Here is a 72,089-nt window from a genome sequence, read left to right as displayed (position 1 = left end):
CTATGTAAGTGTTTCTAGTGGCAAAGCACTTGGATGAGTTTAGTCACATTGGGTTTTTTATATTTTTGTACTTGGATTTTTTTGCGCTACTTTTGTCCATGTTTTTGTTTGAATTTTTATATATTTACAATTTTTCTCTATTTTTTCCAAGTTTATAGGTCTCACACGAATTGCTGCTATTTTTAGATTAGTTTTCCCATTATTAAAGTATAAGGGTTTTCAATGTATAGTTATTATGTCACCTGACTATGAGGTCTATTTTGCTATTTGTTATATAGCCTCAGATATAATATATAGTGAATGACATACACCTCTTTAATAATTCTCCAGATTTTATCAGCCCACGTATTAATCTCCGTGCTTTATGATTTTAGATTATTTCAATTATTGAGCCACAGGGGCATGAAAAGATTTGCTAACTTTCAATTCATGAAAAATGAATTGTGGCTAATTGAAAACCACATTTCAAGATTAAGGCAGAAATAACCAAGACAGGATTAAGTCTGAATTGGAGAATTTGGACATGTGAACCTTTATAGCTTATTTTTGTCAGGTTGGTTTATCAGTTGCAGAATTATTCCTATTATTATCATTTTTTTGCTAAATTTTCAATTTTCCTCATTCATTATGAATAAACGGTTTCAAACCATACTATTCATGAAATAAACAAAATAAATACAAAAACATGATGAATATAGTTTGTGGCTGTAGGGAACAAAGTAACCAGCAGGTTGTGTAAAATTACACACAGCATCAGAGGCTGAATGGTTAAGACACTTGACTGAAGAAAATACAGCCTTGTTAAGCTTCCCTTGTAGCCTCATTTTACAGTGGGAAAGGTTAAAAGTTAACGCTAATAGAGTTTTAAAGTATTAACAATTCTCTCTCTTGTAGGGCAGAGATAGGGAGGGGCTGCGTACAAGCACCATGTGTCAGGCAAGCACACTGGATAACTTCATGTCCCGGCTGCTCTATCAATGCAATCAGTTTGGAAAGTTTTGTCAATCTTTTTGGCCGTGATATAAACCGCGCTATGTATTTCACAAGTTGCTATTAGAACTAAAGAGACTTTTATAGTGTAGTTAAAATAATATTTAATGTAATGCAACCCCCTATCATTTGTCCCATACCTCAGTATGAATTGAAACATACACTCATTCATGCAAACACACATACACATGCACATTTATGCGCACACACTCACAGACCATACAAAGACACAAACTAACAGATATACAAAGGGAATTAAGAAGCTGTAGGAGGGAAGGTGACATTTTCCCCAATCATTTCCAGACTCTTGTCTCTTATTTTTGCAGCGCATTGAGTAGCTGGATGAAAGTTGCCTTCTAAATAAACTCTCTATAATATTAATTCTGCTCATTGACATTGCCGAAATCACTATGCCACCCTCAATGGCTGCATACACTGAGCAGAAGGGAAAGGGGAGACTCCCCACCCCCCCCCAAAAAAACTAAATCTATGCAACCCTGGGCCTTCTCAAAGTGCTGAGTGCCATGTCACACAAATAGCAGCCATGCAGGCCAGCAATTAAAACTCTAAGCCCACACAGCAGACCGAGGCACTGCGTCTTGTCACTTAACCCCTTAAGGACACATGACATGTCTGACACGTCATGATTCCCTTTTATTCCAGAAGTTTGGTCCTTAAGGGGTTAAAGTAGCTCTATTTTGGCACAATATACTTTACATAGTGAGCTAATTTTGGCAAGATTTTTAATAACCCTAGATATTTCACACCTAATTTTACATACTATCATGTGTTAATACAAATCATAATAATAAAAAATACATTCAAATTTTTATTTTCACATTGGGAGGGTGAGGGGGGGGGGGGGGGGTTAGCCACCTAAATGGTGGGTTAAACACTATAGGGTCAGGATTACATGTTTGTGTTCCTGACCCTATAGTGATCCTTTCAGGTTGTATTGCATACATTTATTATTTCACCTTTAGGGTGTATTGTTCCATTTTAGCTTAACCTCCTTCACTTTGTGTTCCTGACCCTATAGTGATCCTTTCAGGTTGTATTGCATACATTTATTATTTCACCTTTAGGGTGTATTGTTCCATTTTAGCTTAACCTCCTTCACTTTGTGTTTTTGTGTTTTACATTTGTATTGAGGGTGATTTTGAGGGAGCACCTTTTTCGTAGGGGGTTATCCTTTGTTCACGTATTCACAGTGTTTAGTGGTATCCCCTTTTTGGTTGTCCAAAAGGTAGATCAACGGTCATACAACTCCCACAATGCTTTAGCATCTAGGGATCTACCATTTCCTCATCTTTGCAGAGTTGTATCTGTGAGCAATGTCTGTGTGCTTGAATGTAAGCATGTTTTTATATGGAGTTTGTGTGTGAATGTAGGAGTGTGTTTGTGTGTGTTGGTGTTCATATACAGTTGTGTGTTTGTATGTATTTGCTATGTGAATACAGTGTTGTATTTGTGTGTAGTGTTGTTGTTTGAATCCAAGGGTATATTTGTGGGTAGTATTGGTAGTATAATCATAGCTTGGTTTGGTGGAAGAGGTCCTCAGAAACTCCAGTGAAGCATCGGTGACTAGATCTGAAGAAGCTCCAGTTTTCCCTGGTAGTAGCAAGGAAGCTGACCTGATAGAGGTACTCAGTCTGAGAACAGGATGTATGTTTTCAATCTACTCCCCCTTCTCCTCTACTCCCCATTCTGTGCAGCTCTCTGTAAGCTGTACTTACTTCCTCTCAGTGCCATAGGGGCCTGACAGGGGCCTAGTCTGGTGCTCTGTTTAAGGGATGTGGCACCTGACTAGGCCCCTAATCAAAGATGCCCATCAAGTGGCCCTAAGTGCAAGGGCCATCTGATGGTCCCAGCTTGTGGGCCCCAGTGTTGCTGCAGTATCTGCACCAGCGGTAGTTCTGCCACTGCCATAAAAGTCTCATCTGGGGGGCGGAGCTAGGATGCAGAGCAGACAAGACGTGCATCGCCTGAGCTTCACAAACCGGGTCAAATAATCGACAATAATCTTGGGCCGCTTCCGACAGTAAGCCAGTCAAGGGGATGACGGTACATCCAGGGATACTACATTTTGGCACTTACGTTACCAGAACACCGACAACGAGGCTTGCGTCCAATACAAGCTTGGGCTGAGGAGAGACGGACGCACTCCGAGTCCTTCACCTGGTGGAGTGAAACCTGTACCAAGCTGTCCACCCCCTTTGGACCGGTGGGGATCATCCCGGTCTACCCCTGTCATACTTCTCATAACTCTGCAGGCTATACACAGCTGCCTTGCCACAAACTCGAGCTGCAGCAATCACGCTTAAAATGGCAGCCACGCTTGATTTACCAATGCTCTACAACAACCATTTGAGCGAATACTCCATAACGTGGATATGGTCTTCACAAGCTTTTGGGCAAAACTGGAGGCATGTGGTACGAGACACCGCATCAGAACCAGGAGGAAGGACACAGTAGAGATCAGTGGGAGGTGAGCGGGTTCTCTCCCGGCGCTTCCCGTCGTCCAGCACCTGGAACTGCTCAATTAGGCCCACCTGGGCAAAAGATCACTGTGGATATAATACCCCTGTATCTGCCACAGAGGTTGATGAACCACCAGGAGCTTCTGCCATCCCTTGAATGGGAAAGACTTGGCGTTGTGTCGGAGAACCCGAGTCTGTGGCAACGTGATGCCAGTCTTCCACATAACCTGGGGCTGTAGGGCTCCCATGCTTGACTCCTGCCTTGATAAGCCCCCAGACAGCCTCCACACATCCTCAAGCCATGGAATAGGCTGGCCAGGGCCACCTTTATCCCAACATTGCAATGTCTGCTAACATATCTCAATGTGTTAATGCTTTTGTTTTCTTCTTTTATGTTCTTAATCTTCACCAACGACTCTACCTATTATTTAGCATGAAATCTTGTTCTTCCAAGGGCAATGCAGATATAAATCTAGAAGTGTGGCCTCGGGGGTTATTCCCATCTATTACCTGCGCAATTTAAGTTTTACTAATTACTCATGTACCTATAGCAGGCAACCGCTGGCATTGCTGTTACTTTAGCCATGGCTAATTACTAACCTCTTAGGCTCCAAGTAATAGGGACAGTATTGGCACCTTAAGCTTTTTAATTATCCCTGTTACCATTGTGCAGTAGCAAGCTGACTCCTATGTGCCTGGCATGTTACTCAGTATAAATAGTGCAGTGTTTCCACTCTGACGTTTCCTTAACTAAACTACAACCTGTTGTTCCTGTAAGTTTTCTTGTAATTGTCCTATTTATAGTTAAATCCCCCCCCCCCTCATAATATTGTAAAGCGCTACAAAATCTGTTGGTATATTGCGTTATACATGGCGATTATAATAATAATATTACTTGTAAGCAATTGCTCAAGTGTTTATCTCAGACTGAACATACCATTAAGCATGCAAAAAATACTACTACCAAAAACGTGCTGTATAATCGTTTGTCCTTTACAGTTTAATTGGGTATACCACTTTTCTTGCCACTGCTGTTGGGGCAGAGCAAGGCTGTTTGTTCCTCTGAAGCACGACAAAAATAAAAATTTACAACAAAAAAAAAGTCTAATCTTACAATCTCAAAATGTGATTTCTCTTTTTTCATTAAAGTGGTCACTGTGAGGAATTCAAAATAAATTAGAAATTTTGGGCCAAATTTTAGCCCAAAGTGGCTGAACTAAACACTGCTTTGCATCAGTTTACACATTTCCAATTTGGCTTTTTTGCACTAAAATGTGAAATTCATTTTCAATTCATCTTCAATTTGCAACATTTGCTCTTTGTAGAATCACCTTGTTGGCAACCATGCTTTTTGCCATTTACCTTCAACAGGGTAGAGCTGCAACAACTATGCAATAACCACTCATGACCACATGATGGCACTGTCTTGCTCTTTTATTTTTATACCTTCTACCAGCAATGTGATTTTTTTTTTTTGAAGATTGCATTTGCTTTGTAAGTTTGATAAGTTAACAAAGGCAGCGTGATCCCTAGATCCACATTCTTGTCAATGATAGCTGTCAGTAAGTAATAAGTAAATTACATATTTCTCCACGCACAATAGACAAACTGTACACTATAATTTAGTGTATGTAGATACCATGCAGCTTTTGTAGCTATGTTACCAAAGTCACAACAAAACTGCAGAGATTACAGTATCGTGATTTCCTTTACAATTATGTAGATACAAAGTGAACATAACATTTACAATGGGAGTGTAAATGTACCTTTTATTTATACACATCAGACCATGTTATAAATGAGAGATTATGGACTTTGTCTTTTCCTCTTTTTGTACTAAATCATTTAGAGCAAGTCCACAATACTAAGTCCACAGAATGTATTTTATAAATGTTGAGTTTCTCCTTGTGCTACCCTTTATTTGTTGAAGCAGCAAAATTCGTCATCCTTTGCAGTGGATGAGTTTGACAGACTATAACAACAATAGATTAAGCAGGAGCAGGTGTGTATGGTTGAATAGAGTGAAACATGTATACCACGTGTCTGCACTGAAAACTCCCTGCTACTGTTTTTATATATGCATGCGCTGGATTTTGTGTGTGTTGTGTGTGTGTGTGTGTGTGTATTCTGTGTACAACATCACAATGCCCATACACATTATTGCATATAACAGAAATGTGCACTTCTTTTACTTTGCACCTATTTTTTTATTTTAAGGTGTTTGTCAGATTTCTGTAAATTGGTAGTAAGCGGTTCATGTTTTAAAAAAATCTTAGGATCAGCTTTTCCACCTTATGTCGAATAATTCTGGATTAACTTATTTATCATGCAAAAAAAGCAGTCATTGTAAGTATTTTTCTTTTTCATATTCATTACTCAATGATTAACAATTTGCTCTGAACACCAGGTGCAAATGCAATTTAAAAAATAAATTTAAATTTGAATTAGGCTGACGCGGTCATGGCATTTTATTATGATTCACACCGAAGACTTTGCAACTAGGTATTGCAACTGCGTGACACTGATCTTTATATCTGAATTTATTTCCACTCGATTTGCATATATAACATGGCAGGCTTTACAAGAAAGATATTAATGAACAAATTGTAGTTTTTCTGTATATAGACTGGTAAACTGCAATATGTCTCCTTGCCGTGCATTATGATGGCCAGACTGACCCACCGAGAAATCGTGAGAATGCTTGGTGGGTCGTGGCTGACCACTGCCGGTTACAACTTCTGTTTCTTTAAACCATTAATTGCATCATGCATTGCCCTCAACTGCTTGCAGTATGGAGGTGCAGGGCTAGGTATGGAATGTGTGAGGGTCAGTGGCAGCCGATTCCTTGCACTGTGTTAAACGTCATCAGAATACATTACATCATACTTAGTATCCAAAACTGGCCCGTGCACATGGGGAGGATCCATCTTCTACCATAAAGACGCCCAGATTCTGTACTGGCCCAGTAAGGGTGGCTGGAAAGGAAGAGTTTGGCAAACTGTGTATATGTCAGCAAGCGCATGTGTGTGTTGGTGATCGTCAGTCAGTGAGTGTGTGTTACAAAGGCATCTTTGAAAATGTTTGTGTCAAGAACAGGTAGGAAAAGTATGCAATCTATTCACTACATCTAGTTGGAGAAGTTTGCAAAATATCTCCAAGTTAGCAGAGGGGTTATTTTAGTCTTAATTTTGCAATTCTAATTTTCAGAAGAACTCTGTCTGTCTCCCAGGGTTTGTTTCCTAGGGACCAAACTCCATCTCTGTAGTATATCATGTAAGAAAGAGAAAATAGGACTTGTGAAAATATTAAATAAGGTTGTTGTTTTATAGTTTTTTTTAATTTAATTTTAAGCAGGTATGCAACAGCATACATTCAACATTTCAATCCCATTACCACACTTTTCTAATCCGGGTGCTAAACTGGACCAAGGGCCAGAACCAGCCCCATGGAGTAAATATCAGTGGTAGAATGAGGATCCAGGCACTCCAAGTATCTTCAAATGTATTTATTGGGACAAGTGAGACACCGCAACGTTTCAACTTTTGTCTAGCTTTTTTCTTTCCACCTTTTTATCCGCGTACTATGCTGACTTAATGTATGATAGGGTTGCTATAAAAATCCTCACTCCAGCTCTGGTGCCAATAGCAACAGGGTGACCATGGCCAGTATTGAGATAAGGTTACTGAGGCCTTGACCATGGCGTGGCAAGCAGGAGAGGGCGGCATGGACAGTGTGGAAATCAAGGACCTCCCTTACCGGCCAGGCCATTCTCCTGCCTTGGGGCTAAGAAGGCTGAAAGCCAACACAAAGATCTGTGAGGGCCGGCACTAAAATACAGAGGAGAGTTTATTGTATCACAGCATTGCCAAACACTGTTATCCAATATCCCGGCTGGAAAGAGCTGTCTGAAATCACTAGAGGTGCAGACAGCAACATCTCTCACCAGACTACAAAGTATACGGATTGCCCCTCCTGTGTCCAAGGTAGGCCTCAGGGAGGGGGAATACGCTTTAGTTTGTTTTTTAATTTAAAAAACAAACAAACAACAAACTACAGCCCCTGTTCTCCCCACTACGGTCATATCTCCTATCAACCTACCACAGCCCTTGCCCTCCAACCTCGACCACTATACCTCCACCACCAAAGTCACTGTCCTCCCACCACAGTCCCTATACTCGCTTTTCCTCAACAACAGCCCCTCTCCTCACACACTTAACATTATATGTGTGTATATATCTGTAGCGGAGCTCCCTGTACCCCGACTGGGTACCTCCGCGAGCCTCTCCGTCCTGGAACAAAATAGGGGACTAGCTCTATTCCCTCCCAGGGACTGGACGACACACAATCCTGGGAGCTTTAGTTTTAGGACTTTCCCCACCTGGGAGATAATTGCATTAAAGATGCACCAGAAGCGGGAACTGTCTGGGTCTCTGAACGCCGTACCATGAGCAAAAACCTTCCCCAAAAAACAGGGTCATTTTAGTCCTCTCCCTTGATGCATTTGAGATTGATCAGCCCCGGGTAGATATAGAATGCATGCCACAGCAGGGCATGGTATGATTCATCCAACCACACTTCGGTCATGACAAGTATTTCCAGTTCTATTACCCATTCCTCTAATGGCTGGTGTCCCACGAATGGCATCCACAGCTCTTGGTGTTCCCATCGGCACTGGTTGGTGGTCAGGAGGTCCTCACTCCAGAAGGGTCGAATTTCATCGAGTTCCTCCTTGCAGAGATTGGTTTGAAGCACCACCCTCCATTCTGATTATCTCTCTGCTGGCATAGGGTAATCAGTACTGTGCAGAACTTCTTGTAACTGCCGCTGGAGCTTTGCGTCGAAGTAGGATACTGCCCGACGGTACGTGCCTTCCATATCCCCACTCCCCGTAGGTGGGTGTCCCTGAAGATGCACTGGCTTCACCACTGACTAGGAAGCCATCCCACCGCTTGCCACTGTAGCGGAGCTTCCTGTGCCCCGGCTGTGTACCTCCGCCGAGGACCGCTTCCTAACTGGAACAGGGGAAAACCTCAGCGCTTCTGCCCCAGTCACCGTGGCTTGACTGGGGTCCTCCTGGAGTCTCCATGTCCTGGGACAGGATAGGGGACTAGCTCTATTCCCTCCCAAGGACTGGACGATACACAGTCCTATGAGCTCTAGTCCTTACAAGGTATTTCCCCACCGAATCCTCCACAAGCTGGAACAAGGTGCTGAGCAGTGATTATAGCCCCTCCCCTCCCAGTAACTAGATGACAGTTATGGGAGTACAACTGATTTTAATGGGCCAAACTCGGCCTTTTATACACAGACCCCAGCAGGGGGTCTCCATTGTTTTCAGCACAAGCCCCTCCCAGGAATCTCTGGGCCTGGGAGATAAATGCGCTAAAAGCCTGGCAAGCTAATTATATCCCAGGAACAGAGAGCCATACACAAAAATATAAAAAACTAAAAGAACCCCAAAACATAATACAAACATAAAATAACCCCACAAATAATATATCCCCCAATAGCTCTGATCTGAACGCCACCGTGTTAAAGTTCTGACAGGCCACACACGTGGTCCTATGCCCAAAATAGTTCCAGGGCACTTGGTGCTTTTGCCAGTCAACTTTCGGGGGCTCATGTGGCATCCTGCTCCACCTGGCACTTAGGTAGCATTTGTTCCCCTTAGTCTCAGGCAATTTTCCTCCAAAAAGCACTGTCCTGGCGGATTTCAAAGTGGTTCAAAACCGCAAACCAAGTTGTCCAGGAACTGCACGGTCACCTCATACCGAAAACAGTTCCATAAAAATTTGCATCTCAGTCCCGCTGAGGTGACCGGGAACCCACAAAGTCCTCATGCTGAAATTTGTTTCATAGCGGTCGCAGCTGAGAACTATTCGTGAGTTTGGTTCATGTGAACGGCTGCCAGAGAGCTAGCGTTCGGTTCCATTCGCATGAAGGGAAAGTGCCCCATAAGGGGCCCCATGCACTTAGGGCCACACGATGGACATCTTTGATCAAGGGCACAGTAAGGCGCCGTGGCCATTTAATAGCACGACTGGGCTCTGTGCGATGCTGCAGTGCTGGGAGGAAGCAAGCACAAGTCACTTCCTCCCAGCTCACACTCATCCACATACCATTGGATCTCAGGGAAGCCACAAAACTGCACCAGAAAGGTATGGAAGCAGGGGAGTGGCTAAAATCTAATCTAATCTAGGGTGCCCACATGTCCCAGATTGCCCGGGACAGCCCCGCGTTTTGTGGGTCTGCCTTGGGTCCCGGGCACCTTCATTCCGGGACAATGTAATGTCTCGGAATGAGCTGGGCCCCATATTAGTTAAGAGGGGGTCCGGTGGCAGTGGGTCAGTAGTGGGGGGGTGGACATGAAATGGGGGGAGAAATATGGACATGAAATATGGGGGGATGAACATGAAATGGGGGGTGTATATACATACCTAATGTTTGTATATATATGTATGTGTGTATATATGTAAATTTGTGTTTAGACGGTTAATACACGTTTGAAAAATCCAAGTGAGTGCTCCTGTTTTTTACCTTCATATATATATATATATATATATATATATATATATATATATATATATATGAAGGTAAAAAACAGGAGCACTCACTTGGATTTTTCAAACGTGTATTAACCGTCTAAACACAAATTTACAACAACGTTTCGACCCTTCAGGGTCTTTATCAAGATAGTGATAGTGCACATAAAGTACAAATATATACATAATATTAATTAATTAGCTTACCCCACCTGTGTGAAGTGATTCAGGATATTGAAAAAGCCGGATGGAGTGTGTGCATAGAAACATGAACGCATACGTCATGACGTTCATACGTGCGTGCGTAGTGACGTGCGTGCGTGATAACGTGTCCCCCCGCGTGATGACGTCATCGCATATAGTATAAGCCGTGACCATAGTAACCACACCGTGTCCCCGTGCAGCCTACCCTTCAAGGAGGAACAAACTACTGAAAGCATACAAATGAATTAATAAATTAATCAATCAGGAAGATAAAGACCAGAATAAGGAAAGATCATCTCTGAACTAAAGCCAGTTCTAATACATAAAGAAATATGTGAAAATCCGTGTGAGTGTATGCAATGTATAAATAAATAAAAAAATAAAAAATATATGTGCAAAAAAGTGAATGAATAAAGAAGAGTAAAGAAGAGTATAAATAAAAAGAATGTGAAAGATGTACATGAAATATGTGTATGTGAACATGAGTGTATGAAAAGATATGTGTAGAATATAAGTAAATGTGAAAAGAAATGTAATGAAGGTGTGAAAAGAATAAACATAAAAATAAAAATAATAAATATAAAAATAATAAAAATAAAATTATAATAAATGTAAATATAAAGAATACACATGAATGTAAAAAAATGTAAAACTGAAAAAAATAAAAATATAATAAAAAATAAATAAATAAATAAATAAGAGGAAAAGGAAATATAAACAACAAAAGTAATGGAAATGAAAATAAATATAAATATAAATATGAAAATAAATATGAATACAAATAGAAATAATAAATATAAACATAAACATAAATATATATAAAAAATAAAAAATGATAATGATAATAATGATAACAAAAAATAATGAATGAAAATAAATATGAATATAAACATAAAAATAAAAATAAATATAAAAATAAAAAAATAAAAATAAAAATGAAATAAAATGAAATAAAACTAAAATTAATAATAATGAATAAATAAATATGAAAATAAATGTGCAAAAAATAAAATAAATAAATATACAAATATAAAAATGAAAGTGAATACCCCTAAAACGTGATGGTGAAAAAAATATACATGTATACGCCCACAGACTGGAATATATGAAAAAGTAAACATATAACCAACCATACTATGAGAATCGTAAAGATGATAAACTCAATAATTAATATTTACCCATCTCACATAGATAGGAAAAAAAATTATACTAATGTTAATATACATAATTAAATCTCTCCTACTGGTAAATATCAATACCACAACAAAAATATACCTACAAAGAGATAACCAATAAAAGAAAAAGAAAGAAAGAAAAAACAGGACCTGGCCGGTAGAGATATATACAAATGAATAACTAAATCAACAAGCCATTAATATTGACGTATATCAAGATAAAAATTATCACCTGTTGGCTATAACAATTAATGTAAATAGAATAATCTGGACCTAATCAGGGTACATAACAATGAATATAGTAATGAACTAACGAGTTTCCAAAAATGGAGAAAATGAAATGTATTCATTAAGTCCCCTAGGTTTTAGGGTGTCCAATTGTTTAATCCAGAAGGTCTCTTTCTGGAGCAATAATCTGGAGCGGTCCCCTCCTCTCGTAAGGGTTGGTATTACATCGATGGCAATAAATTTCAAGGTGGGTAATATGTGGTTAAATTCCAAAAAATGCTTGGCCACAGGTTTGTCCGTTTTCCCATCTCTATAAGCTGTCATAATTGATGAACGATGTCCCCTCATTCTGTCCCGGAGAGTAGGTCCGTTTTACCAACGTAGCATAGTCCACATGGACAAGAGATGAGATATATAAAGTGATCTGTCAGACATGTAATATAATGTTTGATCTTATATCTAGTACCAGAATGTGGGTGTACAAACGATGAGCCAGTCAACATGTGTCCACACATGACACATCCCGTACATCTGAAGCAACCCATCCTAATGGGTTTAGTGGAAATTAGATTTTCTCTTAGTAAATCCGTCTTCATGAGTAGATCTTTGAGACTTTTGTTCCTACTATAGGCTATCCTAGTGGGATTAGAAAAAAATGGTACTCAGAGAATTATCAGCTGATAAAATTTCCCAACTTTTTTTAATACTTTGGGAAATGTTTGCACTTGCCGAACTAAATTTCATCGGGATAGTAATTTGTGGAACATTGTGTCGGTTGGTGCCTTTGTCAAAAATCTCATAGGCCCGATCTAAGGCTTTCTTCAAAGTATGTTTATGGTATCCCCTCTCAAGGAATGCCCGTTGCATCGTCTCAATTTGTGTATCACAATTTGTGCTTTCCGAGTTATTCCTCAGTACCCTGAGGAATTGCGAAATCCGTAAAGAGTTCTTTAATGCAGGACGATGGAAACTAGTAAAGTGTAATAATGTGTTGCGATCAGATGATTTCTTATAAAGACTGAAACCAATTTTGTTCTGACATTTGTACACCTCCACGTCTAAAAATTGTATCTTGTCCATACTCCAACTGAGTGTAAGTTCCACCGGAGATTCATGTTGTTGATCACATCAATCATGGACTGCAATTCTTCAACTGTTCCAGACCAAATAATAAAAATATCGTCCACAAACCTGTGGTACAAAATGATGTGTGCACCAAATTTATCCAAAATCTTGGCGCTCTCAAAAATATACATGTAACAGTTGGCATAAGATGGAGCTATGGCCGATCCCATTGCAGTTCCCCGAAGTTGGATGTAGAAATTCTTTTCAAATCTGAAGTAATTATGGAATAATAAGAACTCTAGGCATTCCATAAAAAATTCTATGGGAGGTCCATGGTAATAGTTACTCTCACATGGCCAAGTACGTAATGCTTCCATCCCTGAATCATGGGGAATAATCGTAAATAGACTTTTCACATCTATAGTGGCAAATATCACCAGTGAATCAGGTAAAATGAGATCTTTAATCTTAGCCAAAAATTCCTGAGTATCTTTCAAGGATGTAGGAATGTTCTCAATACTGGTTTTACAATGATGATCCACGAACTTAGCCAGGGGTTCCAATAATCCTCCTCGTGCCGATACGATTGGATCCTTATGTATCTTCGGTAATGTGTATAGTACCGGTATTTTAGGATACTCATTTACCAGATATGCCACAGTATGTTCATCTATCCATCCTGAGATCATGCCTTGCTCCACTAGTATTTGTAGTTTCTTCAAAAAAGAGGTGGTAGGGTCATAAGTAATCAATTGATATGTGACGCTGTCACTAAGTTGATTCAGAATTTCAGATCTGTAATCAGCATAATTTTGGATCACTATAGCACCTCCTTTATCAGCTGGTCTGATAGTAATAGTATGGTCATTCTTAAGATCCTGAAGTGCTGTTTTCTCCCCAGCTGTCATGTTTTCTCCAATGGGTTTATGTTTGAGGAGAGTCTGATCTATATCATGACGAATTAATTGTCCAAATGTCTTAATGGAGGCATGTGTGGTTTTCGGTTCCCATATATTTTTCAGTTTGAATGGGTGTTTTCCTTTGTTTCCCCATTGATCACGTGAAACATTCAAATTGAGAGTTCGATTGATCTTGAATAATTCCACATCCAATGCGAACCTGTTCGGTCTAGAAAATGGTATAAATGTCAATCCCTTAGATAGTATTTTAACATTGTGACAGATCCATCTGTATAGACTTATATAGCTGGTTCGTCTGTTTGCCTTAATTTCGCTGGATTTCCTGTCCGCATGTCCCTGTTCGTGTGTTTCTCCAAATAACGATTGAAACTACCGAACGGACGGCCACCCAGGAGGGGAGTGTGCTGCTAGTTAACCTATTGGCCCCAATTAGAACGTTGCGGTTAACCGCAGACACCTCTCTATTCCATTCGTACGGGTGGTCGTCGTTCGTATGCCGACCACCAGGCGGCGGCCATTTTGGGACACGAGTAAAATCAGCGGTGTTCGGTGCAAATTCTATGGAACTAAAAACGGACACTTTATCTGCCGAACACCGCTGAGTTTCTAACTTTCGTATGGACTTTACCCAGATAGCCGTTCCATGGAGTCATTCGTATACCGAAGGACTTGTGAAAGACTTTGATTCCATGGCGATTGAACTAGGTACATCGGATCTGAGCGCTATTCGGTAGACATATGCACTCAGATCCAGGCTATCTGGGGATACGTTACACAAACCATATGCATTCGGTATTTATTAAGTTATGAATTTTATTGTATTTTTCCTATTGTATTTTAAAATGGCGATTGTCTCTATCCTGGGAGATAATTAGGTTTCTTCCTAATTATCTCCGGGATAGAGAAGAAGGATTTATGGGTAAGTTGGGAAGGGCTTATATTGAAGCCACTGCGATTGGCTACTGTCCAATATGTTTTACAGTCTTCCACAAGGTCCCCTAGGGGAGTGTCCACCTTGTGGAGACCCATATAAATACCGGGCAGGTAGCCCCCATTAAAAACATTCCTGTTTGACCTTCAAGACGGAGCTTGGTCTCGTTTGTAGAGGGATTTATTATTGGGACAGTACTGTCGTTATTTCTAGCTGTGGAAGGAGTTCGACTGAATTGCTGATCGGGAGTTGCCGCGTTCGTATGCTCCGTTCGGGAGTTTGACGATCGGCTGGATTAAAACTGCATTTCTGTAGAAGGGGATTATTCACTAAACGGCGGCTTTATCTACCTGGCGGTGAGTGTCGTAACAATTGGTGGCAAGCGACGGGATGAATCCCACCGCCCAGAAGGCCAGCTACAAATCCCAGGGCGGAAATGCAGTATGAGGAATTAAGGCGTGCTACCCTTAAAGATTTATTGGAACGCAGAGGACGATCAGCGAGTAATCTCAAGAAAAGAGAGATTATTGCCATATTATTGGAGATGGATGCAGCACAGGGAATGGAGAGAGCTAATGTGCCTGGCATACTGGAATTAACACCCGAGGAGGTACAATTTAACCGGGCAGTCCAGATAAGGCTGGCACACTTTGGCCCCAACCCTGCAGCAGATATTGTAGTGCAAGTGCAAGCAGCAGTAGCAGCACAACAGGCGCTCCAGGGAAGAGGAGCTGCAGCAGCAGAGGTACCCCATAATAATATTGGGCGGAGAAAGGTACCATTTGCTGCATTTAGAAATTTTGTTGAAGCAGAGGGAGAGATTGACGGGTTCCTGGCTGATTTTGAAAAGCAGTGTGCCTTACACCAGGTACCCGCAGAGGAATGGGTCACCATCCTCTCTGGGAAGTTATCCGGCCGGGCCAGTGAGGCATTTCGGGCCATCACAGAGGAGGAAATTACAAGTTACCGGGCAGTAAAAGATGCCCTTTTGGGCAGATACGCTGTCACCCCTGAGGCGTACCGGCGGCGATTCCGGGACACTAACAAGCAGGCTGGCGATTCTTATGTGGAGTGGGCATACAGGGTACACCGCACAGAAGCCCACTGGATGGCAGGGTGCCAAGCGGTAACTGGGGAAGAGGTACTGCAAGTGTTTTTGTTGGAGCACTGTTTTGATCGGTTACCTGCAGGAGTCAGAGAGTGGGTTAGGGACCGCAAACCCGCTACCTTACCTGAAGCTGCTCGTCTGGCCGATGAGTACACAGATGCACGGAAGCTGGACCAGACAGCAGCCAAGGTCCCTACACGAGTGGAGTACAAACCGGCAGCACCTCCAACCTCTACTGTGTATCACCCCCCAGTGCAACGCACCCCCACAATACCACCAGCGAACAATTATGTTCAGCCAGCCCGGTTCAACGCCCGGGATTACTCCCAGCCTATCCGGTGCTATGGGTGCAAACAGTTGGGGCACAAGAAACCGGAGTGCCCATTGAACAACGCTAACCAAGCTCAGTCATGGAGAAGACCAGCCGGCGGAAATCAGCAGCCACCCCAGCCTTCCGCTCACTGTCTTGAGCAGGAGGAATTTGGGGGTATACTACACGAGGCAGACCCAGTGCAAGCAGCCCAGCAGGATAACCGTCAACAGCACAGGCAGACCGTTAAACTAAATGGCAAAGTGGTCACTGGTTTGAGAGACACCGGAGCCACTATGACCCTGCTCCAAAAGAACCTTGTTTCAGAACACCAGCATACTCGAAATACTGTGGCAGTGAGGGTAGCAGGAGGCGCCGTGTTCCGTCTACCTGTTGCCCGGGTTCATTTGGATTGGGGAGTAAGCTCTGGACATGTGAATGTGGGGGTTATGAAAGACTTGCCTGCCGATGTTTTGCTCGGGAATGACCTGGCCCCTTTGGTTTCCGCTTATGCTCCAATGGGACCTGCTGATGTCAACCCAGTGACTACCCGTGCTCAGACCCATGCTGCTGGAACCAGCCCACCTGCTGCTGAGACCCAGGTAAGACCCGATTCCCCGACTGATACCCTAGGACAGACCTTTGTTAGCTGGGATTCCCCAGAGGAGTTTGGGAGGGAAACCCAGGCAGATCCGACTCTCCAGAAGTACAGAGACAGGGCAGATACTGGAGAGGAAGGAGTAGATGGGGAGCGGTATGAGTGGGTGGGGGACAGGTTATATAGGATCCCTAAACCGTCCCATAAAAGTGTTGCCCATCCGCCGAATCGACAGCTGGTGGTGCCCGCAAAATACCGGCAGGAGATTCTGCGGATAGGGCATGATGTTCCGTTAGCTGGACATCTAGGGTCTCGACGCACAGCCTATAGGATCATGCAGAACTTCTTTTGGACAAACTTTAATCAGGCTGTGCGGATATATTGTAGTACGTGTGACACTTGTCAACGGGTAGGAAAGCGGGGGGACCACCCAAGAGCTAGGCTTATGTCTATGCCTATCATTGGGGAGCCCTTTGCCTGCATAGCCGTTGACATTGTGGGTCCACTGGCCAGGGCTAGTCCATCCGGTAAGAAATATATTCTCACCGTGGTGGACTATGCCACTCGCTATCCAGAGGCAGTAGCGCTGTCTAACATAGAGGCAGAGACAGTTGCTGATGCCCTGGTTAGGATTTTTACCAGGGTCGGGTTCCCTAAGGAGATTCTCTCTGACCAGGGAACCCAATTTACTGCTGTGCTCACCCAGCAACTGTGGAGGGTATGCGGCATTAAACCGATACTTAGCTCACCGTACCATCCACAAACTAACGGTCTCTGCAAGCGATTTAATGGCACCCTCAAACAGATGTTGAGGACCTTTTCTGACACTTGCAGAGACTGGGAGCGATTCCTGCCTCATCTGTTGTTTTCCTACAGAGAGGTACCCCAGGAATCTACTGGGTTCTCCCCCTTTGAGTTGCTTTATGGGAGAAGGGTCCGCGGACCCCTAGATCTCATTAGGGGCCACTGGGAGGGGAAGACCGAGCAGGAGGGGACCCCCATCATACCGTATGTCCTAGAACTCCGGGACCGCATGGAGAAACTGTATCTGATGGTAAGAGAGAACCTTCAGGTGGCCCAGGGGAGACAGAGGAGATGGTACGATCGGGGTGCCCGACAGCGGGTCTTCCAGGTTGGGCAGAAAGTGTTAGTGCTCAAACCTGTGAAGGCGAACAAGATGCAAGCATCTTGGTAGGGCCCGTATAAGGTGTTAGCTCAGGTATGTGATACTACCTACCTTATAGCCAGCTGTTCAGATGAAAGGATCCAGCGACCACAGGACCTTCAAGACGGAGCTTGGTCTCGTTTGTGGAGGGATTTATTATTGGGACAGTACTTTCGTTATTTCTAGCTGTGGAAGGAGTTCGACTGAATTGCTGATCGGGAGTTGCCGCGTTCGTATGCTCCGTTCGGGAGTTTGACGATCGGCTGGATTAAAACTGCATTTCTGTAGAAGGGGATTATTCACTAAACGGCGGCTTTATCTACCTGGCGGTGAGTGTTGTAACAAACATGGTCTGTTGTTAACTGTTGACAAATTGAATGCAGGATTCATTTCTTCTTTATTGGTGGTTTAGATCTGAGTCTTGTAGATCCTACCCCTTTGTCCCCGTCTGATGGGTCTGTATCTATATTTGTTCTTGTTGCCAGTATTGATGATGGTGGGTCGCTGGAGTGTTGTCTCCCACCTAAAAAATGTTGTGAAGAGTCATATCTCGTCTGTGTTCCAGATCGTTTCACAGTATCTGCGCCTTCAGTTTCAGACATGGTTTCTGCAGAACTTGTGTCAATAGACATGAATTGTGGCTTCCTGATCCTGGTTTTCTGTCGTAAAAATTGCGGTCTCCGCCTCTCTTCCCCACTTAACCAATGGTATACTTGATGATGCGTGTAATCATCATTAACCTTTGCAAGTTTTTGCTTCTTAAATTTTATCAGATCATTTCTATACCGCATAATCTCGTCCTGTAATTTAATCATTTGTTGTGCAGAAGCTGATGCCGTGTTCGAGGTTCCCACTTTATTGATGGATTCTTTAACCACCACCAATTCATTCTTGACTTCCTCTACTGTAATAATCATCCAGTCTAAAGAGCATTTGTTAGCTATACTGGCCCATTTGCGGCAGAATTCAGGGTTCTGTCTACCAATAGTAGGTGCATTACGCACCCTAAATCCTCTGGGGATCCTCTTGGATCTATAATAATCGGAGATGAATATCCCATGTAGATCCAGATCTACTTCTCTCCTTTTTAACTTGATAAGTTCATTATATACATCTCTGATAGAGTCAACATGTTTCAATTCATCAGTGCCTTTCGGACAGAGGATATTCTCAGCCTCTGCTTCTGAGATTTGTAATACCTCAGCCGTGTTCATATTTATTTTCATATTTATATTTATTTTCATTTCCATTACTTTTGTTGTTTATATTTCCTTTTCCTTTTATTTATTTATTTATTATTTATTATATTTTTTATTTTTTTCAGTTTTAAATTTTTTTACATTCATGTTTATTCTTCATATTTACATTTATTATTTTTATTTTAATTATTTTTATATTTATTATTTTTATTTTTATGTTTATTCTTTTCACACCTTCATTACATTTCTTTTCACATTTACTTATATTTCTACACATATATTTTCATACACTCATGTTCACATACACATATTTCATGTACATCTTTCACATTCTTTTTATTTATACTCTTCTTTACTCTTCTTTATTCATTCACTTTTTTGCACATATATTTTTTTATTTTTTTATTTATTTATACATTGCATACACTCACACTGATTTTCACATATTTCTTTATGTATTAGAACTGGCTTTAGTTCAGAGATGATCTTTCCTTATTCTGGTCTTTATCTTTCTGATTGATTGATTTATTAATTCATTTGTATGCTTTCAGTAGTTTGTTCCTCCTTGAAGGGTAGGCTGCACGGGGACAGGGTGTGGTTACAAGGTATAACCACCATCAGTATGAAGGAATAAAAGACTGTTTGTATCATGGTCACTGTCTTATCTCTCTCTGCAGTCACTGGGAAACACTTAAGGGACTTCATGAATAATCATTGAGGTCTGCCAGTCTGGTCAGTTTCAGATACCACAGTTCACACAGCAATATCCCAGTAAGCCAAGCCAATCAAAGCCTGTAGAACATTGAAGGCACAGGCCACAGGCACAGGCGCAAGCCCACACAGTGCTAGGCTATTAACCCCTTAAGGACACAATTTTTGGAATAAAAGGGAATCATGACGGAATATTTCCGTCATGTGTCCTTATGAGGTTAAAGGCACTGTATAATACGCGATAATGGCCAAAGTTTAGATAAAGTGATCAACTAATACAAGATCTGTATTGTTATCAATCTTATGTAACGTAGAGTGATGAGGTGTTTCTTTAAGTTGTTGGTGAACTGGTATTTATCATTTACGAAAATACAAATTATGAAAGTTTGCAGAAAAACAGAAGGTTAGTTTCAAAATACGTTTTGTCTAATTTTAAATTAAAGGAAGATGCTTTTCTTTGATACAACTGTCTCATTCATAGGATTTGACTTTAAATGTGACACCTGTCTCATTCTGCAGGCAGAGAAAGCAGGTAAATATATATATTATTGATATTTATCTGCTTTTTTTTCGGGTTGACGTCCTGACGTCGACTTCCGGGCGTCATGCTATAAAAGGGAGTCACTCCCTCGCGGCCGGCTTTGCATGACCGGATGGACCGCGAGAAAGAGGGAAATCAAGCCGTCCGGATGGATGAACGACTAAGTCTCTACCTCTCTCGGAGGTAGAGGCCTCAGGTACCCTGACACAGACACACACACACACACACTGTCACTCACAGACACACACACTCTGTCACTCACAGACACACACACTGTCACTCACAAACACACACACACTGTCACTCACAAACACACACACACTGTCTCTCACAGACACACACTCTGTCACTCACAGACACACACACACTGTCACTCACAGACACACATCACATACATTCACTAATTATTATTTTATAAATAAGCATTTTCCTCCCAGCCTCCCTACCAGGAGAGCTGGTGTGTATGATGGATCTGTCCCTGGGGCTGCTGGGCGGCGTACGGCAGTGGTGTGATCAGAGGCAGAGAGGGAGCTCTAATCTCCCCGCTCTGCTCCATCGCGGGCTGCCTACTGATGCTGGGAGCCGCAATATGACGTCATATTTTGGCTCCCGCGGCATCAGCAAATGCGCGCGAGGGAGCAGAGCGGGGAGATTAGAACTCCCTATCCGCCTCTGATCACACCACTGCCGCACGCCGCGCCAGGGGTCCAGAAGGTGACCTGGCAGGAGGGAGAGCTTCCCTCCTGCCGGTCACTGAAATCTTGCGCCCCCAGAGCCGGTGCGCCCTAAGACGGCCGCCTGTGCCGCCTTATGGACGCGCCGGCCCTGATGAGAGCACGTGTGATCTCCTCATCATGAAGAGCACATACAGACTGGTTTTGTCAAATCTATTTCAATGCCAATGTTACAAAGGAGGTTAAAGAGTTAAACAAGCCTGCAATATTGTGTTCAAGTCACTATATCACCAGCATCCCCAGAACCAGGCAATAATTCACACTAATCTCTTAATTGTTTGAGGGCTGAGGTGCGTAGATCCCAAAAGTGCTTTAAAGGGATTCTTTAGTGCCAGGAAAACAAAGCCATTTTCCTGGCACTATAGAATCTTACACTACAGAATCCTACAATCCCTTATTCAATGCTTCCCTATGGGGAAAAGCAGAGCGTGAGAATGTCCAGTGTCAGATAACGGACCAAAAGTCAGTTTCAAACTAGGAAGCCCTCTAGTGGCTGTCTAGAGGTGGAGTTAACCCTGGATAGTAATTATTGCAGTTTCTCAATAAGTGCAATAACCTCTTGCAGGGTTAAGGGACATGGGACATTGCACCCAGACCACTTTAATGAGCTGCAGTAGTCTGGGTGCCTAAAGTGTCCCTTTAATACTTTGTTAACCCTTTAATGTAAAACTGTGTGTGTGTGTGTGTGTGTGTGTGTGTAAAAGTGTGTGTGTGTGTGTGTGTGTGTGTGTGTGTGTGTGTGTGTGTGTGTGTGTGTGTGTGTGTGTGTGTGTGTGTGTGTGTGTGTGTGTGTGTGTGTGTGTGTGTGTGTGTGTGTGTGTGTGTGTGTGTGTGTGTAAATATATATATATATCTTCTTGTGCAAAGATTGAGAGAATCAATTTGTCTATATTGTTTCATTGACTCTTCACATCATTTGCCCTTTTGTTTGCAAAGGTTATGAGTGTGCACATAATTTCTCATGCATGACTGGTGTTAGTTTATGTCAAACTGAGATAGGTGCATTAGTGAGTGGGTAAGAACCAGGGGGGAGGCTGAAGGAACTCTCGTAGCGAAAAGATTTACCAAGAAAAGCAAAGTGACAAAGTACAGTAAGTTTAGAAACATTTATTATATAATTTTCAAACTTTTCTTGCTTTATTTTAGTTTAAAAAAAATAAAACAAATTGTCAAGTGCCACATGCCTCTTTAAGCTAAATATCAGAATTACTCCTTCATGATTTGAGTCCCGTCCTGTAACAAACATTATATGAATGCACTTACATAAATTATAAATATATATAATAAATAATTAATCTCTACAATCATATAGACTGGCATTACTGCGAAGTTCAGCTTAGTTCTTGCACCAAGTTCTTGAAGCTGAGATGTGATTATCATCCTATAAATCTTCAGAAAATTATTCTTACCCGTCTGACTTGGACCTTTTCGCCACTCAAGGTATCATAACTGGAAGACGTTAGACTACCGTTTATGTTAGTTTTTGCTCAATGACTAGATCACATTCTGGTAAGAAATCAGTCATCACAGTCAGTTCCAGCTGATCAGTCATCACAGGATGGGAAAAAAAAGACACCTTTCATTCTAATATGTCCATTCTTAGAGATCAACGATGATGACTTATCAACAGGTCACTAAAATAGCTTACCTATGGTCTAAAAATAACCATTCTTAAAAATACAATTCAAATTGCTTTTTTTCCCATAAAACCTAGCAGTACTAATAAAGTGACAAAAGTTTTACGTTTTGCATTGTTATTATTATTATAAGTGGATAATTGAGCAGCGACAGACTTCACATCTCAATTACAATAGCAACTTCACCTGACGGACATGACGACCACAGACTTACAGCTCACATCCCCCACCTTTCCTTCCCCTCAGCCCCCTCCACTCTCCCTCTATCTTCTTCTTCTGTATTTCTCTTTGGGTTCCAGAAACCTTCCTGTAATGGGATAGGAGTAGAAGAGTACCCAGAGCGATGACCCCCGCAGCTGAATGGTCTAGCAACCCTGGCAAGGATAAGCTGCAGACGGCACCGGGCTCAGAGGGGGGAAACAACCTTACCAGGTACTAAATAACTTCAACCCCGCACCCACTCTACGAGACTCCCAGAGCAATGGGGTCTGCAACCATTGATCTAAAGTCAACCTCCCCATATGAGCCGCGAGAGATAAGCTGATCTAAAATTTTATAACATGACAGGAGGCTTCGTATTTGCTTAAGTCTCTCTTTACTAGAACTCCACAGCAGCACAGAAAAACAACCAATCAGAAAAAAGTTAGGTACTATAAAACTCCCCTCCCCATGCATCATTTCCTCTTTCTTTGCTGCTCTGCAGACAGTACAGGTCAGAGTACCACTGCCTCCTGCTTATAGTGGGTGGCCTTGGGATTTATTTTGACTTATTTAGGTTTTATATGTGGTCTCATATGATATTTATTATTTAGATTTTTTGTATTCTGTATTTTGGTATAGATTAATCTTTTGTGGTATTATATTTTTTATTATTTATTATTGATATTTTAGGTATACTGTTTTTAGTTATTTCTTCATTATAGTTAGTATATGTTATATTTATTATTTATCCCTTATGCATTCTGTAGAGGTATTTTCGTTATATTTTATATATTATATTCGCTATTTAGATTTTTTATGCTTTTTATGTTCAGCCTTTCCTTTTATTATGCTTTCAGTTTAAGGATTACTTTCCTTTGTTTCTCTCCTTCCCCTGTACCCTCTGGGATTTTCTCCCTTCACGTGGTGGTTCTAGGGGAGTTCTTGGGATCCCTTTCAGTTGCTTCCCCTTCCCCCCCCCCCCTCCCCTCCATCGCCGCGCGTTCCACCATTGCTATGCGCTGACTACAGTGTGCGCTCGGGGTGTCAGGAGACTAGCCGTCTGGCTGCCCCTCGGACTCCCCGAGCTCCGTCATGTGTATAACGGCTCGAGCACGTGGCCGTTTTTTTTTCGCGATCGGCTCCTTCTAGAGCCGCGGGCATCCGACCAGGTAGAGGAGGGTGCCCCTGTTCGCGGCCCCCCCTCCAACCACGGATCTCGGCTGGCGCTACCATGTGGTCGGCGCCGGCTGATTTCTTCAGGTGCTTCCCCTCTGAGAGAGGAACCAGATATCAGATCTATGGGAGAGGAATCAGTTATCGGATATATGTTCATATTAGATCTATGTTCACTATGTCAATATATGTATATCTAGTACAGGGTATATCTCACATACAGGGTATACATATCTCATGCAGTGTATATAACATACAGGGTATATATCTCATACTGGGTATATATCACATACAGGGTATATATCTCATACAGAGTATATATCTCATACAGAGTATATAACACATACAGAGTATATATCTCATGCAAAGCATATACCACATACAGGGTATATATCACATACAGGGTATGTATCACAGCTTGCTGTGAATGTTATGTCAGTTTACACCTCAGATTGATGTTTTTTCTTTACAGGATAGTTGTCCCAACTTGCTGTGGGTGCTTATGGCAGTTTTCTTCACTATTCCCTGTTTTTTCCTAGGACAGTGTATATATATCACAGCTTGCTGTGAGTGTTGGTACAGTTTACCCTCAGATTACCGAGTTTCTATGCAGTGTATATATCATACTGACAGGGTATATCACAGATCCCTGTGAGTTAGATATTTATGAACTCTGTACACAAACTCTGTACAGGGTGCTCTCAGTATATATTTTTTGTGTTTCTGCTATGAGGTCTCAGATGAGACTACTCTGGTATGTGTTCTCTGTCCATGGCGTAGTTATAAACTAACAGACCTGGCTCTGACTCAACTGGTAAGGGTGACCAGTCTACGCTGATACTATACAATTTTATCAGATTCCCGGGGGAATTCCTTGGGTTGGCTATCGTTAGCCCTACTCCTGGAAGTGTCCATGGTCACTATACCCTTCAGGTGGTATGATGATGGTAAACTATAATAATGATAAGAAATCTCCAACAGATCTGTGTGAACTTGGGCATACCAATTCACAGTTTAAGGAGAGTGTGGCTCAGTGTAGCTTACATTCATGGACATGATAGCTACTGGAACAACTTCCGCTCATTCCCACTACAGCTGGAATACGCCTATTTGCCCGCTGGGCATTTAGGGACTGCCAGCCCCGGTTCAGGTTATTCCCACGGCATTACGCTGTATAAAAGGGTTGGTGTATAGGGGTCCTATGTTGTAGGATGCTCTGAGGTTCTACGATTTCTTTAGGGACCTCTACCCAAACGCAGAGGTCCCCATTACTCATTCAATACCCATTGTACGTGCTGCGGAATTGGATGGCGCTATATATAAATAACATTATAATAATATAATAATGATACACAACCCAAGATTGGCCTGCTATGTCTGTGCCCCATTGATTGGCCTGCTTTGTCTGTGCCCCATTGATTGGCCTGCTTTGTCTGTGCCCCATTGATTGGCCTGCTTTGTCTGTGCCCCACTGATTGGCCTGCTTTGTCTGTGCCCCATTGATTGGCCTGCTTTGTCTGTGCCCCATTGATTGGCCTGCTTTGTCTGTGCCCCATTGATTGGCCTGCTTTGTCTGTGCCCCATTGATTGGCCTGCTTTGTCTGTGCCCCATTGACTGGCCTGCTTTGTCTGTGCCCATTAGAACGGCCTGCTATGTCTGTGCCCATTAGAATGGCCTGCTATGTCTGTGCCTATTAGAACGGCCTGCTATGTCCGTGCCCGTTAATACGGCCTGCTGGGTCTGTACTCATTAAAGAGGCCGGTTATACCTGTGCCCCACTGATTAGCCAACTATTCCGTGTCCATTCGTTTGGCCTGCTGGGCCTGTGCCCTTCGGACGGGCCTGCTCTGTTGGTGCCGAACCCCTTTTTGGCCGCAGGCCTGGGGACTATCACTGGGGAAAAATCCAGTACCCACCAGTGACAGGGATGTAGGCAGGTGTCCAGGCAAACACTGTTGCCATACTATCCAAGAGGACACCAGTATACGACCATCTGAATATGGTGGGAAGGGTGGAAGCCCTAAACCTCATGCCTGAAAGGCAGGGTCCCTTATGTAGACCCCGGACACACATCCACGGTTTGCATAAGACCGGCGGCGACACATCGCCAAGGGGAGTTTTTCGCACAAGCAAGGACCGGTACTCAGACAACTACAGGAGAACGCGGTGTTTTCCTTGTCTTTACAAATAATCCCGTATCTGTCTCCCGGTATCCATATAGGTATCGATAGTTATTCCGGCGTAGGTTAGCTCTTGACCCTGTCCAGTGAGGCTTACTTGTCTTACCTTCCGGCCTGCTATTTATCTTCTAACTGAGATAGAACTTGCGTTTTTACTCTTATCTACGTTGTTGTGGGTTTATTTTTTTGTTTTCGTGACTTTCTTTTCCTTTGCCCGGGTCGTCGAGAGGCCTGACTTGGCCTCCTCCGACCTCCCGGGCGCTCGGGGATTGCGGAGAACGTCTCCAGCTTTCCTCAGACTACCAACGGTCGCTGACGTTAGCTTTGGTGTACCCTGCAGTAGGTCACCCTGAGTCTCTAGGGACTCTAGTTTGGATCACAGGAGGGTGCGGCCCTCCATCACCTCGATCCGAGAATATTTTATCTTCAGGAACAGAGAGCGAACTCCTCTCAGATACGAAACCGGACGATGATTTGTTATTAGAGGGCGCAGCCCTCCCTCAACTCAGCCAGACACTGAACTGGATACAGAGGCATGTTTGGAGGACACATTCTCATAGGGAGAACCGGTCACGGATATAGACTCTAATGTTTGGATATTTACGAGTACAGCCCGCTCAGGCTAGCTGCCGGACGCTATCACGATATTCGATCACATTAGTAGAGAGCGCGGCTCTCTCATACACTCGACACTCTACAGTGCTGGCCTTTTGTTCATCACACAGGCTTGTACTTGTGCGAGACATCGGTGACTACATGGGGGAGCATCCCTCCTGCATTCAATTAGATCTGACGTCCGTGCTACTGATTTCGTTATAGAGGACTGCCTGGTCATGCAAGATATACATATTTAGGCTGGATCCCTCTATTCTATCTCCTGTAGTGGATCTACGGGATCCGGACCGTTGTGACACACATGAGACATTCTCACGGAGGTATAGCGGGGGGAGACCCCACTTATCTACACACACTCCTGGTGATGATACGGTTAACGGATGGACCTCAGGTATTGCGTAAGTGCAGGTTTTGGTATATTCGGCACCATTTAAAACAGAGGATTGTTTTCTGTTTTGGATATCCAGACCATTACGTACAACTGCGCAGACAGTTTCTCCCATATTTGGGTGACAGGAGATACGGAGACCCTCATGGAGCAAACGGGCACTGCCTGGCTCGAGTAACGAGATTAAGGAAGGCCTATTACCCGGTCTGAAGGTGAACCGTTCGCGTGGATCACATGGAAGACCGGTAACCCCGGTTGTGTTGAGTTCCCCGGTCATTGCGATCTTGGGATAACTTGGCAGGACTGCCCCATCTCCTCGGTACGCATACCTGGTGAACAGGGTTCGGAGATGGTGGGTCCTCCGTCTATACTCTATTTATCCCTCACGGGAGCCGTTTTGTTTTTTAGATTTGCGCCAACCTACTTTTCAACTACAGTCAAGGAGACCTACGAGACCTTATGGGGATACCTGGTGTACCCCGAATCCTACACAGACATCTTTCACGCTTAGACGAGGACATAGCTGGATGGAAATCTGCACTCCGGTTTGCATTTCCCATCCTTTTGACTATTTCTGGGATTCGCTATTCCCAGAATAGTCGACCACCGTTCCTCCTGACGAGTTCAATTCGGAACTCTGAATGGACGTCCGTTTGGAGTCTTTTGCCTACCGCATCCGAGGATTACATAGTCCACTTGGAATATTGGAATCACTTAGGATACGGCCAGTTTGACCACACTTTGGCGTGCATTAGAAATGTATTCTCGGATGTGACATCTCACCGGGTAGGCCAGGAGGGAACAAAAGATCCTACTTGGTTCGATTGCGATTTGGTGGTGGACTTAGGCGCATTCCTTGAGATTGAAGATCTACCTGCAAGGCCGCGTTGCCGGGTGACCCTGAAACGATCGGTGGAGCAACCTTACACATCAAGAGTGAGACATGGTGGCAGTGTCTTATCGCGGCCCTAAGTCCGCATATGACTTTCGACTTTTTTAAATGCAGGGAAATGGCTAATAGGGCGGCTTGCCAACTCATGGACCAGCCGGTAGGCAACAGGTTGCATCCCCACATACAATGGATCTGTCACGGACGATGTTTATCCAGTTTTGGGATACTTCATCAGCTGGCGTCTCCATCGATCGGTGTATTGTCATCTATCGCAGTTGGAAAGTCCATTTAGGATTGCTCGGGTAGCCCCGAGAATAGGTACCAGCGAAACAAACAATGTTGAATTTGTTGACTGAGCGTTAAAACAGCAAATACGAAGCCTCCTGTCATGTTATAAAATTGTAGATTATGCTAGCTTTAGTGTACCTATAATCTTAATTTTATTAATGACAGGAGGCGAGTATTTCCCACCCATTCTTTTCCCACCCTTGTTTTATGTTAAAAAATTGGATTAATGAGGTACGTATGCAACTCTGTTTGTTGTCTCTGCTACCTGTCGCCTGTTCTTATATCTATGTTTATTTTCATAAGTAGGGTTGGGATATCTACATATTAGGTACATTTGGTTGCTTCCTTGGGTGCACGCATGTTTTTTCAGAGTACATTTAATTGGATAATCAACCTGTTCGATTCTGTATTTTCTCTCGTTTCAGCTTACAGTCCATCAACACTATCTGGTTTGGCAGTTCTTCTCGGATGGTGGACATCGTTGTTTTCATCGTATCTAGGACTTCGTTTCTTCCCCATTATGTTTTCTACCTTTTATTCTGTTTTTTGTCGCAGCTCGAAAGAGGAAATGATGCATGGGGAGGGGAGTTTTATAGTACCTAACTTTTTTCTGATTGGTTGTTTTTCTGTGCTGCTGTGGAGTTCTAGTAAAGAGAGACTTAAGCAAATACTCGCCTCCTGTCATTAATAAAATTAAGATTATAGGTACACTAAAGCTAGCATAATCTACAATTCCCACCATAACAGGGGAGCCATGAATGCCGTATTAATCAGATATTAGAGGGTACTGCCTACTTGTGTCTATATGCTATATATATATATATATATATATATATATATATATATATATATGAATGCTATATGCATTATATTGTGACCTGCGTGTCACCTATGTATGCCTATGAGATCATCATTTTCCAGTATGATCGTTGATACACAAGATTAATGGGACCTGCGTGTCCATGCTGAAGTTTTCTTTTCTGAAATGTTACAAAATATTCAATAAAAGTATATCTACAAAAAAGATAAGTGGATAATTGAAATAGCTCTATAGTCCAACTAGCCAATATGAAATTTTCTGGTATTTGTATACCGTATTTATTCGAGTATAACGCGCACACGTGTATAACGCGCACCCCTAATTTTCGATTAAAAATCGGTATAAAATTTTATACCGATTTTTAATCTAAAATTAGGGTGCTTGTTATACTCGAATAAATATTCGAGTGGGTGCTCGATAATACTGACCGCCGGGCTCATTACAAGCCCGGCGGTCCTGGGGGGGCGGGCAGCAAGCGTTTACTCACCTCCCTGCAGCTCCTCCAGCTTCCCTGTGTAAATCTTGCGAGACCCGCGGCCAGCTCTGACGACGTCAGAGCGTCAGAGCTGGCCGCGGGTCTCGCGAGATTTACACAGGGAAGCTGGAGGAGCTGCAGGGAGGTGAGTAAACGCTTGCTGCCCGCCCCCCCAGGACCGCCGGGCTTGTAATGAGCCCGGCGGTCCTGGGAGGTATATTTATTCGAGTATAACGCGCACCCCTAATTTTAAATTAAAAATCGGTAAAAAAAATGCGCGTTATACTCGAATAAATACGGTAATTATAATTTGTTATAAACTGTCACACTTGTTAGTAGGTAAAGACTGTATTTGGAAGCACAGGCCATGTTGTAAATTCTATTTCAGAGGAAAAAAACTAAACTGCTTTGCTCATGTTTATCGCATTACTATTAAAAAAATAAGGATATTTAAACCTAATCTGAAACACTTGGTTTTCTAACCAACATATATGTAAGACAGTAGTCAGAAATAATTGATAGCCAATCAGCTTAAAGATCAGTTCAAAATAGCTTTGTCATAAAGTTGGACTAAGTCCCATCTCCCCCCATGGATATACTGTGGCCAACTTCAGCCAACTACCTTGAATCGGCCATGTTGCAATTCACTTTAAGTGACATTCCACGGAATGTTTAAAGAAATCAGACATTACAGTATAAAGTCCTTAGTGATATAATGTGTTTAGTTGAGAGATAAACAATGTGCTAGTTCAGCAAAATCCTGAAACAAACACATCTGTTAATATATATCTCTAGAATTATAATAAAAACCATCTGGAACCAAGAAACAGGAACATAAGTGTCAGTTTTAGCTTTCAGGTCTTTCGAGGTTAACTGTATTCATTGATATTTAGCGACTTCAGAATAGCGGCATGGATAAGATCTGCAAAATGTTAATTTGGGGTAACTGATTATCATGATCCTTAGCCAAGCAGTGTCTGGCTTCTGGTTATCATTCACCAACAAAAGTTAAAGGGCTGGAGATTCATATTCCATATATATATATATATATATATATATACACCACCATTAATATCACATTTCTGAAATTCTTTTAGGCTCCTGCCTGTCCCTTTTATTCTTATTAAAGTTGAATTTAATTCTGCAAATGAACAGAAATCTCCAAGTCACTAAAAGCTCACTTTTTGATAGAATCTTTGATTGTGGCAGATGGTTCATCACAATTACTTAGCTAAAATCACCCAAAATACAATTAAGATGTGGAACAATAAAGACCCTATTTGTTCATACAGCTACATCAGCTACAATCACTAATTTATAAAAAGTCAACAGATTTTCAGCATTGCATTGTACAACGGGCACTGTACACTTTGTGACATTGTAAAACAAAGACAGATGGCAGGAGCAGCCCTTCTCGTCGCTAGATTTTACAAAAAAAAAATAAGAGGGAACGTGAACCAATAACTGAGGATTGATTCACTTTCAAAACAAGAAATCCCACTAGTTGGTTTGAAGCAAAATCTCTAAATGTTTGCCCATCCAAATACCACTATCAGCAGTGCACGTGATAATAGATTCATTAATTGGATTAAAAAACCAAAGAGTTTATTTTCAAACCAACAATTTAATCATTATCATCTAAGTAGCATGTAGAATCGGATTAAATGACAGATGATCCACATATCATCTTGTGGAATTTTCATGATAGGAGAGGGCTCATTTAACCCACTGATCAGCACCACAAAACAAAGCCCTGTGCTTAAACCCCCACCATTCCAGGGATGCAGCAATGGCTATAGATTTCATCAGCCCATATACACTGTACAAAAAAAAAAGTTACCTCTGCACTATCCCAAGTACCTAAGCGAATTTAAATAATAGAAGGTTTTTAATATGACATTTGACCATTCCCACCATATACGAAAACGTGCACCTGAGCAAATCACATTACTCTGCCACTATACGTAATCCCGTCCAAATCCAGGCCCTAATCATGGAAAGCCAAGAGAAGATCAAGTCAAGGTCAAGTAATAAAGAGCCGTTGGATTTAATTAAACTTGGTAGGACACAATTAAAAATATATATACATAGATCTAATGATAATGATAGTATAAAAAGGTGCATTTAACTTTTCTAGTTTTCAAGTATGTCCCAAGGTCTAATTATTATTATTATTACATATCTTTATTTTATCATTTTATCAACTTCACGGGGATTGACGATAGGATTTCCTTACCTTCAATCAAACTTTAACATTAAAAAATATAACAGGAGATTCAGGACTCTTCACTTGAGGAGTTCAAAATAACAAACAACAAACTATACAAGAAAATAGTCAATACTTATAACCCACCAAACATGCTTGATTTAGACAAGATTTAGGAAGTCTGTGGTAGAGACAAAGGAAGAAAATTCTCCTAAAATATCTTCACATTCCACCCTCCAGTAGATAGGTGATATTTGGTGGAATTCACACACAAGCTATATCCAGGGTCTGCTAATTATTTTGTTTGTGAACTTGGTAGGACTATTAAAGTCAAATGGAAAAAATCTCGACACACGTGGGCAGAATCGCTATGTAACTCAAAATAGATAACTTCGGCAGGTAGCTGATGTTGCCTAATCCCTGGGGTCAAGTCTTTTTAAAACATCTACAGAATGTGTCAAAACTCTATAACTAAACTGTGAAGATACAAGATAAATACAAAGAAGGAGGAATACTGAGTCACGGATACATTATTTGCTCATCTGTTATCACTTTCTTAACTTGCAAACAATGGGTACTTCTGTATAAACAGTTTGCATCTGCATCTATTTCTTAATAACTGTGTTGTAAACGCTGTAGGAATTTCTCCTGCTTTTTCAAGAACAAAGCACGGTGATCTAATAGTCTAAAAATCACTGCGATTGAAGCTTTTATTTTTATTTAACTGGGTGCATAAGAGAAGACGAAAACACTAAATACTTGAAAGAATGTGACCTTGAACTGCAGTCTTGGAAACTGGATGTGATCCAGGCTCTAATGCTAATATATCCCAGAAATGAAATTCCACCAAAGATTCTGTTAGCGCACAACGAAGGAAGCACAGACTACTTGAGGTTTCGTAGAGCTATCTCAGAGTCTCTGAACAAATGAACCGTATATAGAAAGCAAAACCAGAGCATAAACAAGTTTTAACTCACAGAATGTAAACATAAACCTAAAACTGGATAAGTGAATTATGGCTATGCCTGTTTTCTAAAAAGTGATTTAGAACATTCATTTAAAATGGTCCATAAAAAAAAACAAAAAAAAAACAAAAAGATAAAAAAGATCCTTGTCTCTAGACATCCCTTAGTTCCCAAAGACAAAGAATACCTCTTACACAGCTCATCGCAGCCACTAAATATGCAAAATAATGTAAATATTATTAGTATTTATATAGTGCCAACACATTCTTATTCCAATTATAGAGTGTGGATATTTGACAACAAGTAATTAAATTGAATGAATATTAACATAGAGAAAAAGTGAAGACTGCCCTACTCAAACAGGTTTACATTCTATGAGACTCTTCCTTGTTGTAGGCTTTACTGGGAAGTGAAGAATACAATGTTACTGAAATAACATGTGGACCCAGTTTTGGTCCCAGTCCAGGAATTGACAACCACTACTTTCTATCATTAGATTTAAGAGCATTACAAGATTATTGCTGGTAAAATGGTGGCCCTGGGGATCCCCACAATGAATTTGTTTCTAATTGTATGTTGAAGGGGGAATTTTGCCTGTTTATAGAGTAGATTATCAGGTGCCACGAGTTTTTGCTATTGGCCTGCCTTATGCTCTTTAATCTGAGCAAAGTGATTATTTCCTGCTATCCTATCAATCAATGTGTGAATTCACATTTTATTTAAGAGTATGTATACAAAAACATTTTTTTTGCTGCATGGATGTTTGCATATCGAATTGCTAATAAGCTAATAAATTGGCGCATTTATGAATTAACCTGGTTAAACCCTCTTTCTATCAATCAGACAACCAGTCCTGATACTTCCTGGTTTGTTTTGCACCGTGGAGATAAACTCAAGAGCAGTGGCGTACACACAATCCATGGGGCCCGGTGCGAAAACTGATCCGTGCCCCCTCCCGTTCACTACCTCCACCTCCCCGCGCTTACTCTGCGCGGACCGCGCCCGCAACACATGGCGGCGGGCACTGGGTCGCACGGCTGCGACCACGGTATGTACGCCACTGCATGCTGATACATACATTTAAAGGACCACTGTAGGCACTCAGATCACTTCAGCTCAATGAAGTGGTCTGGGTGCCAGGTCCCTCTAGTTTTAACCCTTCAGCTGAAAACATAGCAGTTTCAGAGAAACTGCTATGTTTCATTGAGGGTTAATCCAGCCTCTAGTAGCTGTCTCACTGACAGCCGCTAGAGGCGCTTCCGCGATTCTCACTGTGAAAATCACAATGAGAAGACACTGGACGTCCATAGGAAAGCATTGAGTAATGCTTTCCTATGAGCGGTTTGAATGCACCCGCGGCTCTTTCCGCGCATGCACATTCAGAGCTGAGAGGCAGATCGCGGCGGAGAGATCCCCAGCGCCAAGGGAGCCCGGCGCTGGAGAAAGGTAAGTGCTGAGGGGGTTTTGACCACACACACACACTTTCATGAACAGATGCATACACACTAGCTAACAGACACACACATTTACTGACAGACACACACTCAGTGGACAGACATACATACACACTCACTGACAGACAGACACACATTAACACTCACTTACAAAACATACACTCTCACTGACAAACACACACTCACTAACAGACACCAAACAGACTCACTAACAGACACACACTAACAGACACACACAAACTAACACGCTCAGTTACAGACACACACACTAACACACACACACTGACTCTCACTAGCAGACACACATTCAATAACAGACACACACAAACTAACACACACAGTAACACACACACACAAAACTAACACACTCACTGACACACTAGCAGACACACACTCAATAACAGACACACACAAACACACAACTAACACACTCAGTAACACACACACAGTAACACACACACACACTAACACACATATACACCCATGCACTCATATTTTTTTTTTAAATTGCATCCCCCAGCCTCCCTACCTTTGAGAGTGCTGCGGGGATTCCCTGGGGTCCAGTGGTGGTGCTGGGCGGCCGGTCACTGCGGGCGCGCGAGGAAGCATTCTTCCCTAAGCGCTCTCTGCCCAGCTCCCTCGCGCGCCGCTTACAGATGCCGGAACCGGAATGACATCGTATTCCGGCTCCGGTATCAGTGTGGAGCGCGCGAGGGAGCTGGGCAAAGAGCGCTCAGGGAAGAATGCTCCCTCACGCGTCCGCCATGTAACGCCACTGCCAGCCTCAGGTGGCCCTGGGCCAGCTCCCCCAGGAGAAGAGGCTGTCAAACTAACGTACATGGTGGGCCGGGCCCAGTGGCACCTGCGACCGCGGTATGTACGCCAGTGCTCAAGAGTCTGCAACTGTCCAGAGCACCTGCCTTGCAAAGACTTCTGATTTAGCTGCATTGGGAAGTCTGGACAGCCACAGAAAGTCTGGGCAGGGTAAGAAGGGGAGGGCTTGCAAAGGCTGAAGACAAGAGATCTGCAGCTTTCGCAAGCTGTGTTTAGATATAACTCCAAAGGAAAAAAAATGCATGAATGAATGCATGCATGTTTTCATTGGCTGTATAGCTAATAAAGCAGGGGTGCCCAAAAGGTAGATCTCCAGCTAAACTACAGCTTGCGTGATGCTTTGTCATTCTAAAAGCATTTTAAAAGGCATGCAAAGCATTATAGTTCTACAACATCTGGGGATCTACCATTCGGGCACCCCTGTACTAAACAGTGATTATTGTTTTGGTTTTTTAATTTGGATAGTGGAGTGTCTCCATAAGAACCAATACTTTTACCATTGGCAAGGGATCACGTATTATCTGGGTAGGAAAAATAACATAACATTGGGTGAGGAGGTCACTTTATCCACATATTTTGCACTTTATATAGTAAGGAACCCAGTAGATGGCCAATATATTATAATATATGGACAGTTACCATGCTGTTAGGGACCCAAAGCAATAAAACCACCAATTTGTGCCATAACCCCTCTGTCTCCAGTCCCTAATAATAGTAATACCCATCATCAACATAACTGGAAGAATCGTCTTCAATGTTAAATAAAATGTACAACAAATGAATAGATGAATTAAATGCTTACATAAACCAGCAATATTAAACAGAGCTTTTGAAATTCTAATCTTCTGTCCATGGAAGTAAACTCCTAATCAACCCCTTCTGCATCTATTGCAATTAAAAAAATAAAGAAAAGTCCAATTAAAAAAAAAAAACACTAATCCGCCACACAGAGCGTGCCTCTACACAAACTCTCTCCTTCCTGAGGCAGTATGCATCTGAAGAAGTAATTTTGTGGGAAAAAAAAGAGGGGCAGATGCATGATAACTTACCCGCCAAAACCCCAGGATAATACCACTGAGGTCTGATTTGCATATCCATTCAACACAACTCGGGTTACAAGTGGGCCTAACCAATTAAGGGAATGCAAAGGACAAAAATAAGCCTTACTGATACAAAAGAGGCAGCTGTATGCCTGGTTGGTTTGTGAGGCCTTGGAGTTTTATATTTTAAGTCATTATTATCTTTTATTTATCAAGAGCCAACCATTAGTAATAAGTGTATGCATTTAACAGGTGTTCCAAAAATTGCTGATAAAATGTAACCACGAGACAACAGGCGTTTAATGCTCCACTTGTTGGGCTATTCATTGAAGTAGCTCACATGAATCATGCATTTTTTTGCATACACTGGAGATTATTTATCAGAAGCAATTGTGATGAAAAGATCTAATAGTAGACGAATCACCTCGGAAACCAATGGAATGTTCCAATTGGCTGCTCCACCTTTAATAAGGTGCTCCACCTTTAATTATTTTAAATCCAGACTTTATAAAATCATTATGCATGAAATTTGTTAACAATCAGGATATCCCGAAGTGCTGACACTATACCTCTGCTATCTGCTTTAGGTTCTTTCTCATTGCAGGATTATCAGAGTAAAACTCTTTTGGTCCTAGTTTCTATAATCTCAAAAGTCCTGACCTTAAGGGATCTCACAAAGCTCAACAAGCAAAAATGATTTTGCATCTCGTATTGCCTAAACATGTTCCTAGCAAGCTGGTGTAAATTAAATGGCTGTAAAACACATTCTGATTGGGTCAGAAAAGAGAAATTCCAATGTTAAAATACTTGCATGGGACTTATTAGCCTCAAGGTTTCTAGGGATCACATTATTCTATGTGATTGCATCTATCTATATATAACTTATGTATAAAACCAGGAATAGCAATGTCATAAAGAAGCCATTTTACTGTAAACTAAATTATTTGTGACTACTTCAAAATTGAGATACTATAGGCATCCAGACCACTTCATCTCATTGAAGGCGCATGGCACTACACAGAATGTAGTAATTTATCAGACCAGGCAACCTTTTCCATTGCTCCATCGTCCAGTTTTGCTACTCACGTCCTCATTGAAGGTGCTTTCGGTGGTGAACAGGTGTCATCATGGGAAATCTGACCGGTCTACGGCTACACAGTCCCATATGAGGAAAACTGCAATGCACTGTGTGCTCTGCTCCCTTTCTATCATGGCCAGCGTTGGGTTTTTCAGCAATTTGAGCTACAGTAGCTCTTCTGTGACCAGATGCTCTAGCCTTTGCCCCCCACATGCACCAGTGAGCCATGGGTGCCCATGATCCTGAAGTCGGTTTCGTCAGTTGCCCTTCCTTGCACAACTTTTGGTATGTAATAACCACTGCATACTGGGAACACTCCATATGATTTGCCATTTTGGAAGATGTTCTGACACAGTCATCTAGCCTTCATATCTGGCCCTTGTCAAAGTCACTTAGATCTTTTCACTTGCCCATTTTTCCTGCTTTCAACACAATTCAAGAGCTGACTGTTCACTTGCTGCCTGATTTATCCCACCACTTCATATCAAAGTCACTTTTTTGACTGACAGACACACGCACTTATTGAGAATGCACTGACATACACTCACTGACAGATGCACAGGCATTGGCACACACATACAGTCATTGGCAAACACACTGTTTAAACAACCCACACTTTCACTGACAGATACACACTGACACACCCACTCACTGACAGGCACACACTCTCAGATACACATACACTGGAATACATTTACTGACACAAACATCCTTGTGAATTTGACACAGACTGACAGCTACACACACACTGATAGACAGACACACACTCATTGACAGACACACTCACACTCACTGACAGACACACACACACTCACTGACAGACACACACACACTAACTGACAGACACAGACTGACAGACACACCTACCATCACTGACTGACAAACACACACACACTGATAGCCACACACACACTCACTGACCAACACACACACTCACTGACTGACACACACACATTTTCTCATACACTTACCATTTTTTTTATTTATTATTACTTAAATCCACCCAGCCTCTCTGTCTTTGGGAGAGCTGGTGTGGATCCTGTCCCTGACAGCTGCTGGGGTCTTTCCTGGGGCTGCTGGCTAGGCTGCTGGCTCCTGCTAGCCGGGTTGGCTGGGCGGTCGGGCAAGCGCTCAATGGAGGCGGTGAGGAAACTGAGCTTTTCCTGCTCTGCCCTGCTCTGCTTCCTGCTGAGCTCTTCTACCAATATACCCATATTCAAAACATAACAGATTTGTTTTTCTGAATTCTTCTAGTTTGGCTTTAATTTCAGTCTGAATTCCTGGTAATTATTCTGTTAGTGTTATTGAAAATGTCTAATGTTATTTTTAAAAGTAATATTATGTAAACCAAATTTTAAAGATACGCTGTAAGCACAAAATGTATTGCTCATGCCCTGCAGTCTAACAGCTCAATTCTCACTTTTAAATCACTTTGTTTATGCAGCTCTACCACACCTCAGCAGCATGTCACCAGTACAGTCTCCCAAGAGATATTCCTTATTGCACTGTGTGCTTCATTTAGAATGTCTAATATCCTGCTCTGTTAACAGCCTGCTAGAGCATGCAAGTACCTTCTGCATGTGATTAAAGTTGCATTAACAGAGCAGGAAATAAATAACTTCTAAAGTAAACACACTGATTCCAAATGAAACGATTCTTCATGTAGGCTTTGTGAGTCACAGCCAGGGGAGGTGTGAATATGGTTGCTGAGAACAAAACAGTGATACTACAAACATGGGCATGCTCTAAACCAGACATAGGCAATGTAACGGATCACCTGGCACCCCGACTTGGTACCTCCGTTAATGGATGCTCCTAGTGCTTCCTGAGGGCTCCAAGCACTCTGGCAGACACCATAATCACCGAATCCAAGAAACCTTTAAATTCTCCCAAGCGTATGAATGCTGTAGACCATTGAATAGGAACCATACGAATAGGCTTGTACCCCTAGCAGTCAACTGGAACAGCATACAATAAATCCTTCCCCCAATAATGAGACAACACATCACTTTGAGGTTAAAACAGGAACTCTGGACTGGCTCATCCAGCCCGGCTTTTATTCACAAACAGGTACATACAGGACACTCCCAGGGGGAGGATGAAATTGACCAATCACATGGATGTACCTCCCACACCTTTCCTCCCCTTAGATTAACACTTAATCCAATTATATAGTACACATTTTTCCCCAATTCCTGGATGTACCCCAAATACATATGATACACCCCTAAAACAGATATCCCCTGATAGCCCTAAACTGGGTGAGCAACATACTCAAAAATCACCCAGATCGGACCAGGGGTTCGGGAGTTATGAGCAGGCAAAGTTTTGACCGACCGCATGGGTAAAGTATCCGAAAACAGTTCCATGCATTTTGGCCCTGCGGTCGGTCACAAACAAGGGAATGAAAACAGGCGAATTGCCTGTGTTATAGAGCCTGGAGAGGGTTTGAATGAATTCCCTTGTTTGAGGGGTTCTTTCTACCGAACGGCGGGCCATTCGGTAGTTTCTATACGAAATCCTGGAAGTCTGGAGGTCTCAGCGGTGTTTGCCTAGTCGAGTGTCCGATTTTAGTTCCAGACGCTCGACGGCAAAACACCGCTGTTCGGTAGTTTAATATGGCCGCCGCCACGTGTTCGGCTCCCGAATGGCGGCCACCCAGAAGACACAGACCACACTGCACTGATTGCCAATTACCTGTTTGCAACATTGTTGCAAACGGTAATTGGAGGCACACTCATTCCTGGGTGGTCTGGTTGTTCGGTAGTTTCACTCAATATACTGAATGGAGTGATTCTACCGAACAATCAGCTGAATGCTGCATACAAATCACCCAGGATACTTAACACATCTATAAATACATATATAATATTACAGGCAGTACACTCGAATATGCTTCACAGTCTTAAAGGGACAGTAGTCCCAAAAGTCCCAATATGTCCATAGATGCTGTTAAAAGGGCCAGTAGCAGCAATATACAGTACAATATGCCCAAAATAACCCAGGGGCCATAGTCAGTAGGTAGGAGGCTAGCAAACAGGCTTCTCCAGGGCCCAGTGGCGAGGTTGGTTTCGCCACACTTCTCCCCTTTTCCAAACAGACTAACAGGGTACCTGACCTCTTGCCGGTCAGTGCCCTTGTTAGTCCAGCAGCCCACCCACAAAACAGAAACAGCAGTACAGCCCACCCACAATAAATGGTTACTACACCTGAGTAATGGAAAAACTTGTCCAGGTCCAGGTGCCTCACCCCGGCTGTGTGGGGGACTGGTAGGCTGTTTTGGTGGGTTGCTGAGTGGGCAGAGACCAGCGGTACTCTGCCCTGGTGCCAGCACTACTACAGGAGTAGTCTGGTTGGAGCCTGGTTGCTGGAGACCGACTGTCTCCCCTTTTGCTGCGCAGCTCTGCTGCTGGAGACCGACTGTCTCCCCTTTAGTTACACAGCTCTGCTGCTGGAGACAGACTGTCTCCCCTTTGGCTAAACAGCCCTGTTGTGGGGGGGCAGGACCGACCGTCCCTACCCCCTGTGCTGGAAGTGCAGAGACCACGGTCCCATCTGCACAGGTGTGGGGCTTACAGTCTCCCCCTGGTACATTAAGCTGCCGCTGGGGAGAGGTGGTAACCAGCTCCTCTCCCATTAGAACACTCTGCCCATTGATGATCCGCCGCTGGGGAGAGGAGGTAACAATCTCCTCTCCCATGCCTACTTTCAGTCTTTGTGGAGGGAGACCGACTGTCTCTCCTCCCAATTCAGTGTCCTGCTGCTGGGGAATAGAGACTGGGCTCTCTATTCCCAAAAAATCACGCTGCTGCTGGGGGGTAGGACCAACTACCTCTGCCCCCTGTAACTCAGCCTTCCGCTGGGGAGGGAGGACGCTGCTCTCCTCTCCCTGCACTTCACACTGCCTTCCCGGCATATCACTCTGCTGCTGGGGGGTAGGACCAACTACCTCTGCCCCCTGTAACTCAGCCTGCCGCTGGGGAATGGAGACTGGGCTCCCAATTCCCTGCAATTCACACTGCCGCTGGGGAATGGAGACTGGGCTCCCAATTCCCAACAAATCACACTGCCGCTGGGGAGGGAGGACGGCCCCTTCAGCTCCCTGTAACTTGGGCGCAGAGACCACGGTCCCATCTGCGCTGGTGTGGGGCTTACTGTCTCCCCTTGGTGTGCTAAGCTGCCGCTGGGGAGAGGGGGTAACAAACACCTCTCCCTTACACACTTTCTGCCGCTGGGGAGCAGGGCTGACCCTCTGTACTCCCTGTAGGCAGGGCGCAGAGACCACGGTCCCATCTGCGCTGGAGAGGGGCTTACTGTCTCCCCTTGGTGAGCTGTGCTGCCGCTGGGGAGAGGGAATAACCAACTCCTCTCCCTTACACACCTTCAGCCGCTGGGGAGAGGGGATAACAGGCTCCTGTCCCTGCAGCCTTGAATGCAGCTGGATAGCAAGAACGGCACCGTCAGCTCCCTGTAACGCACATTGCCGCTGGGGATCTGGGCCGACTGCCCAGCATCCCTGTAGGGCCGGTAGAGAGACCGCAGTCCCATCTCCACCTGCCATCTGTGGGTCTTCCCAGGACCAATCCGTGAGGCCCCTCAACATTTGTGAGTAAGGGCCACCTGCTTCCCCACCTGGCAACTCTGGCTGCTGCTGGGGATCTGGGCCGGCTGCCCAGCATCCCGGTGGGCCCGGTGGAGAGACCTTGGTCCCATCTCTACCTGCCTGTTGTGGTTCCTCACAGGACCAGTCTATGAGGACCCCCACTTCGGGTTCCTCCCACCGCCTCAGGGAAAGACGGCTAACCTCCTCGGATGCAGCCTCTACCCGGCTGCTGTAACGCTCCTGCTGCTGAGCATACTTCCTCTCTTTTGCCAACCGGAATTCTCGGTCCAGCCTTGTGTTTCGCTCGGCCATGACCTGGTTCCAGATCACCCGGCGTGTCTCCATGGGTATATCATCCCCATACTCGGCCACTCGCTGCCTCACCTCGGCCAGCCAATCATCTCCAGAGCCAGAACCTTCCATACTTGTCTGCTCCCAGGGGCGCTGCACGACTGCTAGCGTTGCCCTCAATTTGTAAATCCAAACGAACTGTGTCTCCGAGCTGCTTTACCTCGCACTAGGACGCCATCCCACCGCTTGCCACCAATGTAACGGATCACCTGGCACCCCGACTTGGTACCTCCGTTAATGGATGCTCCTAGTGCTTCCTGAGGGCTCCAAGCACTCTGGCAGACACCATAATCACCGAATCCAAGAAACCTTTAAATTCTCCCAAGCGTATGAATGCTGTAGACCATTGAATAGGAACCATACGAATAGGCTTGTACCCCTAGCAGTCAACTGGAACAGCATACAATAAATCCTTCCCCCAATAATGAGACGACACATCACTTTGAGGTTAAAACAGGAACTCTGGACTGGCTCATCCAGCCCGGCTTTTATTCACAAACAGGTACATACAGGACACTCCCAGGGGGAGGATGAAATTGACCAATCACATGGATGTACCTCCCACACCTTTCCTCCCCTTAGATTAACACTTAATCCAATTATATAGTACACATTTTTCCCCAATTCCTGGATGTACCCCAAATACATATGATACACCCCTAAAACAGATATCCCCTGATAGCCCTAAACTGGGTGAGCAACATACTCAAAAATCACCCAGATCGGACCAGGGGTTCGGGAGTTATGAGCAGGCAAAGTTTTGACCGACCGCATGGGTAAAGTATCCGAAAACAGTTCCATGCATTTTGGCCCTGCGGTCGGTCACAAACAAGGGAATGAAAACAGGCGAATTGCCTGTGTTATAGAGCCTGGAGAGGGTTTGAATGAATTCCCTTGTTTGAGGGGTTCTTTCTACCGAACGGCGGGCCATTCGGTAGTTTCTATACGAAATCCTGGAAGTCTGGAGGTCTCAGCGGTGTTTGCCTAGTCGAGTGTCCGATTTTAGTTCCAGACGCTCGACGGCAAAACACCGCTGTTCGGTAGTTTAAGATGGCCGCCGCCACGTGTTCGGCTCCCGAATGGCGGCCACCCAGAAGACACAGACCACACTGCACTGATTGCCAATTACCTGTTTGCAACATTGTTGCAAACGGTAATTGGAGGCACACTCATTCCTGGGTGGTCTGGTTGTTCGGTAGTTTCACTCAATATACTGAATGGAGTGATTCTACCGAACAATCAGCTGAATGCTGCATACAAATCACCCAGGATACTTAACACATCTATAAATACATATATAATATTACAGGCAGTACACTCGAATATGCTTCACAGTCTTAAAGGGACAGTAGTCCCAAAAGTCCCAATATGTCCATAGATGCTGTTAAAAGGGCCAGTAGCAGCAATATACAGTACAATATGCCCAAAATAACCCAGGGGCCATAGTCAGTAGGTAGGAGGCTAGCAAACAGGCTTCTCCAGGGCCCAGTGGCGAGGTTGGTTTCGCCACAGGCAACCTTCGGCACTCCAGATGTTTTGGACTACTCCTCCCATAATGCTTTGTCAGCATTATGGGTGTAAGAGCATTATGGGGGGTGTAGTCCACAACATCTGGAGTGCCGAAGGTTGCCTATCCCTGCTCTAAACACTAAATCTGCTGCTGTTTTGGCATTTAGAGTATCCATTTAACCCCTTAAGGACACATGACATGTGTGCCATGTCATGATTCCCTTTTATTCCAGAAGTTTGGTCCTTAAGGGGTTAAGTTTGCTTTTTTTCCAATTTGGCTATTTTGGCCTACATTTTAAAACTTACTTTGAATTCTGGTCAATTTACAGATACTGAATATTATTTTTAAAACTGATACATTTTGTGAAGTCTTTTGCATCTACATGAGTAAAAAGAATCCTGAAGGTAAAATGTGACAAGGGATTACCCTGTCATCTAAGTGGAAGGACGTCACAGTTAACCCTTAGCGTCTGAAAGGTTGCAAATACCCAATACGAAATAGAATGAGTTAAGTCAGTCCTTGACCAAAACCTGTGCTAATAACCAATGTAAAACATCAGAAAGCATTGTTTTGTTAAAAAGTCAGAATTCTCAGCTTTTTGACTCAGCGGTACTGAGCCTTCAAATTAATACGTGGAAATATTCTATTAATACACTGAATGTGGTGCAAAAACAAACAATTCACAATCTGCTTCATTTTGCAGCAGAACAGTATTGGAACAACATTTCAATTATTATCTCTCCCGTTGTGCTTTGTCTGAAATCAAACATGTTGTTTGCCAATCTCTGATGTAACAGGGACTCTGAAATAGACTCAAAGCTCTGCCAAATGGGCACGCTGTGCACATAAGTCAGCCATGTGATTAAATTCTAATACCTATGCACAGCCCACGGTATGTTCTCTGTTTTTTTTTGTCGCATTACTATAGGGTCATGAAATTCATCAAATGTATTCTCACATGTGTTTAGATCAGTCAGCTGGATTGAATCAGCAAGGCTTGGCTTGGGAGAAGCTGGTGTCATGATAAAATTGTGCACAAATTAGGAATACATATGAGTATATCGACTGCTGTGAGAGGTTAATACAAGTTTGAAAGTTCTACCAACCTGATCATAGTCACATGCATCCACTGTTTATTCAATGCGTACTATGTATTTAATAGACAGAATTGGAAGAATTGCGACATGACAAAAAAAAAAAAAAAGAAATAGTGAGAAAAACAATTCAGTCATTTAGTTAATTGCGATAATAATAATAAAATTAACTGATCATCTGCCAGTCTGCCACCTCTGTCCAGAGCTGACTTCTAAAGGTAGCTGGCGCCGCCGCTGTTCTAACTTCAAAGTAATTCAGATTTAAATATTTGACTTCACGGTTTGTTGGCAGTCGGATCTCCCTGTAAAGAACTGCGGTGTTTTGTTAACTTTTTTTTTTTTTTACCATGTCCTGACTCATGATAATATTAAAACGACTGCCCGTCTTCCACCTTTGTCCTCGGGCTCACATCCAATTCTTAATTTAATCATGCTGTGTTTGAGCACTGTGCAACGTGTGCAATGCATGCAAATGCAATACATACGCAACGTGCATTGATATTGAGCCATAGCTACTTGTAACCAGCATTAGCCTTTTTTTTTTTTACAAGTAATCATTTATTTTATTTTTCATTCATTCTATCCTCCTTTCCAATAGAGATTAATGATTGGCTGAAATTAGTTAGTTGAACAAAACATTTGAAACAGTTTTTGTTGGAAAAGTAATGGCATATTTTTTTAAAAATTCTCTTTGACTGAATAATCAAAAAATAATTAACATTTTCTCCGTGTACATGTCAAATATTTAATAGGGTGAAGGTTGACTGGGAAAATATGAAATGTCCGAGAGTTCATCAAGTAGGAATTGTCCAACCAATTATACCTGGGAAGATAAAAAGATGTGAAGTGGTACCAAAAAACTAAACACAAATTAATATAAAAAAGAAAGCACACCTGAAAAATATGGGATTCCCTCCAAAACCCCTAAAAACAAGTAGAAATAAAAAAACAAAGAAACCAGGATGCGCCAAAGACAAAATATATAATTAGAACTAAATAATATCAACAATAAAATGGGGATAAAAAGAATTCACAATAAGACCTGATAATGTCTCTTGATAGTAAAAGTGAGGATACAAAAAAAAAACCTAATAATATGAGGAAGTCCAAGTATGAAAGAGGGCGTGTCTATTTTAGTTTAGTACTACTGTACACAAAAAAAAGAATTCCGTGGGTATAGCAGCACAGCAAATTCCTTAGATCCATTAATTTTGTCTACTAACAATTTTAGTCAAATTTTAGTCGACTAACATTTTTGAGATTTAGTCGACTAAAATACGCCAAAAAAACTAAAATGGCTTTTAGTCAACAGATTATGACCAGAACTAAATTGAAATATGCTGCCAAAATTAACACTACACAAAGGGGCTGTGGAGGGGACAAAAGATACACAGAGGGGCTGTGGAAGGGGCAAAAGAGACAGAGACTTTAATTAACCCCATTAGATTTTAGTCGTATTGACTGAAGTCTACTCGAGATTTAGTTGACTAAAATGTATTGTTGATTTAGTCGACTAAAACTAGACTAAAACTAAAACAATGCAGATGACTAAAATATGACTAAAACTAAGAAGGCATTTTTGTCAAAAGACTATGACTAAAACTAAATAGAAATTTGCAGCCAAAATTAACACTGCTTGGATCTGGAAATATGTGGTGTTTACACTGCAGCGCGGTGAAGGCCAAGGAAGCTCAGAAAATATATAAGAAAAAAACAATAGTGCTCTCTGTATGGTCTGTGCCAAAATAAATATCGTATATACTCGAGTAAATTTTTTGTGCTGAAAAACCCCCACTAGACGTATACTCGAGTCAATGTCTGTATTATGGCAACTTACATTGCCATAATACAGACCAGGACCGCCGGGCTCATTACAAGCCCGGCGGTCCTGTTGGGGGCTGGCAGCAAGCTGTAACTTACCTTTCCTGCAGCTCCCCTGTCAGCTCCCTTCTCTCTCCTCCGGTCCGGTCAGCTCCCCTGTCAGCTCCACTGTAAGTCTCGCGAGAGCCGCGGGGTCAGTGGCTCCGCGCGGCAGGGGAGCTGACCGGACCTGAGGAGAGAGAAGGGAGCTGATAGGGGAGCTGCAGGAAAGGTAAATAAACGCTTCCTGCCAGCCCCCCTCCTACACAGTGCACACCACTGGACCACTAGGGAGTGAGAGCCCCCCTCCCTGGCCAGCTAACAAGCAGGGAGGGGGGACGAAAATAAATAAATACCAATTTAAATAATAATAAAATAAAAATAGAATATTAATAATATTAAAAAAATAATATAAAAATAAAATATTAATAATATAACAAAAAATAATAATATTAAATCAATAATAATAATAATAATACAAAATAATAAAAATGCCCACCCTCCACCAAGGCTCTGCATCACATACACAAACACACACTGCATCACACACACACTGCACTCATACACACACACACACACACACACACTGCATTCATACACACAAACACTGCATTCATACACACACTGCACTCATACACACACACACTACATTGATATACACACACTGCACTCATATACACACACTGCACTCATACATACACACACACACTGCATTCATACAAACACACTGCATTCATACACACACACACACTGCATTCATACACACACACACACCGCATTCATACACACACATACACCGCATTCATACAAACACATTGCATTATATACACACACACACACACACACTGCATTAATTATATACACACACTGTAAATAAATATTCAATTAATATAATTTTGGGGGGATATAATTTTATTTAGAAATTTACCAGTAGCTGCTGCATTTCCCATCCTAGTCTTATACTCGAGTCAATACGTTTTCCCAGTTTTTTGGGGTAAAATTAGGGTTGACTTATGCTCGAGTATATACGGTAATATACCGAGTATTATTCACACTTTTAAGACACAACACTCTATGAATCAAATTTAGGTGATATAATCCCTTCCAAGGATCTTATAATTTGACCACAGCAATATCCAGTAGAGATGATAAGAGCATGTGACAGGTGGACTTACAACAAGGTGAAAACTCAAAAAGGACAAAGCAAAACAGAACGATAGTGCTCTCTATATAGCATTCATCATAAAGATAGATAAAAAGGAGGAATAGTACTCACAATTTGCAGAGCAGACACACCGCTCTATGAATCAAGCATAGGCGGTATAATCCAGTCCTTGTTTGAAAGATAAAATGATGCAAGGTATGCAGAATAAAATAGTAAAACATAAAATAAATACAAAGGTATATGGCACACTAAGAATGTAAAAGAGTAGCCAATATACCTTTATTTAAATTAGGGAGGGGAGGAGACAGAGGGAGCAATAGTGCCAGGAATACAGCTTTGTATTCCCGGCACTGTAGTAACCCTTTAAAAGTCAACACTACATACAAACACACATCCACATTTACACACAAAAATTACAAACACACCCCTGTTTAAAAATGCCAAAATTATATACAATCACACCCCTTTATTCAAACACCAACACTACACACAAAAGTACACCTTCACTTAAAAGCTAACAATACATACAAACACAACCCTGCATTTGAACGCAAACATTACACAGAAGTACACGACTGCATCCCAATGGCACCAGTATATACAAATACACCTCCACATGCACACTCCATATAAAAATATGATTACATTCAAATACTGCTCACAAATACAACCCTGCATGGATGGGCAAATGGTACATAGCATTGTGGGACTTATACAACAAATGGATATCTACATTAAGGCCACCCTTGCGCTGGGGGGGCAACTAATTCTTGACCAGGGCCCTAGCTACATTAGTTCCGCCACTGCACAGTTAAGTTGTTGGTTTATTAAAACATATGGTTGGCATATTAGAAACAGATGGCGTTTCCTTTTGAATTTCAAATTTATTGTGTAAATAGCTGAATAACCCTGAATAACACCTGACTTCATTCTTAAGAATAATCGGAGTAGAGCTCATGAGTAATGGACTCAATTTTGCTTAGCTGAATGTGATAGGAGTATTAATCCTGTGCAAATGCTTGACTAACCATTCATTTTATTGCTTTTTATATGGGACACTGTCATTGTCCCCTCCTCCCACCGTGAGTTTACTTGTAGCACCGCCAGGTGGCTGGGTATTCTAGCCACCCCCGTAAAATAAAGTCCCTACATAACCCCCATCCCTAATAATAGTGAGGACAAATCTAAAAAAACAAATGGCTAGTAAACCGGCTAAGTCTCGAGAGAAGTGACATTCGGACTTTCATGAATAACCCTGATAAAGTGTAACAAAATTATACAAAGTGCGCTACTAATAAAGTGCATAAAATAGTATGTGCAAATATATATGAAATAAAGTGCAATTAGTTAAATGTGCAGTGTATTTTAAAGTGCACAAAATTATAATAAAAATTGCACTTACAGCATGTAACAAATCTCAAATTGATTCAATTTAGCAGTTACATTTATGGTAACATATGTAAAAAGCAAAAAAAGAAGAAAACACTATAGTGTAATCCTGTTTAAATATAAGTGACCAATTGTGTAATAGACAATCACTCACAAGTGGAGAGCATTATAGTGTGCACTAACTGTAGTTGCTCCAAAACTCCACTATGTGGAACTGAGGCAATAAGGCTTCAGGTAAACAGCAGGTGTTCGTACAAACTTTATTCAATCCAATAAAATAGGGCAAAGAAACACCCCCTTCTGTTTCCTTAAAGAAACGAGTTCTCCCCGGTGAGCATCAAACAATCCTTGTTCAGACACCAACTCATCCGACTCTCTGAGTTCCAAGTGCTATTTAAAACTTTTCCTGGAGGCAGGGTTTGCATAATGACATATTAGGCATGATGATGTGTTTCCCTGATTGACGGTAGTTTATGGGCTATTGCACTTTATAGGTACTGCTTTTCTTATACACTTTTTAATATAATGGGTTATTTATTTTAGTGCCAAATTTATAGCTACAACTTTTTTTTTTTTTTTAAATACCGTAAGTCAATCTGCAAGAAGACAGGGACAGTGGACTTCCTAGCCCTGTAAGGTAAGCAATGACTTGTTATGTACCTTGTAGTGTCCCTTTACAAAGCAAGGAGGTAGCTGAAATTAATTAGCAAGAGTAGTTTTATTCATGATTTTCATGACCAATATTACTAGTATCTGGGCTTGCTGTGTTCTGTATAGCTTTAGAATGGCAGGAATATAAATATTGAGGATGATGAATATTCCGTAAGGTTAGTGTTCATTTTAAAGAACTTTTGGCATCCAGCTTTATTAGTTGTAGAGCAACCTCACACTGTTTACATAAGACAAACCTGCTGTTCAAGCACCAAGCAACAGACAAACGATAGAAGAAAAAACACATTTAATTCCAAACACAAGGCTCCCTCACCACTAAACTTGCACCATAATAGTGGATACAAACAACTGATTTAAACATGTCACAAAACCCAGCGGCCCGCCTATGGATTGAGACCGGCAGGGGAGATCTCAGGATCTCCCCTGTCGGCTCATGCAGAGTCGGAGCTATCCGAGCGCCAGCTCTGCTCTAGGCCTCCCTGGGCCGGTGGGGAGATCAAAGATCTACCTCACCAGCCCACAGCAGCATGGAGGAACCTACCTACATAAGGTAACAGCACACATACAGCACCCTCACACACACAGCACACAAACAGCACCCACACACACGCAGAGCACCCACACACATACAGCACACAAACAGCACCCCCACACACACACAGCACCTACACACATACAGCACCCTCACACACACACACACAGCACCCTCACACACACAGTACACTAACAGCACCCTCACAAACACACACATACAGCACCCTTACAAACACACAGCAGCCTCACACACACACACACACACAGCACCCTCACACACACCGCACACAAACAGCACCCTCACACACAGGTCACAAACAGCACCCTCACACAGCACACTAACAGGACCCTCGCACACAATAAGCACCCTCACACACAAATAGCACCCTCACACACAGTACACTAACAGCACCCTCACAAACACACACACACAGCACCCTTACAAACACACAGCACCCTCACACACAACACCCTCACACACAGCACACTAACAGCACACACACACACAGCACCCTCACACACACAGCACACAAACAGCACCCTCACACACACACAGCACAAAAACAGCACCCTCACACAGCACAAAAACAGCACCCTCACACAGCACACTAACAGGACCCTCACACACAAACAGCACCCTCACACACAAAAAGGACCTTCACAAACACACACACACAAACACCTTCACACACAGCACCCTTACACCACCCTCACACAGCGCACCCACACACACACACCGCAGTGAATGTATGTGTGTGTGTGTGTATATATATATATACTTATATATATATATATGTTTATATATATATACATACATAAACATGCAGCGTGCGTTTGTGCTTTAGGGTGCACACCCTAATGCAATAGGCTGTGCATGCCTATGTTTAACGTCAAACACTTTATTTACAACACAACTGTATAAATAAAGATATAGCTTGTAACACATCCCTGGCATTTGACACACAGGGAAAAACACCACATCGCTGTCTTTTAATGGCCTATACAACACCATGTAATAATTTTACCATCCATTTACACTAATCAGTCACAATAATAAAACCAGCTGCCTGATACTGTGTAGGTCACTCTTGTGTTGCTTAAACAGCTCTAAAGTGTCTAGGCATAGACTCCACAATATCTCTGAATGTGCCTGTGGTATTTGGAACCAAAACATTAGTGGCAGATCCCTTAAGTCCTGCAAGAGGTGAGGCCTCCATGTATCGGATTTGTTGTTCCAGCACACCCCACAGATGCTCAATTGGATTAAGACCTGGGGAATGTAGAGGCCAAAGCAACACCTTAAATGCTTTGTCGTGTTCCTCAAACCATTCCTGAACTAGTTTTCCAGTGCGGCAAGGTGCATTAGCCTGCTGAAAGATAGCACTGCCACCAGGAACACAATTGGTATCAAGGGGTGTACGTGGTCTACAACAATCTCTAGGTAGGTGGTACATGTCAAAGTAACATCCACATGAATGCCATGACCCAAGGTATCTGAGTAGAAAGCACAGTGCATCCTGCTGCCATCTCTTCCCCAGGTAAATGAAGAACCCGACAATCCAACTGATGTAAAAGAAAAAGTGATTTATCAGACAAGGAACCTTCTTCCATCGCTTCCTGGTCCAGTTCTGACACTCACATACCCATTAAAGGCAGCTTTGGCGGTGAGCAGGGGTCATCATGGGCAGCTTTGGCGGTGAGCAGGGGTCATCATGGGCACTCTGATAGGTTTGCAGCTATGCAGCCCTATAGACAGCAATGCACTGTGTGTTCTGGCAACTTTCTATCATGGCCAGCATTGTTTTTCAGCAATTTGAGCTACAGTGGCTCTTCTGTGTGTTCGGACCAGGTGGCCTTCACTCCCCACTTGCATCAGTGACAGTGAGCTTTGAATGCCCATAATCCTGACACCATGTAACAACCCGCTGGGGTCGTGTTTGGTCCTGGAGCTCAGGTGCTGTAACAGAACTCCCTTGCAAGCAAAATCCACAGAGATCCTAAGGTTGAGAACAGGATTCTGTAGGGTCGGTGATGGCATGGAGAATTTAACAAAATAATAGTAAATCCAGGGAAAGGTATCCGAAGGGTCAGAGTCAGAGGGTCCTGAGGTCAGCAAAAATTAGAGAGCACGCAAAGTCAGAAAACCGGCAAGGACAAGAAAACAGGAAAACAAATGCTAGGGGTTCTGAGGAAGGCAACAAAATAACCAACCACTGACTGAAAGGTGTGCTCTGCTTATAAAGGAGTGGATCAATCACATAATCTGGTCTCACCTGCAGGAGGGGTTACCTTAGTTCAATATGACTGAAAGTGTACCGATCTTGGAAACATCATCAACCTGGCTCTGCCCTTAAGCCATGCGTCCTCCAACGTCTGCTCTGCAGACCAGTCTCCGTATGCAGCGGCCGCCATCTTGGAATGCTGGAATAATCGGTGAAGCTCTTAAGCCACTACCTCACTAGTGTCCTCTGAAAGCACATGGTAAAGAGTAAATGAAAAGGCCATTTGGAGAAATTTTTTTCCAGTTCAGGTTTCCTTTAACAGATTAGTGAATACATTTCGGTATACATTTAAATAGATTAGCAATAAATTAAATGAAAGACAATGCAGTCAGAATGTGTATCTGGAGCCAGTACTCAAAACTTAAAAAAAAAAAAAAAACTATATACTCAGGTCAACCTGTAATCCATCTAATGTGTTTTGTCTCATTACGGGGATTTAATCGTAGGCTACCATAGCAATATTTAAAGGGAAAGGTGGAAACACCCCTAAATGAAAATAATGGCAATAAAAATAATTAAGGGAACACTCCAGCCGGGCTCCAGCACCCATAACAAGGTGATCTCAAAGGTTTTATGACGGCGGAAGTCAATGGGAGTCTTCTAAACCAGTTTTAATTTTAACCGGCACCCAAAGCAAAACTTCCATATCAGCGTTGCGGCCAGTAAGAAGGACAGGCAGATCACTGTAGTGGTTATGGTGCTTGGACTGCTCCTTTAATTACAGCAACAATCCTATTGATCAGGAGATCATTTCAGCAGTGAATACTGCAGCAAAGCAAGGAAGTTCTAATATTGTGACATTTCTCCTCAGTTCTTCAATAATTGCAAAGGAATAGCTATTATTATCTGATCGCTGTTAGGGACTTGAATGACAATTTCTGGATCCATATCACTAACAAATAAAGGGAAAAAATTGAAGTAATGTGCTCCATCATTCTATATTTAAATGAACATTCATTCTAACCAAGTAATAAAGTAGATAACAAAATAAATTCCACCATGTGTAAAGTGGTATCTAATGGGTTCATGGAGTAATAAACCCACTGGGTAAAATGTTCACCTTAAAACCCTATGCCTGTAATACGTTTTCTTTCCCATCGATCCCTGGGTGACTTATTTATCAGTGGTAGATGAAGGAAAATGGGATAGATCAGACATGTGTTAATTAATATTTGCTTTTTTCACTCATGCCACTCTCAATAAACCCCATTTTCCACCAAAGCTTTGATTTTTTTTTTTTTTAAACTGGATTGAAATCAATTTTCATATAGAAAGGGGTGACTTCTAAGTGACACAATGCTTCAACTCAATGCTTTTTTGGATCTAGACCCAACACAAACCAACTTTTATCAAAATTAGCTTTCTCTTTTGAAAAGTGATGTTACGCTACATTCTTAAAAAAATCATCTAGTGATTTTTCTCTAGAATTTACTGGATAAAAGATAGATTTCTCCTTTAATATGGTGTTCTTTCAAGAACCACCATCCACAGAAACTTCTGATTCTAGCACTAAAACGTCCATATAATGTTAACTGCATCTTCATGGAGAATGGGACTTGCAACCAGATCAGTACTAACCTCTTCAACATGATCAACACCTATAGAATGTTCTCCGTTATTAATACTATTTGACGCTGAAAAAAATAATATTGATCATTGGTCCTCATCAATAATAAAATAGATTAGAAGCCTATAACTTAAATATTAACATCTTTTAAATTAGTCTGACACTGTTCTCTGATTCAGAATCTGTGCAATGTGGTTCCCAAATGACATCTGATCTCTCCTACCAACTCTGACAAGTTATCTTGCGTTATTGATGTAAATCCCACATGGATACATAGAATCCTCAACTAGAACACTTCTGTTCAATCAGCTGTGGTTCTTGGATGTCTGTAGTAAATATGCCTGTGACTGGACTTCCTGTCACAAATGTGACATCAGGGAATGCTGATCTGTAGCCAGAGCTGTCTTACTCAGCAGATCTGCATGACTTCTGTAAACGATTCCTTGGCAATGGAAAGGTCAGTTTCACCCTCTTAGCAACTGGAATGATTCAGGAAATTCTATGCAGGATGTACGTAGAAACATACCGTATTTCTCTGCAGTAGCTCATGAAGTGAAAATCAACTGCAAAATAATATACTGCCAACCAGAAGATCTTTAGTTACATGTTATTCTGTGTACTGCCTTTCTGTGGCAAATATCCTTTGTACAACCACTAATGTGAAGGTTAGAACTGGGACTTAATTCTGATCAACTACAAATAATATTTAAACTTAATCCAAAGCTCTAACCGAATAGCACATGCATTAATACATCAAGGTATTCTAAAAGAAATGTCCACAGCATAAAATAAAGCATCTATATCTCTCTATCTATTTAAATGCCAGGGCCTGAATGGAAAAATAATTCAACCCGTGGATTTTTTTTTTTTTTTTATCATAGTGGCCCAGGGATGTTTTGTCATCAACAATGACAAGCATGATCACCTTAAAGTGATAAAGTTGCGCCCATGCGCAGAGCCCCTCTAAAGAGAAAAAGGCCCTGTATTTGTTTGCCTGTAACATGTTTGAAAGAGCTGGAAGGTATAATGACTATGTTGTGTGTGGGTGAAATGGGAACAAATATACATATTTCAAATTATTTAATTCCAAAGGGTTATCAGCTGTTCTCCCCTTTCGGCTTTGGCCCATGGCCATCGCAGCCCACCGGGTTTTGCCCAGCTTGCCTGATGACCAGTCCAGTCCTGCTAGAAGCAACAAGGGATATCAAATGTTAATTCAAACAATTGGATAGAGAATGGACCCGGGGAGAAAGTTAGACGGAGGATTTTCTAAAAGTGATTGGCACTGAGTACTAGGAAAGCACCCTATTTGTGTCTCTCCTGCATAGGCAGATTTACATCTATGCCCTCTTGCATGATCCAGTGCACCTAATCAATCAGAATCATGGTGCGGCTAGAGCAGGGCCAGTGCTACTATAAGCCAGCACTGGTGGAGGAGGCACAATGTCCTGGTCACCAATAAGAGAGAATATTTTCTCTGTAGCATAGCCTCACAGACCATGGCTTTATTCTCTACCTAACCAGACAGGGAGTTGCTTGTTGAACACAATGGAAGGGCTGAACACATCTTACGTTGGGATCCTCCCAAGGTGCCTCACAGACCGAGGTAGCATAATCTCAAATCCAAAATATAGCAGAAAGAAAGATCTGGGCACCTTGTGGTTAATCCAATGCAGACTTTATTGGACACAAAAAGGCAATTTTTCAACTCAAATTAGTCTTTATTAGGTCATAATAATTAACAAATATCACAATATCACAATTCTACACATAGAAAAAAACATCATGGGGCGTGTCTTGGCCACCATCTTAGATGGCCACGTTTTAGAGAGGCTCCTGGACAAGGAGGGCAATTTAACTCAAAAAGTGCCAATTTCAACTGTAATGAAGGAATTCTATCCATAAATATTAATAGCTAAGAAGAATCCTAACATGGAGAAACAGAAGAAATCTGAAAAATCCATACCTTTAACGAAGAAAATGGGAGCAGGAGCTGCTGGGGTGAGTAAGGGTGCCCAGGCTCACTCCCCTGCCTCCGAGCCTGGCTCGCGGCTGGTTTCGCCGCTTAAAATATCGTTGGTGGCGCCGGGGAAATCCCTCCCCACCTCCCTCCCGGTCTCCCATGCTAAGACTTATGCCTGTGCGGTCGCGACCCGCTCGCAGCATTCAGAGAGCGGCGGGACCGCGGGCGCACTAGTCGACACCTCTGTGTGCGGCTCAGAGTGCTCCGAGCATGCTCGGAGCACAAAGCTGTGTCTCCCGCAAGCGGCAAGGACCACCCAGCAAGCCGCTCGCGGTCTCAGCATAGAGCAGCCCGGTCGCTCACTTACAAAAGTGACCGGGCTGCAAGTAAAGGGGAGGGTAGTGTGAGGTCACGCTCCCCATCGGGATCCTCGGCCTCCAGGTTGTCGGTCCCGGTGGGGGGGGGCTCTGCTATCCAACCCAAAACTCTTAACGGTACAGTAAGGGCTATGGAAAGCCCAGAGGTCCACAACATGGAATTAGGAGCTGAAATGCTCCAAACAAGTTCTTTCTCTGCACTACCACAGAGAAAAGGTCATGATGCCACAACAAAGATGGCTGCCAGACCAGACATTGTGTATTCCACTCCCAAGATGGCCACTGCCACCTCCAATATGGCTACCACCACATTTATGGCAGCGACTTACAATCCTAATATGCCACCTGAATTGGCAGATGATCTGCCACCATCAGCTGGCATGATAATACAACTCATTAAAGATTTGAGAGTTGATCTGAAAAACGACTTTAAGAAAGACTTTGACACTTTATATGGAGCCATGGAGGGCATTAATCAGCGGCAGTGGCGGATCCAGGGGGGGCAACGGGGCAATTGCCCCCCCCGAGATTCTCCCCTGCCGGCTATTGCAGGGCTGACATTGCCCAAGTGCCAGCCCTGCATTGTGCCTGCAGACCGGGGAGGGAGATCAGTGATCTCCCTCCCCGGTCCGCAGGCACATTACTGACAGCCGACCGGCAGGGGAGGGAGAGAGGACCGGGGAGCTGTTACCAGCAGCTCCTTCGGGTCCTCCTCTCGCGAGATTTGGAGCGTTGCCGCGGTTACCAAATCTCGCGAGAGTGAACTCTAGCCCTGGAGCGCGGGCTAGAGTTCACTCCTACCACTGGGACCACCAATGAATCCCCACTGGGACCACCAGGGAAATAAATATGTCCCCCCTCCTCCCAGTAAAGGTAAGAAGGGAGGGGGGACATAAATTATATATTAATTTTAATTAAATTTTAAAAAAAAACACACACATTTAAAAAAAAAAAGCCCCCCCCCATCCTTCTTCTACACACACATTGCCCCTGCCCCCATACACACACACACATTGCCCCTGCCCCCCATACACACACACACACACATTGCCCCTGCCCCCCATACACACACACACACACATTGCCCCTGCCCCCCATATACACACACATTGCCCCTGCCCCCCATACACACACACATTGCCCCTGCCCCCCATACACACACACACATTGCCCCTGCCCCCATACACACACACATTGCCCCTGCCCCCCATACACACACACATTGCCCCTGCCCCCCATATACACACACATTGCCCCTGCCCCCCATATACACACACATTGCCCCTGCCCCCCATACACACACACACATTGCCCCTGCCGCCCATACACACACATTGCCCCTGCCCCCCATACACACACACTGCCCCTGCCCCCCATACACACACATTGCCCCTGCCCCCCATATACACACATTGCCCCTGCCCCCCATAAACACATTGCCCCCATATACACACACTGCCCCCCATAAACACACTGCCCCCACACACATACATTGCCCCACACACACACTGTAACTGTCACACACACATACTGACCCACACACACACTGCACCCCTGACATATACTGCCGCCCTCACGTACACACTGCAACCTTCACACACACACACACTGCTAATACACTATCCCCCTCACACACACACACACACTGCACCCCTCACACATTGCACCACTCACACATACCACTGCTCCTCTGCCCTACTACAGCCCCATTTCCCAGAGGACCTCAGGTAAGTTGTCAAACAGTTCTTAAACAGTTTGACTACTTACTCTGGGAGGGGGTCTTGGCATTATTGGCACTATAACCACTACACTGAGCTGTAGTGGTTATTGTAGAAGTACAATTTATATCATTGTTGGTGCAATGATATAGGTAAACCCAGGAGCTAGTTCCACTTAAAAAGGCTTGAGTCACCAGTATGGATATGCAGTGTGAATACCAAGCAACTGTTATATATATGGTGTGTATACCTTTAAATCTGTCAAAAAACAGGATAGTGTTATAGCACACCAATTGCTTATATTTAGTGAAAAGAAAAAAGACTTTGTATACAAAGGAACAGTATAAAAGACTGTTCCCTATATTGGTGTGGAATTAGTGCAACATCAAGCATATATCTAGTGTATATCCCTTTAAATCTGTATATGTTAAAAACAGTATGCTCATGAAGATAAAACTTCAAAGTATATGGATGACTGTATTCTATATGAAAAATTAATTACCAGAATCCAATAGGTTAAAATTGATAAAGAATTTATTAGAAGAAAAATAATGATAATAGTAATAACTGTGTCAAACCATAATAACTTATATAGAGTGACAACGAAAAATTTAAAAATATGTATATCAAAAAATATAAAGATATATATAAAAATATCAATTGATATTTTTATATATATCTTTATATTTTTTGATATACATATTTTTAAATTTTTTGTTGTCACTCTATATAAGTTATTATGGTTTGACACAGTTATTACTATTATCATTATTTTTCTTCTAATAAATTCTTTATCAATTTTAACCTATTGGATTCTGGTAATTAATTTTTCATATAGAATACAGTCATCCATATACTTTGAAGTTTTATCTTCATGAGCATACTGTTTTTAACATATACAGATTTAAAGGGATATACACTAGATATATGCTTGATGTTGCACTAATTCCACACCAATATAGGGAACAGTCTTTTATACTGTTCCTTTGTATACAAAGTCTTTTTTCTTTTCACTAAATATAAGCAATTGGTGTGCTATAACCCTATCCTGTTTTTTGACAGATTTAAAGGTATACACACCATATATATAACAGTTGCTTGGTATTCACACTGCATATCCATACTGGTGACTCAAGCCTTTTTAAGTGGAACTAGCTCCTGGGTTTACCTATATCATTGCACCAACAATGATATAAATTGTACTTCTACATTTTGGGACAGATTTTTGGTGAAATTTCTGCCTATACCCAGTTCTGAGCATTCCATTCCAAGTCAGACTCCCTCATCCCTGAGTGTTGCTTTAGGCATACCAGATCAACCTACTTGTAGTGGTTATTGTGTCTGGATTATTTATTTAAATAATCTACAAGTGCCCCTCCTGAGATCAGGCTCTGGATCTGCCACTGATCAGCGGACGGAAATAATAGAGAATAGATTGCACTCTCAAGAGCAATCCCACCTGGATTTGGTTGAAACTGTAAAAGAGCTTCAGAAGCAAGTACACCAACAAGCGGAAAAGTTAGCGGACGCCGAGGATAGAAGTAGGCGTAATAACCTAAGGATCAGGGGGGTCCCTGAAAATATAGACTCTCTGGAATTACAAAGTTATTTTCAGGCAATGGTGAAGTCAGCTCTACCAACTGCTAAAAATACGGATCTGCTACTGGACCGCATCCATAGATTGCCTAAACCCGGTAATGCGCCTGTGGCTGCACCCAAAGATGTGATAGTGAGATTTCACTATTACCACATTAAAGAGGAATTTCTGGGTGCAGTACGCACGTCAGGTCTCACAGGGGACTACAGTGGTATGAAGGTCTTCCAAGACTTCTCTGCCCAAACAATGAGGCGACGCAGAGAATTTCAACTTTTTACCGCGGATCTAAGACGAAGAGGGATAAGATATAGATGGGGTTTCCCGGTTAAAGTCCTTTTCCGCATGGATGGCAGGAATTTCATAATCACGTCGCCTGAGGAAGGAATGGAACTCATCCAATCCATGAATAGAAGTCAGGTATCGCCTCATAGACTCTCGCCATCTACTCCTCTGCAGGCCAGCAAGAGAAGCAAATCGGACACTTCCTGAGTTCCCAGTTCATAGAGCTACAGTCTTCATTTTCCACAGTCGTAAATCGTTCGACACTTCAAGTTAAGATGTTCTTCCTATCTTCACTAAGGATTTTTTTTTTTATATATATACACGTTTATTTTCATGATTTTTTTTTTTTCTCTCTATTGATTTTTTATGGCTTGGTTCTGAGAAAACTTTATCTCTGCAACAGGCTTTCGAGTCCTGCTCCAGTCTGGAGATTTAGCGGGATTACTTTGAATTTTGACTTGTTTCTCCTGGTTATGACTGCCCTTAGAGTTTGCACACCAATGATTATTTGACATGCGACAACGGTTTATTTCAGAAACCGATTTGACCACTTAATTCTTTCCAAATTTTTACAATCAATATTATTTTATGGTCCCTTGTTTTTTTTATATATCATTTCATATTTAATTTTATTATTTTTTTTATTGTTCTGTGATTTTTGTACTTTCTCATGTCATATTTTACAGCTGCCTCTTTGTTTTTTCTTTTTTAAAAAATATTTTTATTTTATTTTTTTATTTTTTTTTTTGGTTTATTTATATTGCTCCCCTTGTATCCAGCACCCTTCTCTCCCCCCACCCTGGGCCTAATACCCTGAGATGGAGAAACTTTTTTTGCTCTCCCTCATGGCCCTTTTTCACTGTTTGTTTATTTCCCCTGATAGGGGTATATTCCCAAGTTTTTTGTACCCCGTTGATATTTTTATTTTTCTATTTTCTTTGACCATCCATCCTTTGAAATTTGGTAGAAATGTTTCCAGAACACGAATCACAGAAATGCCTCATACAAAAATGCATATTATGTGGCATCAGCGACTTGCACAAATTTGTTCATTTATTCCTGTACTCACATGTACACATCTTGAGTTTGTTGTGACAGTATTGTTGGATGTTTCTTTATTGGAAGGCGGTTGTTCGGACTCTCACAAAGTTGAATGTTCCTTTACTCTTTATCAAGCATTGCTGTTCCATAAATTATGGTTTTAAAATATAGAAACATAGAAACATAGAAACATAGAATGTGACGGCAGATAAGAACCATTCGGCCCATCTAGTCTGCCCAGTTTTCTAAATACTTTCATTAGTCCCTGGCCTTATCTTATAGTTAGGATAGCCTTATGCCTATCCCACGCATGCTTAAACTCCTTTACTGTGTTAACCTCTACCACTTCAGCTGGAAGGCTATTCCATGCATCCACTACCCTCTCAGTAAAGTAATACTTCCTGATATTATTTTTAAACCTTTGTCCCTCTAATTTAAGACTATGTCCTCTTGTTGTGGTAGTTTTTCTTCTTTTAAATATAGTCTCCTCCTTTACTGTGTTGATTCCCTTTATGTATTTAAATGTTTCTATCATATCCCCCCTGTCTCGTCTTTCCTCCATGCTATACATGTTAAGATCCTTTAACCTTTCCTGGTAAGTTTTATCCTGCAATCCATGAACCAGTTTAGTAGCCCTTCTTTGAACTCTCTCTAAGGTATCAATATCCTTCTGAAGATAGGGTCTCCAGTACTGTGTACAGTACTCCAAGTGAGGTCTCACCAGTGTTCTGTACAATGGCATGAGCACTTCCCTCTTTCTACTGCTAATACCTCTCCCTATACAACCAAGCATTCTGCTAGCATTTCCTGCTGCTCTATTACATTGTCTGCCTACCTTTAAGTCCTCAGAAATAATCACCCCTAAATCCCTTTCCTCAGATGTTGAGGTTAGGACTCTATCAAATATTCTGTACTCTGCCCTTGGGTTTTTACGTCCAAGATGCATTATCTTGCACTTATCCACATTAAATGTCAGTTGCCACAACTCTGACCATTTTTCTAGTTTACCTAAATCATTTTCCATTTGGCTTATCCCTCCTGGAACATCAACCCTGTTACATATCTTAGTATCATCCGCAAAAAGACACACCTTACCATCAAGACCTTCTGCAATATCACTAATAAAAATATTAAAGAGAATGGGTCCAAGTACAGATCCCTGAGGTACCCCACTGGTGACAAGCCCAAGCTTCGAATATACTCCATTGACTACAACCCTCTGTTGCCTGTCACTCAGCCACTGCCTTACCCATTCAACAATATTGGAATCCAAACTCAAAGATTGTAGTTTGTTGATAAGCCTTCTATGTGCAACAGTGTCAAAAGCCTTACTGAAATCGAGGTAAGCAATGTCTACTGCACCACCCTGATCTATAATTTTAGTTACCCAATCAAAAAAATCAATAAGATTAGTTTGGCATGATCTCCCTGAAGTAAACCCATGTTGTCTCTGATCTTGAAATCCATGTGTTTTTAGATGTTCAACAATCCTATCCTTTAACATGGTTTCCATCACTTTCCCCACTACTGAAGTTAGGCTTACTGGCCTATAGTTGCCCGACTCCTCCCTATTACCTTTCTTGTGAATGGGCACAACATTTGCTAACTTCCAATCTTCTGGGACTACTCCTGTTATCAATGATTGGTTAAATAAATCTGTTAATGGTTTTGCTAGTACACCACTAAGCTCTTTTAATAGCTTTGGGTGTATTCCATCAGGTCCCATTGACTTATTTGTCTTTACTTTTGACAGTTGAAATAGAACCTCTTCCTCTGTAAACTCACGTGTAATAAATGACTCATTTATCCTTTTTCTTAACTGAGGTCCCTTTCCTTCATTTTCATCTGTAAATACCGAACAAAAATATTCATTGAGGCAGTCAGCTAGACCTTTATCCTCATCTACATACCTTCCTTCTTTTGTTTTTAATCTAACTAATCCTTGTTTTACTTTTCTTTTCTCATTTATGTATCTAAAAAAGGTTTTGTCCCCCTTTTTTACTGACTGTGCTATTTTCTCTTCTGTGTGTGATTTGGAAGCTCTTATAACTTGCTTAGCCTCTTTCTGCCTAATCTTATAGGTCATTCTGTCTTCCTCACTCTGGTTTTTTTTATAATTACTAAATGCTAACTTTTTGTTTTTTACTATTTTGGCTACATCTGTGGAGTACCACAGTGGTTTCTTGAATTTTTTGCTTTTACTGACAAGCCTAATGCAATTTTCTGTTGCGTTCAGTAGTGCAACTTTTAAATAATCCCATTTCTTTTGGACTCCATTTAAATTGCTCCAGTCTGATAATGACTCCTTTACACATATTCTAATTTTGGAAAAGTCTGTTTTTCTAAAGTCTAAAACTTTTGTTTTTGTGTGGTGTGACTCGGTCACTGTTCTTATATTAAACCACACTGACTGATGATCACTGGATCCTAAACTTTCACCTACAGTAATATCTGATACCAAATCTCCATTTGTTAACACTAAATCTAGTATGGCCTCTTTACGAGTTGGCTCCTCAACGACTTGTTTTAGAGACAATCCCAGTAGGGAGTTTAGAATATGTGTGCTCCTGGCACAAGTAGCTATTTTTGTTTTCCAATTTACATCAGGAAGATTAAAGTCACCCATGATGATAACTTCCCCCTTCATTGTCATTTTAGCTATTTCTTCAACTAGTAGATTATCTAACTCTTCAATTTGTCCTGGGGGCCTATAAATCACACCTACACGAGTTACTGTGTGATTACCAAATTCTAACGTAACCCAAACTGACTCTATGTTCGCCTCACTAACCTTTATTAGGCTAGATTTTATGCTATTCTTTACATACAGGGCCACCCCTCCCCCTTTCTTGCCTTCCCTGTCTTTTCTATATAAAGAGTACCCTGGTATTGCTATGTCCCAGTCATTTTTCTCATTATACCATGTCTCAGTAACAGCGACTAAATCTACACTATCAGTTGCCATTATTGCCACAAGTTCATGGATCTTATTCCCTAAACTGCGAGCATTTGTAGACATGACTCTAAGCTTATCATTTTATCATATATGTCATTTAATGTGAGAGGCCTGAACACCGCCCACAAAAGACGCTTACTATTCAAAGAAGCAAAATCCAACAAATCAGATGTCATCTGTGTACAGGAAACGCATTTTAAAAATGATAAAACACATAAGATTATGTCAAAGCTTTTCCCAGTCCAATATCATAGCACTTATAAATCCAAGTCTAGAGGTACATCGATTTTCTTCCACAGGAATGTAGCATGTTCGACGAACAAAGTAATGACGGATGATGACGGGAGGTATTTAATATGGATAGGTTCGCTTAACACTATTGAATATACTATAGTGAACATGTATTTTCCCAACACCGGTCAGTTGCAGTTCTTTAGGAAATTAATGGACTTAGTGAATGAGAATGTGAGAGGCAGCTTGGTAATGTGTGGCGATACGAATTTTGTTATGGACGGTGAATTGGATAACGCTAGGGAAGACAATGATCAACAACATAGAGGAGACAGCGACAGATTAGCTAACAAATGTTCCAGATACATGATTGAATGTGGTTAATATGATTCCTGGAGACTGATGCATGAGAATGAAAGAGATTTTACGTATTATTCTGTATCTAAAAATATGTATTCCAGGCTGGACAGGTTTATGGTCCAGAGCGCTTTAATCCCGCACATGTTGAAATCTGATATCTTAGACATTAACTGGTCTGACCATGCTCCAATCATAATGCATATTGACGAAATTGTTTCTTCAGCCCCGAATAGATCCTGGAAATTAGGCGATTATTTATTAAACGATGTTGTGAACAGATCATTGACGGAGAAAGCCTTGAGCGATTATTTTTTGGAAAATACCTCACCCGAGGTTCCTGGCGAGGTGTCTTGGAATGCGCATAAGGCTGTGTTAAGAGGTCATTTTATTTCTAGAGCGTCTCACCTGAAGAAACTTAATAGCAATAATTTAAGAACATTGGAAAAAGAACTGTACAATTTGAACCAGGCTAATAAATTTGGTCCCTCGTCTTCCCTATCAGCAATGATAGGAGAAATTAAGGCTAAAATTAACAAAATTAATTTAGATCGTACATCTCTTATGGTGAGACGTCTCAGGAAAACATTTTACTTAAAAGGCAACAGGGCCTCTACGCTTTTGGCATCCAAACTCCGGCATGTGAATGCACAATCAAAAATAGCGTATTTACTTGATGATCAGGGGCGAAAAGTGTTTCATCCTACTAAAATCAGTGACATGTTTGCTGAGTATTATAGTAAACTTTATAATTTAGAATGTGATTCGAACCTTACCCAGCCTTCTGCAACAACCATTGATACATTTTTAGACAGAGTGACATTGCCTCGGCTGTCTCCAGGACACTTAGAGAGCTTAGAATGTGAAATATCAGCAAAAGAGATAGCTGAGGCGACTAAACTTATGCCATCCGGAAAAGCCCCTGGTCCCGATGGATTCACTATTTTATACTATAAAACTTTTCAAGAAATTTTAATTCCCCACATGACCAAATTATTCAATTCCTATAAGTCCGGGGGAACGATGCCAGAGGAGTCCTTGTGCGCACGAATAGTCACCTTGCCAAAACCGGGAAAAACTCCTGATAGATGCCACAATTTTAGACCCATCTCTCCAATCAATAATGACTCAAAGATTTATTCTAAAGTTCTCGCAAATAGATTAACCAAATTAATCCCATTGCTAATAAATAAGGATCAAGTGGGTTTTGTAAAGGATAGACAGGCGCCCGATGGGACTAGAAGATTCATAAACTTGATTCAGCACATCAATATGACCAAAACGCCTTCATTGCTTCTATCTCTAGACGCAGAGAAGGCGTTTGACAGGATACATTGGGGATATTTATGGAGAACGTTAGAAAGATTCAACATACCATCATCCTTTATCACAGCAATTAAGGCTCTATATTGTGCACCTTCCGCCCATGTCTCAGCTTCCGGTTTCACATCCAAAACGTTTTCTCTAACCAATGGGACGAGACAGGGGTGCCCTTTATCTCCAATTCTATTTGTTTTAGCAATAGAACCCCTGGCTGAACTAATTAGAACAACCCCACAAATTGCAGGAATTGCTGTTAAAGAATCCGCTCACAAAATTGGCCTGTTTGCAGACGATATAATTCTAGCTGTCAAAAACCCAAAAGAATCTTTGAGCCACCTCAAAGACATTTTAACTCAATTTGGCGAGATATCGTACTACAAATTAAACGAGTCTAAGTCTCAGGCCCTTCCATTTCATTAAAAAAATTCGGAAACCATTGCCCTTAAGAAATTATATTTATTTGATTGGAGAGCTGAATACATGGAATACCTTGGCATTAATTTATGCAAAAAATTGGTAAATATGCATAATCACAACTTGAGGAAAGCATGGTCGGACCTACAAAAGGAGATGGAGAGATGGGGCGGAATGGAACTTTCCTGGCTGGGGAGGGTCGCATCTGTTAAAATGACGATACTACCAAAAATTCTATATTTTTTTAGGACCATCCCTTTGTCCATCCCATTATCATTTTTTAATAAAGTTCACTCGACAATGATGAAGTTCATCTGGGGGAATAGGCCTGCTCGAGTGAAGCTCACTTCCTTGCAGCACCACAAATCGAATGGCGGTATCGGTGTTCCCGATATCCGCAAATATTATTTCGCCACTAACGCTGCAGTGGCTGTGAGCTTTAATAATCAGGTTGATAAACCCAGATGGATGGAAATAGAAGAATAAAACATTTTACCGGTTAGATTGTCAGAATTACCCTGGTTAAATTCTAAGAAAAGACCTGGAATTACAAAGTTATTTTTATCTACCAAGACTACACTTAAGGCCTGGGATATTGTTTTTAAAAATGATCATTCTCCCAGCCTATATAGAGCAATGCCTATTGAGTTATTGAAAGATTATATTCCATCCTTAAAAATAGAACTGTTGAAGGAATGCTCTATAACTAATCTTGATAATTTTTTTCACGGCAATGCTATTCTTTCTTTGGAAAAATTGAAACTTAAGTATGGATTAACGAATGTATGTGAGTTGGATTGTAAGGTAATCATTGACAAATTGAAAGAACTATATAAGGTACCTGAAACGAATAAAAACTATAAAACGCTTGAGATGTCTCCATTAGAGAAAGCTTTTCTATGCAGCCCCACTAGTAAAGGCATGATATCCTTATGCTACTCGTTTTATAACGCCAAGCCCCTTGTTAAATTAAAACACATGTTGTCATGGGAGACGGAGTTGGGTGTCCAGTACGATCTAGAAGAATGGTTCGGTTTTTTTAAAGCTTTAAAAGGTATTTCGTATTGCACCGACCACTTTGAAAATCATTATAAAATTTTATATCGTTGGTACCTGGCCCCGTCTAGATTGCACAACATGAATAATATGTATTCTGACCGGTGTTGGAGGGATTGTGGGGGTGTGGGCAATATGGCCCATATTTGGTGGTTCTGTCCTAAATTAACTAAATATTGGAAATTGATTCACGACCTAATTATTAAAGTGGACAGAACCATTAGCATTTTAACCTCGGAACTAGCCTTATTCAAAAAACTCCCGGAGTCCATTAATAGATCAGACAAAATAATCATAGGTCACATTTTGATCGCTGCTACATCCTGTTTACCTAGACATTGGAAGTCCCAAGATGTGCCATCTCTCAGGGAAGTTTTTAATTTGATTCTAGAAAACAAGGCACACAAATTATCCCATAGAGCTAATATGCGTGGTTTCCCAATATTAAAATACAATTGGGATAAGTGGGAAGAAAAAATCAAAACAGCATATGGTCTTTGACATATTTGTTATTAAAGTGCATTGATGTAAAAACATATTATTATTTTTTTTTTTGCCATATACACTGTTATGCCTATTTTAATACTGGATGGTTATTCACTTTCATTTCCAAGTTCCCCTTCCCTTCCTACCCCCAATACAATGTTTATATTCTTGTTGTTATACAAATATGTAAAACTTTAATAAAAATTATTTGAAAAGAAAAAAACATCATAAAACATTACTTGTAGCTGTGCACCATAGCAAAAAAAACCAAACACTGCAATGAATGGCGGAAATCAGGGGAGGGCTGGCAGCCTTAGGCCTGGGGGGCAAAACCAGTCAAGTGGCCCATTGCACCACCAAATCAGTTCACCATCCATGCCCACCTTTTTCTGGTTTTATAACGTATATTGATGTTATGCTAATCAGTAGCTCTTTGCCATACCCGCTCCTTCACGGCTCTGACTTTCAATGTTGTCAGAGCACAGGCTGAGAATCTCTGAGCCTGTGCTCTGACTCACTAACTGAGCGCCGGAACCACGAGGGAGAGGCTATAATCTGACTGCACCTACTGCTGTTGCGCACCAGTGGACCACCAGCGAATCGTTTAAATTAAATATGCTGGTGTACCCAACTTGTGAGCTGTGTTGGCCACCAGGTGCCTCTGTTGTCATGGCACCCTGCGTGACCGCACAGCTTGCACACCCCAACGGCTGGCCCTGCTGACATACACTGACGTTACTACTTAGACATCCCTCAATATTAATACAGACATCAGAGTAAACACCAATAAACTGTGGAAACAGAGCTGATCCCCCCCAAATTTATAAAGATTTGCTTACTGAATTTGTTGTAAGATTAAATCATGCCTCCTCCTCTCTCTCTCCCATGTGCTGCTCTGTAGGCTGGGAGGAAGTGAAGAGTAATCACAGTCTCCCAGCACAGCGCCACCTGTGGCTGCATGGGGAACAGCTGGTTAATGTAATGCTTGCAGGACGGCCAGCTGCCGCAGAACCTCTTTGTTCCCGTCTCTGCAAAGGGCTCCAGGCACTGCTTGCTGTGAGTGTGTACCACTGTAAATTAGGGGCAGAGGGCACTTGCACTGTGGTAAAGATGGGTCTGGGCAGGAGGAAAAATGTGCCGCCCCCCCCCCCATGTGACATAACAATGCCCCACCCATATGATCTGCCATATGAACTAGCGCCAGTGCTGCACACAGTGTGTGTTTACATTAAAAAGCCTGCAGGGAACGGCTATAGACACCAGAACCACTTCATTAAGCTATAGTGTCCCTTTAATGTGAGGTAAATTACAGATTAGTGTCACTAATAATATACTAGATTGCCTACTTACAACCAGATGAGGATGATGATGGGCTGCAGTTTGGCTCCACTGGTCTGGTGTAGAACAGGATCTCTGGAGGCTGTTTGCTACTGTGGTCACAAAATTCAATGTTCTGGGAGAATTGGAAGCAGCTCCATTTTTTGGGGGCCCCTTACACAGCTCAAGGTCTGGGCCCCAGGGCCTGACGGTGAGTATGCCCATAAGACCCACTCATAAGTCCACTTATATGTTCCACCCACCCATGATTTCGCTCACAGGGAGTGCAGTGTGTAGGGGATGTGTTATGTGTTATTGTAGAGGATCTAATATGTTTGCTTATGGTATGTGGTGTATAGGGATACCAGTTTGTGTAGGTGATGCAGTGTGTTTGTGTGTAGTGGAAGCAGTGTGTATTTGTGTATAAGGGATGTATTGTGTGTTTCTGGTTGTGTGTAAGGGATGCATTGTTTGAATCTGTGTTTGTATGCATAAGGGATGCAAGGTGTGTGTCTGTATGTGTGTGCATTGAGTATAAGAGATGCATTGTGTTTCTGTGTGTATGTAAGAAAAGCAGTGTGTGTGTTTGCATGTGTGTGTAAGGGTTTGCATTGTCTGTTTCTGTGTATGTGTGCAAATGATGCATTGTCTTTGTGTGTAAGGGTTGCATTGTGTGTGTGTGTGTGTGTGTGTGTGTGTAATGGATGCAGTTTGTGTTTCTCTGTGTGTAAGGGAAGCATGTTATGTTTCTGTGTATGTATAGGGATGCATTGTGTGTGTGTCTGCGCGCGCGCGCGCGTAGTGTGAAAGAGCTCCCTGTCTTGCCCACTTTCCTATAGAGCTGTCCCTTCTGTCCCTTAGAGCTCTCCCCTGCCCCTTAGTGGTCTCTCCTCTTCCCCACCCTCCCCTAGCGGTCTCTTCTCACACTCACCCACCCTCCCTGTGCTCTTCTCATCCCCCCCTTCCACCCTCCCTGTGTTCTTCTTACCCCCCTCCTCCCTGTGTTCTTCTTACTTTCCCCCTTGTTCTTCTTACTCCCCCACTTGTTCTTCTTACCTCCTTCTTCTTCTTACTCCCCCCTTCTTCTTATTACCCCTTTCTTCTTATTGCTCCCCCCTTCTTCTTACCCCCCCTCTTCTTCTTACTCCCCCTTCTTTTTCTTACCCCCTTCTTCTTACTCCCTCCTCTTCTTACTCCCTCCTTCTTATTCTTACTCCCTCCTTCTTCTTCTTACTCCCCCTTCTTCTTCTTACCCCTTCTTCTTGCTCCCCTCTTCTTCTTACCCCCCTTCTTCTTACTCCCCACTCTTCTTCTTCTTACTCCTCCCTCTGCTTCTTCTTACTCCCCCCTCTTTTTCTTACTCCCCCTTCTTCTTCTTACCCCCTCTTTTTCTTCTTATCCCCTCTTTTTCTTATCTCCCCTCCTTCTTACCCCCTTCTTCTTACTCCCCCCTCTCTTCTTACTCCCCCTTCTTCTTCTTACCCTCCTCTTCTTCTTACCCCCTTCTTCTTCTTACCCCCTTCTTCTTCTTACTCCCCCCTCTTTTTCTTACTCCCCCTTCTTCTTCTTACCCCCTCTTTTTCTCATATCGCCCTCCTTCTTACCCCCTTCTTCTTACTCCCCCTTCTTATTCTTACCCCCTCTTCTTCTTACCCCCTCTTCTTCTTCTTACTCCCCACTCTTCTTCTTCTTACTCCCCCCTCTTTTTCTTACCCCCTCTTTTTCTTACTTCCCCCCTTTTTCTTACTCCCCCTTCTTCTTCTCACCCCCTTCTTCTTCTTACTCCCCCCTCTTTTTCTTACTCACCCCTTCTTCTTCTTACCCCCCTATTTTTCTTACTCCCCCTTCTTCTTCTTACCCCCTCTCTTTCTTTCTCCCTCCTTCTTCTTCTTACTCCCCCTTCTTCTTCTTACTCCCCACTCTTCTTCTTCTTACTCCCCCCTCTTTTTCTTACTCCCCCCTTCTTCTGCTTACCCCCTCTTTTTCTCATATCCCCTCCTTCTTCTTACTCCCCCTTCTTCTTCTTACCCCCTCTTCATCTTACCCCCCTCTTCTTCTTCTTCTTACTCCCCATTCTTCTTCTTCTTACTCCCCCCTCTCTCCCCTCCTTCTTCTTACCTCCCTCCCCTCCCCTGTAGCGTGGCCGAGCTGCTCTCCGGTCCAAGGTGCCCGGCCGGAGTGATAGGAAAGTGAACGCTCAGTGTTCACTTCCTGTCAGTCCGGCCGGTTACAGGAAACAGAAATTCCTGTTCCGCGCGGAGTTTCTGTTTCCTGTAACCGGCCAGACTGACAGGAAGTGCACACTGAGCGTGCACCTTCCTATCACTCCGGTCGGGCACCGCGGACCGGAGAGCAGCTCGGCCACGCTACAGGGAAGGGGAGGGGAGAAGAAGCGTTGCAGCCGCCTGAGGCTCTCAACAGAGCGCTCAGGCGGCTGCAGCATTTAAAGGGCCGGCCCTGCAGCAGCTGGTCTTAAAATAATTTAGGGCGGCCTGGGGGGCAATTGCCTCCCTGCCCCCCGGCCCAGCCCGCCCGTGGCGGAAATGACGTCAAAGCATTTTGTAATAAATAAGGCAAAAGATAATTATTGCAGGCATTTAAAAGAAGCAATAGGCAGTGGCATACACACGATTCATGGGGCCCCGGTGTGAATATTGATCCATGTCAAATTGTCAACACACATACACACTCACATATTTTTTTTTTTTATTTAATCCCCCAGCCTCCCTACCTTTGGGAGTGCTGAAGGGGATTCCAGATTTCCCTGGGGTCCAGTGGTGCTGCTGGGTGGCCGGT

This window comes from Pelobates fuscus, chromosome 2 (genome assembly GCF_036172605.1).
Source record: "Pelobates fuscus isolate aPelFus1 chromosome 2, aPelFus1.pri, whole genome shotgun sequence".
NCBI classification, from domain to species: Eukaryota; Metazoa; Chordata; class Amphibia; order Anura; family Pelobatidae; genus Pelobates; species Pelobates fuscus.
This window is presented reverse-complemented; position numbering follows the sequence as displayed.